The sequence below is a fragment of the Ruditapes philippinarum genome, unplaced genomic scaffold, assembly GCF_026571515.1.
Source record: "Ruditapes philippinarum isolate M1 unplaced genomic scaffold, ASM2657151v2 ctg1811_1_1_1_1, whole genome shotgun sequence".
Taxonomy (NCBI): domain Eukaryota; kingdom Metazoa; phylum Mollusca; class Bivalvia; order Venerida; family Veneridae; genus Ruditapes; species Ruditapes philippinarum.
Window position 1 is genome coordinate 238,175 of NW_026855651.1, and position 72,089 is coordinate 310,263.

General features: G+C 32.3%; 3 protein-coding genes across 3 annotated transcripts; 1 reads left to right on the forward strand and 2 right to left on the reverse strand.

Moving 5' to 3' along the window:
* Window positions 1-5,812: 5,812 nt before the first annotated feature.
* LOC132744038 (calmodulin-like protein 4) lies at window positions 5,813-15,578 on the forward strand. The gene is made up of 6 exons (XM_060732648.1): window positions 5,813-5,819; window positions 5,919-5,949; window positions 7,873-8,010; window positions 9,284-9,376; window positions 12,477-12,566; window positions 13,250-15,578. The coding sequence occupies exons 1-6, from the start codon at window positions 5,817-5,819 to the stop codon at window positions 13,342-13,344; spliced, it is 450 nt and encodes a 149-aa protein (XP_060588631.1). The 5' UTR covers window positions 5,813-5,816; the 3' UTR covers window positions 13,345-15,578.
* Window positions 15,579-26,542: 10,964 nt separating this feature from the next.
* Window positions 26,543-37,395, reverse strand: LOC132744030 (neurogenic locus notch homolog protein 1-like). The gene is made up of 8 exons (XM_060732640.1): window positions 37,243-37,395; window positions 30,998-31,066; window positions 30,593-30,671; window positions 29,934-30,062; window positions 29,215-29,325; window positions 28,740-28,856; window positions 27,495-27,719; window positions 26,543-26,913 (listed from the first exon to the last, which is right to left on the reverse strand). The coding sequence occupies exons 1-8, from the start codon at window positions 37,270-37,272 to the stop codon at window positions 26,723-26,725; spliced, it is 951 nt and encodes a 316-aa protein (XP_060588623.1). The 5' UTR covers window positions 37,273-37,395; the 3' UTR covers window positions 26,543-26,722.
* Window positions 37,396-45,722: 8,327 nt separating this feature from the next.
* On the reverse strand, window positions 45,723-48,628 carry LOC132744029 (uncharacterized). Its single transcript, XM_060732639.1, has 3 exons — window positions 48,427-48,628; window positions 47,691-47,954; window positions 45,723-45,979 (listed from the first exon to the last, which is right to left on the reverse strand). The coding sequence occupies exons 2-3, from the start codon at window positions 47,899-47,901 to the stop codon at window positions 45,738-45,740; spliced, it is 453 nt and encodes a 150-aa protein (XP_060588622.1). The 5' UTR covers window positions 47,902-47,954; window positions 48,427-48,628; the 3' UTR covers window positions 45,723-45,737.
* Window positions 48,629-72,089: the final 23,461 nt, after the last annotated feature.

Sequence of the window (72,089 nt, forward strand, 5' to 3'; positions counted from 1 at the left end):
TTTTAACAATCTTGTTAGAGGTCTACCAGACAATGCCTTATGCAAAATATCTAAGCTCTAGACCTTTTGTGTCTTTACAAGAAGATTTTTTAAATTTATTCTTATAATTCCTTTTGGTTGCCATGGCAACCAGATTTCTGCATGGAATGAAATTCTTTGAACAACTTTGGAAACCGTTCACCCAAGGAACAATCCTGCCAAGTTTGGTTGAAATTGGACTAGTGGTTTTTCACAAAGGAGATTTTTTAAGTTCACTATATAATCTATATAACACACACACAAACACACACAGGTGAATCGCTATATGCCACCGCATCGCAGATGCTGCGGTGGCATAAAAATCTTAATAACTAATAAAAACTATTATTAAAGGTAAACAAGAGGGCCATGATGGCCCTGAAATCCCGCACCTGTAAATAGGCCCCCAGGGCGGGACAAATTTAACCGTGGGGCTTTTATTTGAACAAACTTGGTAGACACCCATCAGAAGTTGCTTCATGATAAATATCTCAGCTCTAGCTCTTTGGGATTTTTAAAAGAAGAATTTTTAAGTTTTTACTATACACATATAGGGAAAACAATGACCCCCGGGCGGGGCCAGTTTTGACCCCAGGGCTTTGTTTTTTAACAAACTTGGTAGACATCCACTAGATGATGTTTCATGCTTAATGTCTAAGCTCTTGCTATTTTGGGTTTTTAAAAGAAGATTTTTTAAGTTTTTACTATATACAAATAAGGAAAATCAATGACCCCTTGGGGCGGGACCAATTTTGACCCAAGGGCTTTCATTTGAACAAACTTAGTAGACACTAACTAAACAATGTTTCATGCCAAATATTTCATGCCAAAGTTTATGGATGGACGGACACCTGACAAAAAGCGATCACAAAAGCTCACCATGTCACTTTGTGACAGGTGAGCTAAAATGGAAAAATATATGGATGAAAGTGCTAAATTGTTCAGAAGTTTTATAATTTACCAGTTGATCTCAGCCTAGTTTAGATGGGTATAGTAAAGAACTGGTAGATTTTAATGTGATTTTTATGTATTAATAGGTACACATGATAAAATCACATTAAGGAAGCTTATGTTTTATGTATATGTTTTAATGGATAACATAAACAACTACATGTAGTCTTTTTTCGCATTAATAAACATTGTTAAGGTGACGCAACCATATTCAATATTGTTGTATGTATGCTATGTATTTTGGGCCGGAGGCCTTTGAACACAAATAAAGTTATTTGAATCTTTGAATCTCTTTGTAATAAACTTGCTGTAAAAGAATCACCATACCTATCCCTGTCTCTTGTATTATCAGAGTTTCTCCTTAGTATTATCATGACATCCTTCAATTGCTGGAATTGGTGCTTGGGAATCCAAAAAACATGTAGGGCTGATTAACCTGTGTCAAAATTCAGGTTAAAATAAGACAAAAATAGACAAAAAACATTTTTTTAAACATCACTAAATCCAGACAACATGTAAAACATTCTATTCTAATTTTTATAATACTAAAGTTAAGTTTATAAATATTTTCTACCAGAATGCACCTAAAACACTTTATTAAGAATAAATGAAACAAGAAATATATATAATATGAATCATATAGACCAGTGATTTTTCTCTTTTCATTGGGAAGAGGCCTTAGCCACTTGATTTTGGGAAAAATTATTGCTGAAATTGCTAATTTTGGAAGTAAAAAAAGCAGTTGTAAGTTCAGATTTTTGGGAAAACTGCATGATTTTAAAGAAAATTTCAATTGGGAAGAGTCTGTTATATAAGCAGGAAAATCACTGTAGACACCAGAGAAATAAAACATAAATAAACATTCAAGAAAACTAAACATACAACCACAGTTACAGATTATTTTATGCATATAAAGCATAAAAGTGACCTAAAGTATAAATTCCCACAAAACAAAACAAAAGTAACATGATTTAAAATTAGTTCTTAAACTAAGTCCGACTGTAATAAAATACTGAAATATCTTATTCGGCGGACAGGCAGGTCAACTTTCCATTGTGACGTTGATCATGGACATCCTTCTGCTTTACTGTATATCACACTAGTACCATACTGCTCTGCATGTAAAAGCAGTTTCAGTTCTTAGCGAAATGAAGCAACTGCAGTACTCGTAACATGCTGGACAGACTCTGCCCACGACGATTACAGTGCGCTTTGAACTGTGCTCTAAATGAATTCCAATGTGACCACTTACTATCGTCGGATCCGGGCAAAATGTTTGAGGCCTCTCCACCCTCAGGCTTTTGTGAGCTGACATATTACACACTAGTCATCTACACACCATATATTTTCATTTTACCTTTTAATATAATATCATTTATACTTCTAAACATACTGAATAATATCTATCGAATGCGCGAGGGAGGATAGATATTAAATCATTGGTACTCATCACCAGTTCCTTTGTGCTTCTGGCAAGCATCCATTGCACGTGGCTGAAACTTGCTACTATGACAGCATAGCATCATTCTACATACCACAAATTTACTATTTGCTCAGTTCTAAAATATCATCTTAATCATATATCATAGTTAACACTACAGACGATACTTATGTTTATAAAATGCCCATTATGGATGTACAATTAACGATTCCCTGTGTTGCACTTCAGTTAAATTAAAACACTTTTATTTTAAAAAAAAAAGGGGTCCATTTCCGTTGTCCCTCTAATAGCAGATCAGTACCGTCCCTGTCATCTTCATCGAAACGCTATAACTTTCTATTCACCAATATTATATTTTTTCTCACAAATCATATTGACGATGTTGCTATCTAGGCGTGAACATACTGTAATTTGTCATAAGAATGCCCTAGGAAATATTTAAATAATTTAAGGTCCTTTGTACCTCCTAAGCAGTCCTTTGTGCCTCTTTAGCAGTCCTTAGCAGTGTTTAGTTATAGTACAGTTGAGTCCACACTAAAGGTTACACAAAGTGCACTAGGAGTGCACTAGAGGTGCACTACTAGTGCACTTCATAAGTGCCATTTGTAGTGCACCAGACCTTTTATATGTATTAAGCAGTTACCTTTTATTTCAATGAATAGCAATTTGACTTTTACTAAAAGATAGATAAATATAGATATCTGTATAATAGTTTTTCATGATAAATTTGAAGTTGAGAATATTGGATTTTGTAAAATATGGCTTAAAATATTAGAACATTATTACATGGTTTTCGGTGGTTTATAGAAATATATCAGTGATATAAAACTGGTAATTTCACTGTTTCAAACAGTGAAATTACCACTTTGATAATTTCACTGTTTTGAATTTAAGCCCCTTACGTTGTTTCAGTGAAATACCAGCGTGCACAGTACTGGGAACCAACTTAATGACGTGACGTCGTAAATTACGTCACGTTGTATTATAATTTGGCGTGCTTTTCATTCAGTATTAGGTTTAAAGTCTTTTTAAAACGTTTCTTTGCATGTAATAAAAAGAAAATGTGTTTAGTTTAGTGTAAGATCGAAATATATTTCACCTTGTGAACACCAAAAGTTCATATTTCACTCGTGGCAGCGCCACTCGCGAAATATACCTTCGGTGCTCACTCAGTGAAATATATTCCGATCTTATCTGGTACATAATGAAATATGAAACACTGAAATGCTAATTATATATAAACAAAATTCAGTCAGTTCTTTTTTTTTTTTTTTTGGGGGGGGGGGGGGCAAATTATACCAATCATTTATTTTTTATCTTAACTTATGGTTGTGTTAGTTAAAGGTGATGATTTCAAACAAATGAAGGGTAACAAGACAACTCACCCCCCAGACGATTCACCCCTCAAAAAAGCAAGACAACTCACCCCTCAAGACAGTTCACCCCTCAAAATAGATAAGACAATTCACCCCTCATAAATGATAATCATGTTTATGGGTAAAAAAGATTTAAAAAGTCGGTATTTATTTATTTATTTATTATGTCATATTTACAAAACATAACAGCACATATACCATGATGTATACAACAAAAAATATAATTTTATTCAATCAAATCAAATAGCACATAATTTATATTGAGGGAAATGCCCATAATAATCTTGATATTTTTATGCAAACATGTACAACTGTTTAATTATCCTTATCACCTTATCATTGCTTGATTGTCACTTCAACAAAATATCATGGAGAAGAAGTACATTGTATCATTTCTTTTTGGGAATATTGTAAGATTTCAAAATGTCATTTTATGTCATTTAAGTATAATCAGGACATTTGGTAAATATTGCATGATTGTCTTTTAATGTCATTATCACATATAATGGGGATTAGTATCATTTGGGTTTGGGAATATTACATGTCTCTGCCAGGAATCTATCTAATCACTAGTTATCACTCAATCATATTGCATTAAGGGATTAAGGCCTTATGATTGATAATCATTAATTAATTCCTTTCAAAATGAAAGGGATTAAAGAGCAAATGATTATCACATGTTAATATCTTTGATATGTCATCTTATAATAGCATCACTAGCACTTAAACAAATTAAGACAAATTTATGGTGAATTTGTAATTTTTATAGTTTGTATGTAAATAATATGTAAAAATATAATCACATATACTCAACATCACTAATTCCGCGTCATCATTTATCTCATGGTAATGGCATATTTTCATGTGACCATTGTTATAATTGGTCAGAATTGACATATTTTATTCAAAAACCTTAACAACAAAGTTTTTGTGCAAAATAATTTAAATCTATAGATTTTTACGTAAAACTGAACAACATTTTACAAACTTCTGCAAAAAACAACAATAGTCCATTAAATTTGTGCATACGTCTGAAACAATCATCATTTTCTAAATGTTCTTGTTTGTTGAAAAAATAAATTTTGAGTTACAATGTAAAAATACTTTTAATATTTAAAATTATGCAAAATAACTTAAAGAAATTTTAACTGAAACATGAAAAAAATGAAATAAAACACCATTACCGCGAGGTAAATGATGACATACTGTTTTCAAAATGGCCGACACACGGTTTACATCTGACAAATTAAAACTAATTTTGATTGAATATATTGTTGTTACCTTGTGTCATATAGCAGAAAAATGACTAAATGATACAGTTTATGACAGTTTTTGTAGTGTAAGTTTATTGTTTGTGTTCTTTACTGTTTTAAAGTGTTAAGTACCGTGAACTAAGAGGGGCACAGTATAGTAACAAATATTATTTTTTAAGTAAAAAATTATTATAATTAATTTAAATATGACTAATCTATAAATATCAATTTAGTAAAGAAACACAACAAATTTGTTTATTGCATCTTCTAATTTTAAGATAAATTTCATCAAAATTAAAGTTAAGAAAATGGGGGGTGAATTGTCTGTGTCAAAAATCCAATAATGTGGGGTGAACTGTCTGATGGGTGAATTGTCTGGAAAAAATGGCTTAGGGTGAATCGTCTGGGGGGTGAGTTGTCTGTAAGCCAAATGAAGGACCCCCCCCCCCCCGGCCAAAAAAAAAAAGAAAGAAAAGCAACAAAAACATTGCATATTAGATCTACTGTATGACAATCTATTTATCTATCAATATGTACAAAAAATATATTGTTTTACATTAAACAGTTAAAAGCAGACATCGGTAACAGTAAATTTAACTGGAAATGGTAATCGGTTATACCATACTTACTTTCAGTTTCATTAAAAGCTCATATCACGACGAGTAAACATACATATATACACCGTTCGTAAAAAAGTATAAATAGAAATTTTACACACTGCACCGTTTTTGTGGTCGATACAAGTTTGCTCGATAGCTTGATTTCAGTATTAGAAAGATGGTTTGTTTTTGTTTGTCATGTTTTAATCTCATTTTATCTATTAGAATATTATGATAAATCGAGATTTTATGATTATTTTGTTATTTTTTTTCTTTTCAGGCAAAGTATTTCAGCCAGAATGATATCGATTGTAAGTATAAGAAACGTATTTTATCTTTGTTTTCACACCTGTCGCACCTGTAAACAGGTAAATGTAAACCTGTTAAACGGCCACACCCATTTTGGATGCCCGTTAGTCTTGCAGACGAAATATTGAGTATAGTGTAGGCTTATTCAGCATGAGTAGTATATTTCTCTACAAAATATGAGCACGTCAATGTCGATTTATTTTGACTACACAAATAAGCATAATAACTCATAGTTTTCCATAACTTTATATGTCGCTTTTATTTTGACGTTGCGACAGTAAAGTTATGGGTCAATCCTATTTGCAAAGGCTACCAGAATTTGGCAGTTGTGCGCCGTACATAAAACCTATTAAAATCACCCCTATTAATCAAATTTGGGTCAAATAAAAATACCATTTGATATTAAAACAAATCAATTTTGAAGCAATTCATGTTTTGTTTTATTTTATATAGGGCAGGCAACACATGTGATCACTGATTGCACTTGTGCTACATGAAAAGTTACGCTCTCATTAATCATGATATAGACCAAAGCCTCTGTTCTTTAGAACTGTTACTTCCATACGATTAAAAAAGACTATACTTAAGTTGAGAAAAACATATCAAGAGGATAAGAAAAGTATGAAAATTCATAAGTCTCATACTTTAGACAAAATTTGCTACTGATTCTATGATAATTCTAGCCTGATACAAATAGTATAAGAGCAGTTCCTTGACAATTTCTTACATAATTTGGTATCTGTAGAAGTAGTAGAGCTGTCATTGCTTCGGTGCATAGCATTTTGATGATTAGTCCAACTTATTGTACTCGGCAACAAGATATTGTGCTATTTTGTGACTTGGCAATATCTTGCCTCTATGTACATCATGATAAGTACCCTTTTTTGGTGAAATGTGCGTGGGGAATTCGAGCGCCAGTTTTGAACCGTCTAAAATCGTATTAGAATTCATATTTGAATAAATTGTAACTATACATTTAAAGATTATTCATTCCTACATTAATTCCATGTTTAATTTGTGAAAATATTCTTAACATAACGATTTTGATAGAAAAGTAAACATGTGTACGATCAAAATAAAGACATATCAGCTAATGTCATGTGACAAATACACTGTTGATAAATACACTGCGTTACTGAGAAATGATGAACACTCTTCGTAAAATATTAAGTTTTATGTTATATTTAAGACATTATTTATGCAAAAATTAATAAATATGAAATGATGAAAATATTATTCTATGGGAGCAGATGCACAACTTATTCCTTATTGTCTAATGTCAGAGCATCTTAGAAATATCAGAGTAAGTGAGATTCTGACCCAGAACGAAAATATCTCAGAATCAAGCTTTGACAATATATTTTGACGATATACCGATATCTGATGAAAAAATATTGGTGATATAATGATGTAACGATAAATACTCCTAATTTCTTGTATTTGCCTGTTTAAATGATTTTAGTAAAATAAATGTTCTGTTCATGCAAATATGCTGTGTCCTATTTCTAAATAACCTTTGCATGATTTTTTTTCTGACCATATTTTGTCATCACTGCTATGAAATGTGTCCATTATGTAACAGCAGATTAGCATTAGACATGTCCACCTGCTTTTCTATATGTTTTAAGTGAATTTTCATAATTTATAGACCTTCAAATAATTTATCAAAATAAAAGTTTTTGCAAATGTTTATTGATTATTGATCGACAGAAGAATGTCAACAATACATTGATATTGTCTCTATCAAGTTAAGCTCTAAGAAATAGTAATTTAGTAAATGATAGGTTAAATTGGCTAGCATAAAACATTTTATATGTACAGTTGACAAAATTTTCTGTATTAAGATAAGTTATCAAAATTTTTAGAAAGTATGCAGTGTATGCTTCTTAAATGTATTTTTAATGGAGTTAATGTTTCTGTTTCAGTGTTTAAGGAGTGTTTTTTCTTTATCGCTAAGCGAGGGTACACCACAAACGAGGACGAGATGGGAGTTATAATGAGATCTCTATCTTACAGCCCTACAGAAGAAGAAATTCACAACTACTACCAGAAATATGTCAAAGGTATTTATAAATGTCATTGAAGACTGCCGATATTATTTGTTATTAAGATTATTTTTGGAAAGGTTATATGACCCTATATAAATGGTTGTTTTGAAATATAACCAAGTGTTATATTGCAGACAACTATTTATCACACACCCGTGCCGATTTTGCGACTCCGTAAATATGGAATTGCACAGCCGTGCATATATTTTGACGTGACGTCATTAGCGTGATACAAACATACTGTAAAGAGTGCTAAATGTTAGTGTTATACTATAGGCGCGTCAATGAAATATGACTCTTATTTCACTTTAAACGGTCTTTATTTTGGGTATGTGATAAATAGAATATTAAATTCATGTAAGTTCCATACTGAATTAATTGCACTCGTTGAGTAAAATAATATTATGCTCGCCAGAGGCTCGCATAATGTAATTTTATTCAAATCGTGCAATAAATTCAGTATGGAACTTACACTCATTCAATATCCTCTATTTATATATGGCCATATAACCTATTAAAAAATATTTATAACAAATTTATAATTAATACAACAAGCATCTTTTGTTTAGAGAAAGAAAGTGACATTTCTACATAAATTGAAAGCAGTTTTGTATAAAAATCTACATACTTTTATAAGCATCATGATTTTCCAATGAAAAGCAACATAACAAGCATGCAGTATCTTGAAATTATGTCCTTGACTATTGATAGACAGTGGGGCTATCCTTGATAGAAGGTTTTTGGTGTAACACTTCATTCACATTAATCGTACTGTTACAGTTTAATAGTAAAATTTGTTTATATAATTTTGTCTTTTTTTGACAAAAGGGATGGACATCTGCTCATAGTATGAAAGTACACTAGAAAGTACCTGGCTTCTAGTTTTCATTATTGTGACCATATATCTATTATGCCTTACTTGAGCACAATGTCTAATTATTCCAAATTAATTGAGGTTTTGATAAGTTCAGACTATGATAACATAGGATTTGAGGATAAAATTCAGGATTTAACTCACTACAGTGATTGAGCAGTACCTCTAGATGCTTGCAAAAATCATCATCATCATTTTTTCCCTGATTCATACATTTTTTTTATAAATTTTTTTATACATGTATATAAATTGATGTGAAGAGATGAATTAGACGTCTTATGAGCATTTCAGCATGTGAAAAGGGAAGATTTTAGCATTTAATCATTCAAGCGCTTTGTCGGCTATATACCAGTATTTAGTGTGATGCTTCAACACTATTTATAGTCTCACTCTCTTTTTCATGTATATTTTCAGATGGGAAGGTAGATTTTGCTTCATTTTTGGAAGTTATGCATGAGCACAACACAAAGGAGAATGCAATGAGGGAAATTACAAATGCTTTTAGAGGTAAAATTTAAAAAGTTTCCTTAATTGTGACATTTATCTTATGAAAGGGACTTGACTAAGGGTTTTTAACACAACGGAACTAGAAATATGTTTTAACCAGATTTGATGTAGGTCTTGTGCAGTAACTTGTGCACAAAATTTTCATTCCCTCATCAAGTTTTTCCAGAATTATCATGTTTTAGTCTGCAAAATGACCTAAAAATGGAAAGATTTTCACTCGAATCAGGCTATGAATTGAACACAAAATTGAAAGTGAATTTATTTCTTAGTATATTTACTGATTATACTGTGTAAATTTTTCCATTTTAAGTGGTTTACTTGATCTATGTTAAAATTTCAAATTTGTGTATTCAGGCTTTTTTTAGCTCAGTGGAGTTCCTTTAAAGCCACACTCCCATACATAACAGGTCTATGAACATCAACATATTTGTTAACAGTTTTTAAATACAAATCAAAGTAAAATTTGCAGTAACCAGTAACAGTTGTTATGCCTCAATTGAGATAGATATGAACACTGCTGTTTATCACAAACTGGTTTAACAAGATATATTCTTCTTTTATGTCACTTTTTGTAGACATAAACTTCTATGATATAGTGTATAGCAATCGATTGCAGGGTAAAAGAAAACTTACTTAGGGCACAACTGTTCTACCAGCTACCAACTGTTCTACTTGCAACCAGTTAACTGTTGTGTAAACTGTGTTTGGATTCTAAATTAAGTCAATGTTAAAAAAAATGAAAGAGCAGGATCAAAGTGCAAATACATGTACTTTACTAAGAATGTTATTTGTCAGGCAAGATTTGTTTTATTGACATTTTTTTTCAAAAACTCTGAAACCATTATGTGTGCAATAGTACCTCTAAGGGGGGCTTCTGATTTCTCAAAAAAGAGAAGTTGATTTCTTAATGTTGTACATATTTCTTTTTAAAGGAAATAGATTGCTTTCTTTATGTATGGAATTTTTCTGTAAAAGATCAGTAAATTACTTTCTTTATGTGTTACAGTTTTGTATTTTTCCTGTAAAGGGAAGCTAATCAGACTTTCAGGAATTGTTAATCTTTCTTTGTTCAAACTCGAGATGAATAAATAAAGAAAAAAATGTTGAACAAGATAATCTTTATGTCTGTGAATATTTTCTGCCATATCTCAATTTTATTGAAAATGTTAACTTTTAACTTTCAGCACATGACACTGAAAATCACTGATTGTTACTATTTTTAGCTCACCTGTCACAAAGTGACAGGGTGAGCTTTTGTGATCGCTCTTCGTCCGGCGTCCGTCCGTCCGTAAACTTTTACTTTAAATGACATCTCCTCATAAACCACTAAGCCAATTTTATCCAAACTTCACAGGAATGTTCCTTTGGTGGTCACCTTTAAAAATTGTTCAAAGAATTTAATTCCATGCAGAACTCTGGTTGCCATGGCAACCAAAAGAAAAAACTTCAAATATCTTCTTTTAAAAAACCCAAAGAGCTAGAGCTTAGATATTTGGCATGAAACATCTTCTAGTGAGTGTCTACCAAGTTTGTTCAAATTAAAGGCCTGGGGTCAAAATTGGCCCTGCCCCAGGGGGTCATTGAATTTCCCTATATGCATATAGTAAAAACTTAAAAAAACTTTTTTTAAAGAACCCATAGAGCTAGAGCTAAGATATTTAGCATGAAACATCTTCTAATGGGTGTCTACCAAGTTTGTTCAAATAAAAGCCCTGGGGTCAAAATTGGCCCTGCCCCAGGGGGTCATTGATTTTCCCTAAATGCATATACTTAGTAAAAACTTAAAAAAAAATCTTTTAAAGAACCCAAAGAGCTAGAGCTAAGATATTTAGCACGAAACATGTTCTAATGGGTGTCTACAAAGTTTGTTCAAATAAAAGCCCTGGGGTCAAAATTGGCCCCCCCCCGGGGGTCATTGATTTTCCTTATATGTGTATGGCAAAAACTTAAAAATCTTCTTTGAAAAAACCCATATAGCTAGAGTTAAGATATTAAGTATGAAACATCTTCTAGTGAGTGTCTACAAAGTTGTTCAAATAAAAGCCCTGGGGTCAAAATTGGCCCCGCCCCAGGGGGTCATTGATTTTCCCTATATGCATATTGTAAAAACTTAAAAAATCTTCTTTTAAAGAACCCAAAGAGCTAGAGCTAAGATATTTAGCATGAAACACGTTCTAATGGGTGTCTACAAAGTTTGTTCAAATAAAAGCCCTGGGGTCAAAATTGGCCCCGCCCCGGGGGTCATTGATTTTCCTTATATGTGTATAGCAAAAACTTAAAAAATCTTCTTTGAAAAAACCCAAATAGCTAGAGTTTAGATATTAAGCATGAAACATCTTCTAGTGAGTGTCTACCAAGTTTGTTCAAATAAAAGCCCTGGGGTCAAAATTGGCCCCGCCCCAGGGGGTCATTGATTTTTCCTATATGCATATAGTAAAAACTTAAAAAATCTTCTTTTAATGAACCCAAAGAGCTAGAGCTAAGATATTTAGCATGAAACATGTTCTAATGGGTGTCTACAAAGTTTGTTCAAATAAAAGCCCTGGGGATAATCGGCCGCGCCCCAGGGGGTCATTGATTTTCCTTATATGTGTATGGCAAAAACTTAAAACTCTTCTTTGATTAAACCCAAATAGCTAGAGTTCAGATATTAAGAATGAAACATCTTCTAGTAAGTGTCTACAAAGTTTGTTCAAATAAAAGCCCTGGGGTTAAAACTGGCCCCGCCCCAGAGGTGTCATTGTTTTTAACTATATGTGTATAGTAAAAACTTAAAAAATCTTCTTTTAAAAAACCCAATGAGCTAGAGGTTAGATTTTAAGCAGGAAACACCTTTTTGTTGGTGTCTACCAAGTTTGTCCAAATAAAAGCCCTTGGGTTTAAATTGGCCCTGCCAAAGGGGGAGGGGGGCTGAGGGGCGGAGGTCATTGTTTTTCATTATATGTGTGTAGTAAAAACTTAACATCATGAAACATCTTCTAATGGGTGTCTTCCAAGTTTGCTCAAATAAAAGCTCTGGGGTTTAAACTGGCCCCGCTCTGGGGGCCTATATACAGGTGAGCGACCTCAGGGCCATCATGGCCCTCTTGTTAACTTTCAGCACATGACACAGAGGGCAAAGGTTATGTACAGGTTAATGAAGTGAAGAATATTTTGTTAAATCTTGGAGAGAGGGTGTCACGCAGAGAATGTAAGAAATTTATTGTTACTTAAAGCTTCATACATTAAGACAAATGTAAGATCAGTAAACAGATAAAAAAAGATGATAGACTAGGGGAAAAGTTTAAAAAATATATATTTATGTTCACAGTCTTTACTAGGTAAGTATTATAAACCTTTTAGGCTAAAATTTAGCTGTTCCCACACTGCTGGGTCACTGTTTGGGTTCCAGTTTGGCACCAGCATAGTGCTTAGTGTTAAATGAAGATTTCACCATCTGACAGTGTGAACAAAGATCAACCTATACAAGAGTTTTTATCATATGTTCAAACTGACCTGACTCAATATTGCTGACTAATTATTTCTCATGTTGAACTCAATCAAAGTAACAGCAGTGTCTGCATGGTGTAAAACCCCTTAAAACTTTTATTGAGAGGTACACGCTTAAATTAAACAACTATTAGGGCAATCAAAGGGGAGCAGTGGCCGAGTGGTTAAGGTGTCTGCCGCTTAACCCAGGAATCATGGGTTTGAGCCCTTCTAGGGTCACAATCAATGATTCCTCATATGACACCAGTACTGGTTGGTTCTAGGAAGTGGACTCGAAAGTGATTAAGTTGCAAGAACTTGTTTCACAATGGAGCTAAAACTAAAAAAAACTAGTATGGCAATTGTTGTATAGAATATTTTATCTGACTTTTGTTATATTTTCAGTGGAAGCATTGTTTAGAGATGGCGGTGTTACTGGTGGTCAGATAAGATATAGTGAATTTATAGATAATATAGCCCAGCCAGTACCAGATTATTGATATGTTACACGGTGTTATCATTCCAAATATTCATCATAATTGAGCTGCGTCACGCCAAAACCAACATAGTGCGTTTGCAGTCAGCATGGATCCAGACCAGCCTGCGCATCTGAGCAGTCAGATCAGGATCCATGCTGTTCGCTATCAGTTTCTCTACTTGTAATAGGGTTGGTAAGCGAACAGCATGGATCCTGATCAGACTGCGCGGATGCGCAGGCTGGTCTGGATCCATGCTGGTCGCAAACCCATTATGTTTGTTTTGTCATGGCACGGCTCAATTATAATATATTCACCTAGATGTGAAACTATACTTTATCATATGTTTTCTATTTATAGCATATATGCAGTGACAATAGTTTATTGGTTAAAGCAGCATGCCTCCAGATTTATGCTTATTTTCATGATTTTTTAAAAAATGTATAAGAAAGTAAAATATTGTCAAGTGATCATAGAAAGTAATTTTAACATTGAAAATGGCTCTACGAAAATTACCAAAAATAGGTCAGAACATGCAAAAATAGCCCTTACTGCATTAGTCACAATTATAATACTAAAAAGTATGTAAATTGTATATAATATATAGATTATTAATTGAATTTTCCTTAAAATCTTAGTACAATTTTCTTGTTTTCTTGAAATATTTCGGCTCATCTGGAGGCATGCAGCTTTAAAATGTTATGAAACATTGTACAGAATATTTTTTACTTGTTTGTAAACAGAGCAAATTTTGATGAAAACTGAATAAAACAAAATCTGTATGGGAAATTAAGCTGTGATAAAAATATAAATATTGGTGTTTTATAAGAAATTATATTGTTCAATATTATACATGTATGTATAAACCATTTTGAAATGAAAATCAGTTGTTTAGTTACATTAGACTACATGTATTTTGCATTGTAGAATACTTGAAAATGTCTATTCTCCCAGTTGTGTTAATTTTATAAATAACATTTGTAACAGAATCCAAATTTTCGCTTTGATTTTATAATGCAACTTGCCACTTATATGCAAATTAGTTTGAGAATTCTTTGAATATTTTGTAAAATAACTACTGCAATCATAATTTTATTCACAACACACATTTTTGTTTTCTGTGTATACAGATGAAGCATGTCATTCTGAAGGCAAACTTTTTGTACCATGACTTGTAGAACTGAATTTATTTGGCCAGCTTTTACTATGTCTTTTCTTCTTTCTTTGTATAATGATAAATACCCATATTGTTGTTAATGTGTCAGAACAAAAAAAGGTTAAAGGTCATAACACACTTAAAAATTGTGAATTTATATTATGTAATTGCTAATAAGTTATTATTTAATTAAGTTATTATTAAATACAGTTAAAAGATCATTTTTTAGGGTTTTATATCATAAATATGATGCTCAAATGAAGATTTATCAATATTGTAAGTTCAAAAAAAAATTTTGTAAAGAAATTACCAAATTTACATTTCATATAAATAAAGGGACGTAATTAGAATTTTATTTTCGATAAAGTCTAAGCCAATATTTTAAATATATATTTTAATGATTCTTTATAGTGTTTATAAACATTTGCAGTACATATTTAACATATTCTTTGATGTTTGAAAATTGTTTTAGAAGAATAGATATATACATAGATAAAATTTCACTTCAGTGTTCTTACATCCTTAATTACAACATACATGATCTTAAATTTATTCTTGAAGGTTTATAATCAAAGGGACATGTTTCTTGTTCGGTTATTTCAGCATTTAGCTCACATCTATTTTACAAGAATAGATCGCATTTGGTGTTTCTGAGCTTCGTGAGATCAGGTCCTAGTAAAATTCACTCGAGTCAAATAAAAATTTTAAGTCAAGATACCTTCTTTTAACAATATTTTTATCATACGGCTTGGATTTGTTATAAGGTTTGGATTAAGTGAGTAGCTTATACATAAATTATATAATTGCGATGTTAATTTCTTGAAGGAACTCTGCATAGTTTCAATTTTGAGGCTATCTAGTTGTACTAGAATCCTAATATTATTTTTTGCATGTAAGTGCAGGCACACCTGCTCTATACGGTTGCCCATCGTTGTTTACATTTACTCTTAAATCTGCAAAAACTTTAACCAGAAAACGCAACATTCCAGTTTGTGTTATTGGGGAATATTGAAAGACATTTTTAAATGACTTCTTTTGTAGTTATTTTTGTTGTTTGAATATTATGTATATCATACTTTTGATAAAAGAATATTATGTCTGACTCGGTTTAGTTCTTTTTCTTTCTTTGCGCCAATACCTGTAAGATAAAATCTCTATAAACATTCTGGTAAAATCTCAACAAAACGGTAACCATGCAGATAAAATCTACAAAACCACGTAGATAAAATCTTTACAAAACCATGTAGATAAAATCTCTAGAAAACCCATTTTTGAATGGATACAAATATTATATACATACTGGTATGAAGGTGAAATTACATAGGAGTACATTGTACGTATATTGTACTAGTTGAACAAAATGTTATATATTTGAAAGTTAGATATGCATATAGAAATTGTCACAGCTTTTTGTATAGTTTCAAATGCCATACAAAATTCGCTATTCAATCGATTAATCTTCATAAGAATGGTGAGGAAATAATGAAAAAAAGCCGCCTCTGGTAAAGCATGAACCAAATATGGACTATAATTAATTCAACATTTCGCTGAATACACCTATAAAACGATCCAAATTTAGGTTAGATGTACTCAATTATACCATCGAATTTAGAAACCGATTAAAAGTTTTAGAAGGTAAATATTTGCAACACATTATAATTTTAATATTTCAAATCACATGCGTCGTCAAGCCCTGGTTTAATCAAGGTTTCAGTGACAGTTGACAAACAGTAGGCTAATGGAAATATAACAAAACCATGTCATTTATTATTGAAATGTCAAACAAGAATTATTACCTTTTTAGCTCACCTGTCACAAAGTGTCAGGGTGAGCTTTTGTGATCGCTTTTCGTCCGGCGTCCGTCCGTCCGGCGTCCGTAAACTTTTACTTTAAATGACATCTCCTTATAAACCACTAAGCCAATTTCTTCCAAACTTCACAGGAATGTTCCTTTGGTGGTCACCTTTGAAAATTGTTCAAAGAATTTAATTCCATGCAGAACTCTGGTTGCCATGGCAACCAAAAGAAAAAACTTTAAATATCTTCTTCTAAAAAACCCAAAGAGCAAGAGCTTAGATATTTGGCATGAAACATCTTTTAGTGAGTGTCTACCAAGTTTGTTCAAATAAAAGACCTGGGGTCAAAATTGGCCCGCCCCGGGGGTCATTCCTTTTCCTTATATATGTATAACAAAATCTTAAAAAAATCTTCTTTGAAAAAACTCAAATAGCTCGAGTTAAGATATCAAGCACGAAGTATCTTCTAGTGAGTGTCTACAAAGTTTGTTCAAATAAAAGCCCTGGGGTCAAAATTGGCCCCGGCCCGGGGGACATTTATTTTTCCTTATATGTGTATAGCAAAAACTTTAAAATCTTCTTTGAAAAAACCCGAATAGCTACAGTTTAGATATTAAGCATGAAACATTTTCTAGTAAGTGTCTACAAAGATTGTTCAAATAAAAGCCCTGGGGTCAAAACTGGCCCTGCCCCAGGTGTGTCATTGTTTTTAACTATATGTGTTAAGAAAAAACTTGAAAAAAATCTTCTTTTAAAAACACTGTTGTACAGCGTCCACCGGATATAGCCCCTAAAACACCTAAAACGAAAGTAGAAAGCTGCATACCGAGTACACCTAAGGTAATGTTTTAACTTATTTCTTCATCATAACTTCATCGATTTTTCCAAACTTAACAACTTTGTGGAGCTTATTGTTTATAGTTTTAAAGCAATATTTGCTTTTGTTTGCAAATTGAATACTTTTTGTTAACTTGGCGATAAAATGTAGCGAACAATGACATTTGCGAACGATGTTGATATTAACCACTAAATTAAGCCCAAAAAGCATTTGATGTATCAAAATTCGCTGTTTAACACAAACTGTAGTCATCCCTCTACTTATATTTGAGTTTCCACACTTCAATTCAAGCTGCTTTTAACAAAATTTGCAAAAAAACAGCTTTGCCTTGTGTACAGAGTCTAGCAAAGAAAGCAATTTCAAGTGAACGGGGTGTAGTAGTTTAATGAACAGGGTTTAGTAGATGTGTATGGTGTCTAGCAGTCACATATTTTTTTAAGTATAGTCTTTTATATTTATTTTTAATTGGAAATAATCTCATTTCATACTAAACATGGATAAATTAGAGGACGATACAGAGTTATTTGGTAAATAATTTTACTTTTTAGTGTTTTTGAGCCTTAATTACAGTATAACTACATTTAATTCTTATTGTCACATCATCACAACCATAAGTTGAATCGTGTCTGTCGGTATTTATAAGGCATGTTGAAGAGTCTTCTGACCAACTCGCTGAATGAAAATGGTCCGAATGGGGATTTATATATATAATCTAATAAACCAATATAAAAAGTTTAGATCAAGTTTAGTTCACAATGCATAACTCGAACATGGTTTGATATTGTTTAAGACAAATTATAGAATTTGCTGTAAACCCATATGGATTGAAATTGTGGTCTTTTGAGTTTTACATTTTTCCTATTAACTTATAGTCAAGCATAAAACGTGGTCTAGCAGGACGAAAACAGTTTACTGCAATTAATATACATGTTGCGTAACATGTTTATAATTTAATTAAACACTTTTATCCTTTATAAAATTAAAATCTTTCCTTGCTCCCGACATTGATCGTTTTCTTCATCAGCGTGTGTGTATATGCTCTGGTACTGAATTTATTTTGCAGAAAATGACATTGGTTTACCTACTACACCCCGTAAACTCGCTAACACTTTTCCATCTACACCCCGTACACATCCGTGCTAGACTCTGTACACAAGGCAATTAAGGCCGTTTTTCGAAAACTTTGTTAAAAGCAGCTCGAGGTGAAGGGTGAAAACTCAAATATAAGTAGAGGGATGACTACAGTTTGTATCAAGGCGGAATTTCATACAACAAATGCGTTTTGGGCTTGATTTAGTGGTTAATATCAACATCGTTCGCAAATGACAACAAATACGCTACAATTTATCACCAATTTAATAAAAAGCATTCAATTTGCAGACAAAAGCAAACACTGCTCTCAAACTAGAAACATGTAGCTTCACAATGTTGTTTTGTTTGGAAAAATCGATGAAGTTATGATGAAGAAATAAGTTAAAACATTACCTTGGGTGTACTCGGTGTGAAGCTTTCTACTTTCGTTTTCGGTGTTATTAGGGGCTATATCCGGTGGACGCTGTACAACAGTGAAAAAACCCAACGAGCTAGACCTTGTTTTCGCATGAAACATCTTCTAATGGATGTCTACCAAGTTTGTTCAAATAAAAGCCCTGGGGTTTAAACTGGCCCCGCTCCGGGGGCCTATATACAGGTGAGCGACTTCAGGGCCATCATGGCCCTCTTGTTTATTTAGCAATTGTTATATATCTAAAATTTAACAGCAAATAGTAACAAATATATAGATGGAATATTTTCTTCGTGTACATTATAACCATGATTCACAAAAAATGGATATTGGCAACTATAAGTCACGAGAAGACTAGTGTGTTGATATTATGAGGTTTATTGTAAAACTCCTGTGTAAAAATATGTAAACAGCATGCTAGGATGTCAAGAGTGAATACTTTGTTGGGTATAATTTTTTTTTGATTTTTAGCTCGACTATTCGCAGAATAATCGAGCTAATGTAGTCACCCATTTGTCGGCGTCGGCGTCCCTGTGGTTAAGTTTTTTGTATTTAAGCTGGTATTTCTATAACTACTGAAGGGAATGGATTGAAACTTCACACACTTGTTCTCTGTGATTATCTAAGATGATTGGCACAAGTCCCATAACTCTGATTTGCTTTTATACATAATGATGCCCCTTTTTCGACTTAGAAATTCCTGGTTAAGTTTTTGCATGTAAGCTGGTATCTCCATAACTACTGAAGAGAATGGATTGAAACTTCACACACTTGTTCTCTGTGATTATCTAAGATGATTGGCACAAGTCCAATAACTCTGATTTGCTTTTATACATAATGATGCCCCTTTTTCGACTTAGAAATTCCTGGTTAAGTTTTTGCATGTAAGCTGGTATCTCCATAACTACTGAAGAGAATGGATTGAAACTTCACACACTTGTTCTCTGTGATTATCTTAGATGATTGGCACAAGTCCCATAACTCTTATTTGCCTTTTTACATAATTATACCCCTTTTTCGACTTAAAAATTCCTGGTTAAGTTTTTGCGTGTAAGCTGATATCTCCATAACTACTGAAGGGAATGGATTGAAACTTCACACACTTGTTCTCTGTGATTATCTAAGAGGATTGGCACGAGTCCCATAACTCTTATTTGCTTTTTTTACATAATTATGCCCCTTTTTCGACTTGGAAATTCTTGGTTAAGTTTTAGCGTGTAAGCTGATATCTCCATAACTACTGAAGGGAATGGATTGAAACTTCACACACTTGTTCTCTGTGATTATCTAAGATGATTGGCAAAAGTCCCATAACTCTGATTTGCTTTTTACATAATTATGCCCCTTTTTCGACTTAGAAATTCTTGGTTAAGTTTTTGCATGTAAGCTGGTATCTCCATAACTACCGAAGGGAATGGATTGAAACTTCACACTCTTGTTGTCTGCGATTATCTAAGATGATTGGCAAAAGTCCCATAACTCTGATTTGCTTTTTTACATAATTATGCCCCTTTTTCGACTTAGAAATTAAGCTGGTATCTCCAAAACTACTGAAGAGAATGGATTGAAACTTCACACTCTTGTTGTCTGTGATTATCTAAGATGATTGGCACAAGTTCCATAACTCTGATTTGCTTTTTTGCATAATAATGCCCATTTTTCAACTTAGAAATTCTAGATAAATGTTTGCTTGTAAGCTGGTATCTCCATAACTACTGAAGGGAGTGTACCTTTTCGGACAATTTTATGTATTATACTCAATGAAACACCCTTGTGACAACTTTTTGAATAGTCGAGCGTTACTGTCCTCCGATAGTTCTTGTTATATGTCCATTTAGGTTAAATGTTGAAATTGATCTGGCATATAGTCGGTCGTAAGCTCAATTAACCCAGATAACAGCCCGCATAACTCAATGGGTTAGAGCGAGAACCTGTAATCTCGACATTGTGGGTTCAATTCCCGGACTGGCAAACTAAAATTACTAATCAGTCTTTCGGATGAGACTTGAAATCGAGTTCCCGTGTATGGGTGCTTAAACACATGGCACGTTAAAGAACCTTAAAAGCTTCTAGAATTGGGACATCTTTAATTCTGTATCTTGCACTATCTTTCGAAATTTAAAATGACTAATACTCTTCTGGAAGACTCGCCAACATGGTCAACGGTTGGCGTGTATAGATAAACTCAAAACACACACATTTAACCAAGATGGTCGCCAGCCGATAGTTGTATTGCATACAACAGTTTATGCACGGTCATTTAACCTCTCAAAATTCTTAATTACGAATTTATGATATAAGACATTTGATTTAAACATATTTATTCCCAAAGTATTTATAATGTACGTGCAAATACACGGCAAACAAAAACGATAACGAAAGACGAGTCTTGTTGAATTCTTCGTATGGTTTACGTACGTACGTACATACGTACATACATACATACATACATACATACATTAGAAACATACTTACTTAGAAAATATGTACTTAAGTATTCATCTTAGAAAAAGAAAAATCAAATTTAAAAATAAACTTAAGTAAAGTGAACAAATACTTCTATCAATTGAACAATCATACATGTTAGAATAAAATTAACACTTGTTCTAGAAGTAATTTTTTTTAAACTGATTACCTCAAATATTATTTTTAACAGTAAAGAAAAACAATTTATAAAAAGTACTAATGGAGAACGAACGGAAGATCATATAGTCGTTGATAATATAGACATGTCCTCAGCATCTGTTTTACATGTTAAAGTAAAATAGACATTATGCATGTCATAAAAATATTACTTTTGGTGTTAATTGAGAAAAAGACAACAATCTATAGGTAAGTACTATTGTAGCATTGACCACAGATATATGTTTAATATGTTGATGTCGGTTAAGGCCGTGACAAAAAAAAAACAAAAAAAAAAACAACAACAACAACGATTTATAGTTGATATTGCTTATCACTTTAGAAACGTATATACATGTATTCAAACTTTAAAATAAAACTGCATTATTACTGTATTGTATAAAGCAGCTCTGTGCGAATACGACTCGCTTGGTAAATATATTTCGCCAGGTTTCTGGTGATAACTTTATTTTTTAGCAGATACTAATTGTACGAATTTGTGCATATTTGGGCGCCTGTAAAAATATTGTTTAATGTATTTATGACGCAAGGTTTCATAGGCTTTGCAAATTATAGTGAAGTGGTATTCATCCTCAATTGTTTGAGAATCACAAAGCTGACAATACACAGAAAGTTGACACTTAAAATTGATGTCCGGTTTTCAGAGGATTTTTTATGCATGTTTAGCATTAGAAACCATAGAAAATCGTCCGGTTTACGGAATTCAGAGATTCCGGTATTCAGAAGATTTTTTTATTGAACATATAAGGAGAAAATACGGGACTTTTAAAATGGTTCGGTTTTCAGAGGGTAGGGTTTTCAGAGGTTTTACTGTGATATCATTACAAGCTTGTTTTAATTATCATGAATTTTAGAATTCAAAATGCTGAACTTTAAAGTTAACGATGACAGTGCCGCAGTTTTCAGTGGTGCTTTTTAAGTGTATATTCACATATAAATTTATAATGAATATGACACTGATTGTCATCCCAAAAGGGGCCACCGTAAGTTCGTAACCCAGCCAAACACAATCCTGGTCTCTAGGTTCATCGGTATACCATTTCTGAAAAAAAAAAATCAATAATCATTTGAAATATATTTTTTCCATTGGTGATAAATACATGTACTTCAATTAAAGGCTTATTCAACATCATCAAAAGAACGTTTTTACGTCTTACGTTGTCATCTGCATGATAGTTCACTAGAGTGTATTATTTTGTCTACCCTTTCCTGATTGCATGTAAGAATATTGCATTGTTTATTTTCTGGTATGGACAAATATAATACATTTGGTTAAGTCAAGTAAAGTATCTATTCTATTGGATCTGGTATATACCATTTCATGAGATAGGTAACTGATTTAAAGAAAAGCTAAATATGGTCGTAAGTACACCTGTTGTTTTAACATACACATTAACATCGTACAAATTACATATAGCAAAATCTTGTTTTAATTTCGATCTTCTGGAAAAAAAAAAAAACAACAATATTCAAATTACAACGTCAAATAATTTGATCGATGACACATTAATTATTACAGAAATAACCCTTTTTGTTTTAACAATTTCCATTTACTATCAATTACATCAATTATCGAATCCCGACAGGGACTTTGGATTTTTTCATGTGAGGAAGTTATCCAGCTAGCTTCCGAAACGTCGGTGGTTCTACTCAGGTGCCCGTTCGTGCCTGAAATAATGCACGGATTTGTACCCGAGTTCTTCCTCCACCAGTAAAGTTGACCTATAATGTGTTGGTGTGAAGAACATGTAAATTAAAGGGTTTTCTCTCTTTGTCATTATTATTGCACTCTGCACATCGTCTCATAATGGTAAATGGTAATCACTTGTGCCAAGTTATTTTTAAAAAAATCAGCGATTTAAAAGTCATGGAGCGGACACGAAAGTGTTACGGACGGACGTACTTACGAAATGGTACTTATGTGATCTTTGATCTTTTTGATCTTTTTAGCCATTTTTAGTCAAAAAAGGCACACAAGTAAAAACGGAATGAATACGATCAAAAAGTAAATTACTATTAGTATTATTCTCCAAGTCACACAAGTACCTCTGGGTTTGTACGGGAATTCGGAGGCCATGTCTATAATCCCCTCCCCGCTTTGCGGAAGGGGATTAAAATGAAAATTATATTTAAAACAAAATCCTTATATACATCTATACATACAGTGTAACCTCCGCTTATACTTCTACCATCTACCCATACACAATTCTTCACGTAATAACAGCGCATGCCTATCCAATGTCCTAAACCTAAACCAAACATCAGTTAAATAATGTTTTTTACCTGCTATAGACATATAAAAGCATGAAAGATCACCACGAAAGTGTAAAATGACTAAATATTTTGATGTTAAATATATATGTATATTGTACTATAGTTTAAACTGAATTGAACAAAGCTGTTTACAAGATGTAAAAATTACTTTCAATAAAGTGACACACTGAAAACTTTCTATTTATAGTAACCTAGCTGGAAATTATTTCTTTGAATATCTCATAAAAAATGAAAACTTCACTAGCTATTACTATAAACCGTTCTTCAATAAATATCTTACTTCCTGCGATAGATTCGATGAACTCTTGTTCCGCTTGATTGTCAATTATTAACAGATGTGCCGACATCCCCTCTCAATTTTTCTGTAAAAAATCGAGGTTGATCATGCAATGATAGCATTGTCATACGAATAGCATCATATTTCACCAACTGAGAAAAAAAACACCTCCATCAACTTGTAGCTAAATATTTTATGTTATCATAGTAAAATTATTACAGTTACCTTTTAAAAATGATTTTCACTTCGTCCTTCATTATTTCAAATATTTATTTCATTATTATTTTCCTTTTGTAAAAAAGCAGCACTAAATTTATATAAGAAAAGAAGAAGAAAAAGCACACACACATGCACACGCGCGCACACGCACGCACGCACCAACACGCACGCACACACGCACGCACACACACACACACACACGCACACACACACGCACACACACACACACACACACACACAATAAATATGTTTAAACTATGCATTTAACATTTAATTAAATTGTTTTAGGCGGTTAATCAAAAAGATAAATATAGGGAACCGACTCTTATATAGCTGGTTCATAATACTTGTACCATGGTTATCTCCCTGCATTGAAATTAATCTAAGAATTATACATTTAAAGTTATCACTATAAGGGAGTTAATATATTGAAAGCATTTATTTATACCATTTATTAAAATCATTGTTTTACAGGTTCATAGAATTGTCAGAGCCACTTCAATCTAGTGGGGTGGGGTGGGGAGAGGAGAATTTTCATACTTGTACCACAGGAGCTCGGGAACGGAACCGCAGATTGGCCGTAGGCCCAGGCGGACCGTGAGTCAGGGCGACCAGATTGTGGCTCATATTTCCTATCATGTAACGGCTTTTAAAAACTGTTTCTTCTATATCTAAATATCGTTTAGTATTAAGCGAGAGTAGGTCTCTGAGAATATAATATAAACTCAACAAGATATGCTACTTTAAAATTTGGCAACATCTGACGGTATAATAAAAATGACTTTTCTTTTTTGAATAAACCGTAAAAATTTCAAAGACCACCCATTCGGATAAGATGAAAAGATATAAAAATGTCGAACAAACAATATGTTAGTCGATACAGGATCGAAAATATGCGCCACAAAATGCGGTCCCTTTCCCGCGTTCCTATGGCAGTAGTAACGGTAGCGCGATTCATTGTACATAATTTTATTCATAGTCACATGACTTCATATTCATTCGTCGTTATAGAATTAGTGGTATTGTCATGTTTGTGTTGTTCAGTTTTGTTCGATTCTGTCAAGAATTACTGTCCAATCGTTATTTAGTATGTTTTGGTAAGTGAGAATATGATTGGATGACAGTGGTATCATGCTTTTTCAATGCAAGATTGATTTTGTTCTTACCAAGAGCATTCAGTTGAAACTTAATTTTGGGGTTAAACATGCGTTCTTTATAGAACTGCATGTCTGATAGAATTACTTACTGAATTAATTTATTTTTGTTCTTTATAGAACATTATTCATTTATTCTTTCTGTCCTACGCAGATTGCGCATGCGCGTGAAAATACTAATTCCGGCAATGTTTTACAGCAACGGACCGCGTCGTGAAAAGGTCTATATAACATGTAAAAGAATAACCTTACACTCAGAGGCTCTTATAACCTGACACATTTTTCTGTATCAATAAGTTATTTGTGATCGGATTTGTTCAAATTTGGTCCTTACTAAATTCAACATATGACACAAACAACTTAGAATTATATTTAAAATTCATAAATAACGAAAAAGAAAAAATAACATAACAAACAGACAACTGTAAAATGAAAAATCACAGAAAAGAATGACTGTTAAAATCGTAACAAAATGAAAAGTCTCTGAATCTCACTTAATCTGTATAATAATATGTTAACCATTTGTAATACTTCGTATGTCATCCCAATTGGCTTTAACAAAGTAAACACCTGTGCCCCACAGTTCTCCATTCCTAAACAAGGGCTTGCTCCGTTTCCAGCAAATTGCGAGGAGCTTCTGGTCGCTTTCTCACACGCCTGTTTAATTCAGCCGACAAGTGTGATGTTTAGATTTGGTGACTTGGGATGCAGGAGTTGCTGGAACTCGAGGAAGCCCTTATTTAGGAGTGTGATAATATTCCCAAGCCTTCATGAGAAACTACGTCATAACCATGAGACAGGTGTTTACACTTTGTTATAGCCATGGGAGGACACACACATTATTAGAACTGGTTAACATATAGATTTAGTGGGATTCCGATACTGTTCATTTTGCTTCGATTTTTACAGGCATTCTGTGATTTTTCATTTTGTAGTAGCATTTATGATTTTCATTTTCCTTATTTTCTTGTCTATGAATTATATATAAAATTCTAAGAAATAAGTAGAATATGTAGAATTTTGTATATTCAAAAGTTGAAAAAATTCCGTTCACAAATAACCAATTTATACCGAAAAATGTAAGTGTCAGGTTATAAGTGCCTCTGAGTGTACCGGTATAATAGAAGATCAGCCAGTTGCACCTGGTGAGGTTTTATATCATCTTACCTATATTATTAACTTTGATTTTTTGAAATATCTGAAATATAATATGTTGGAATGATGTTTTATTTTCATTTCCATGTTTTTACATATTGCCTTATTTATTTTATAGGTTTTTATATTCATCGTCACAATATATGATTAAACTCCGAATTCTCAACAAATCCTCTACATCTATGAATAGGAACATTTGATAAGTCTTTGTTTATTTTAATTCTTTATTTATATCTGGTCAATTTTGAAAACACCTTAAGTGTTAGACAGAAACAATGGACTGAAAATAAATATCGTGAAAGATTCAAAGGTTTTGTTTTGCTGGTTGTTGTCAAAGTCTTGTTGCTTAAGAATGGCAAGAAACATCTTTGAAGTCATCTGCCAGTTTATCTAAATGAATAAATTTCGACTTCGCACAAAGTGAGTCCATTTCCATTTTTCGTAATGGTAACTTCGTCTCCAACCAAATCATCTGTATCACAGTCGATTGTAAGAGTCTGTATTCCAGTGGCGGGACCAACATACATAGCGCAGATATCAGTTCCTACCGTAATGGTAAGATCTCTTAACCTGTCCGCTGAAAAATTATGTACACAGACATTAAAAATCTAATACAATTTAATGGTTATTGTTTATTAATATTTCAATTGATATGAACTTTTTTTTCATTCATCAAATACTATTTTTGTAATGTACATAGATGTATATCAGTAATTAAGGACCATCACTCAAACTACATTGGTGTATTTCAGTATTCAAGGGCCATCACTCTTTCCTACTCGAATTGTTTAAACATGAGACGGATATCGATAATTTCAATATATATGTAGAACAGACTGTAATTATCTTCTCTGCATATAAAGCGACATCATTCTGTAAAAAAATGGTGCCGATTAAATGTGTTCTTTTAATTATTTGAGGTTATTTTTGACGAATCCCTATTATTTCCAACACTCAACATTTCAGAGCTGATGACACGGAACTGAAAACAAGTAATTCCACAGCTATTTTCAAACCAAAGAAAGGGACATTACTCATGGCTTCCGTTGATAACCTAATTCTACACCGACCAAATCTTAAGTATGTCCTGAAAGGTTTATCGATAATGTAAAAATCTGTTTACAGTATAAAACCATAAAGGAAAAGTAATGACTTTACAGCAACAATCCATTCTGTTCGTTATAACAATTCTCCTTATTGGGAATGGCTGGATCAACTTAATTGTCCAGGATGGTGTCAAGTCCGAGGTGGCACTGTGCTGACAGTATTGATTGGCGTGAATTGGACTAAAATCCTGGTTGACAGCAAACTCTGCTTGTCCGCCCCAACCTGCACTCGAGTCGTATACGTCCTTGTAACCGTAAACCAGGTTTGCCATCAGGGCTATAAATCAGATTAAACTTCATTACAGCAAAATAACAAAGAATTGAATCACTTACGACGCCAAATATTAATTTCCATTTTCAAGATAAACACTGCTGCTTGTTCGATTCCCGCTAAGGACATTTGACTCAGCTAATGTACTAAAGGTCAGGTCATTTTTCTCAACTGACAATTGAAAGGTCAGGTCATTTTATTCAGCTAGCTTACAAAAGGTTGGGTCATTTTATTCAGCTAGCGGACCAAAGACCGGCCAATTTACTCAGCGAGCGTACGAAAGATCGTTCGTTTTACTCAGCTAGCTTACGAAAGGTCGGGCCTTTTTTTCTCAGTAAGTGTACAAAAATAAGCCATTTCACTCAGCTTTTGTTCAAAAGGTCTGGTCATTTAACTCAGCCAGCTAAAGAAAGTTTGGGTCATTTTATTCAGCTAGGGTACGAAAGGTCGGACCATTTTTCTCAACTAGCGTACAAAAGGTCGGGTTATTTTACTCAGCTAGGGTACGAAAGGTCGGGCCATTTTTCTCAAATAGCGTACAAAAGGTCGGGTTATTTTACTCAACTTTTGTATGAAAGGTCAGGTCATTTTACTCAGTAAGTGTATGAAAGGTTGGGTCATTTTACTCAGCATGCGTACAAAAGGTCGGGTCATTTTACTTAGCTAGCGTACGAAAGGTCGTTCATTCCACTCAGGGTATTTATCAGCCATTGCAAGTACAAACTTAACATAATTTTATGACCTTTACAGTATCCTAGTAATTAAAAAAATGTGGCTCGCAAAATTAACTGTCGTGTTTTGTCAGAATACAAAATGCATTGAGATAATATACCATTGAATTCTTAATAACAAATCTAATCATCGCCTAGTAAATATAAAATGAACGGTGCAGAAATCTTACAAAACGTAACTTCGACACAGAAAAAATAGAATGTCATCTTTTTACTTATACCTTTGTTATAATGTTCTTTAATACAAAATAGTCAATATACTGAGACGTGATGTTGTAAAAGGGAAGCAACTCACGGTCAATACAGTCGCAGTTGCCGGTATATGCAAAGGGGCATTCACATTCATACCCATTTTCCAGGTCAGTGCAGTTACCATTTTCTCCGCATGGGTTAGATAAACATTCATCAATGTCTGGTGAATGTCAACAAAAAAGAAAAACATAAAACAATGTTCCAGTTATACATGTATCAAAATAATTGGCGACTCAGATAACGGAGTACTAATTTGTTCGTTTCGTAATGGAAAAACTAACATTATCTGAAACAAAGGCTGCGAAAACGCATATATAAATAAACTTAGAATAGCTTGAAAATTGCCATTTATATACCACTTTGTTTTTACGACAACACCGATTTGTTGCTGTTGTGTTGTTGTTTTTCAATTTAATTCGGCTTATTTCAGTGATACTGTATCAACAGTAAGAATTTTTCTTCAAACATGCTTTGTTACACACCGACATGTTTTTGCTTATAAATTAGTAACGTTTTACCTTGGTCACACTGCACCCCCTCCCATCCAGGGTTGCAAATACACAAGAACGCGTCATGTAAATCTACACATGTCCCGTGCAGGCATGGGTTCGAGGCACACTCGTCTATTGCTGAAATTTAAATGCTCTATGTAACAGAAATACTTCTTGTTTATTTTCCTCATTCTGCTGGTGGTACAATTTTAAAGAAACTTAACGTGGAAATCGTTTGATTACTGAACTGCTGTCACCTGGTGGATGGGTAACCAATGTCAGTTCCACCTCTTATATCGACCTGAACATAGTAAAAATATTCATAGTCAAATATGCGGCACTGTGCATGCTTTATGCAAATATGATTTTAATATCTCAATTACTATACTGTTTATAATAACAAGATATGATAAGGACTGTTTGATTTTTTTCATCAAATCGTCGTTTGTCGGCCAATCACATATATTTCATTAAAACTGCCTGGACTGATAGAATATGCACCGCCTCACATTCCATGAACTTAAAACTCTCTCAGCAATGGCCATGCTGTTCGATAATCACGATTTAAACCACTGGACAATTCGACCCGTTATGTCACACATCATACAGTACTGTTCAGGGGAAGAAATCGCTTTAGAGAGTTTGCATTCGACCTAGTCTGGTTCCCAGCGTAAATCCGTGTTAGAACTTAGGGGCAGATAATCCAGACTAACATTTGACATCGAATGTACAAAGAAATTACATACCTGTTTCGCAGTTGTTTCCATTAAAACCACTGGGACATACGCAAGAACGTGTAGTTTCGTCTTGGTTGTATTCTGCTTTGTTTGGACTTGTAATATTATAAACGCATGTGCCGCCATTTTCGCATGTACCTGAAACAATTATGAACTTTCTTAGATAAAAACCATTAGTTTGTGCAAGAAAAGAATAGACTTGACATTTTTAATATACACATGCAATGAGTTCGGATGGAAGGAATGATAACACGAGAATATTAAAAAAGAGTTTGTTTCTTTTCTTTCTTTTTCACTTTTTAGGTTTCACACATAAATATATGAAACTGCAAGTGATTATCCTTTGTTGCCTTTAAAATATTTGTTCAAATTCAAATTAGAGCAACTCCATTTCATCCATTTGTTTGTTTGATTGGGTTTTAAGTCACACCGATACAGTATATGTCATTTAGCGACGTTCCAGCTTTACTGGTGGAGGAAGACCTCAGGTGCCCTTCTGGGCATTATTTCAAGCAAGAACAGGCACCTGAGTAGAACCACCGACGTTCCGTGAGCTGGCTGGATAGCTTCCTCAAATAAAAGAATCCATAGTCCATATCGGGACTGTCCATTTCCCTCCAATTAGCAGGTTAAGATTAAAATAAATGAAAAATATAATATGACCGTACAAGGCAAGCAGAGGTCAACACAATTATCGTCATTTACACAGTTTAATGACGTTGCACATATTTCCCCATAGCGACAATTCTGTGGTAGAAAAAAAATAATTTAAAGGTATGTTAAATTTATTAACATCATACAAATGTGCATGGACATTCAAAGACTTGTAACAGCCCTGAGTCATGCAAAACTATTTTTTCTTTCTATCAGGGATTTGCGAAATGATAAAATCTTCCAAAAAATATTTTCCCTAACAGAATACTTAAGAGAAGTTATACTTACATGCGTTACGTTTTTAGAATTGTAACAGTTTCCGTCATTGTTTGATAACAGGAGAGCAAAAATCCTGATAAATATTACTGAAGACGAACTTTTTTTCTGTTACATATAAGTAAAATAACTGAAATAATTACATAATTATCGCCGTTACACACCATCCTTGAGCAATCCACAATGTGTATCCCTAGGTAGTAGATAGCCATCTAAACACGAAAAATAAGAAATAATTGTTTTTATTTATAAATGTTGCCGTGTGGAAAAAAGTATAGATATCTATAGATTTATATAAAGACTATCGCGGTTTTTTTTTGTGATGATAAAAAATAGCATATGATAAATGATTATGGCAACATTGCGTGGATAGAAAAAAAAATAGTGGTTCTTTCCGCACGGTGACACCCACCTCCACTACACCCACCCCAGCACTCGTATATGATATTTAGAAGTGACTTGTCCAGTAGAAAACACAAAAACTTAAATTTACACTATTAAAGTTTTTGAGAACGTTTGCTGGCGGCATCCATTTTGGGTATCAAATTGAAGTTAATGTATCGCATTTTAAGCCTTATATCATTAGAACCAGTCTAAATACGACTTGACTTTCAACTGTGTAAACCGATTTTTCAAGAAATATTGCGGTTTGATGCATACCGCTTTATAATACTGTTTATTCATATAAACATTTTTTTATGTAAATCTGGGTCTTAAATTGTTTGATTAACATACTTTATGCCCATTTTGGAAAATCTCTTTTGCAGAGGAATGGTACCAAAACAATAATCGAAAATTTAATTATTGAATTGTACAAGAAACTTTTTTGATACTATTTAAACATATACCATTTATTTTGAATTTAGTTTGATAAGGGTAGTTGAGGCAGTCTGATATGCTCAAGCAAATCTAGCTGTTCGACACAAACACACACACACACACACACGCACACGCACACACACGCACGCGCACGTGCACACACACGCGCACGCACAAGCGTACGCACACAAATGCTTCTCAAATGAAATATTCTAAATATGAAAGTTTTTCTCATTTTTGCTATTTTGAAACAAATGGTCTATTTAATTCAAACCCTTAAATATTGAAAAAAGAAAAAGTAGAATTGTAAATTTTATGCACACACATAGTTGACCGTCTGCAACAAAGAAATACATTGTTATTTTCGCATAATATAATTTTAAACTCGTTCAATAGATTCACAATTGCTACTATTGTGACACAAGGGGAAAAAGCATGACAATTTTTGCTTAACGTTTATCAAGATTTGTTTACTTTTAGTTTTAAAGCTATAATTTGACTGTAATACAAACTGAAATATCTTACAAACTAAACAACAAAATGCATAAGGGAAATGTTAATTATATGATGATGATGATGATGATGATGATGATGATGATGATCAGTTCGGGTACTTTATAAAGTCCGAGGATTTCAACAAAACAATGGGGATATATGTGTAACTAGCAGTCAATATCCGTGTAGTCATTTTAATCCAGTCATTTTACCTAGTTTTTATTTATATTTTCTTATGTTTAGTGCCTTTTTTAGTAATACCTATTCATTGTCAAACATATCTGTCATAGTAATGATTATAATACATGTGTGATAAATTTTGTGATGGAAATACTTATGTGCAATAATTGATATAAGAAATATCCTATCCTATCCTATCCTATCCTATCTATCTATAAATGTTGCAGAAAGTTGTGGGGGTATTAGATAAGTATGTGTGTTATAAGATAGGATTTATAAAGATTTGATGCATACAATAAGGCAATTTATGTACAATTTATTGGCGATTTACAGTAACTGTTGTCTATCAAATACTTGAAGCTATCTTTATGTGATTTGTTTATAAAATTATTGTCTGAATACACGCGCACTTTAATTATCGATTATTATCTCAGTGTCTCGTATCTGTCCTAGTGGGACACGTTTAATAACATAGGTCAGCATGACACTATGAAAACCGTGATCGTATTAAGTTTTTTGTGTCGTTATAAGAATAATTTATGAATTCATTATCCTTTTGACATATTTTAACATTTGTTTTACCACGCTGCGATCACGCGATGACCTCGTGCTAGCAACATCTGATTTAAGCCAGATATGAAAAATAATTGAGTGTTGTAAATCACATCATTTTAGCTTGTTACTGATAATCTGGTCTCAAAAAAAAACAACAACAAATTAAACCTTTGTAACGAGATATAAATATGGTAATATAATCGGCAAATAATGCCTTAATCGTACATAAAATGTACAGTGATATCCTAAGTATGTATGTAGTCTATGCTCAATAAGGGTTCATCCGTCCTTTAAGTCACAAAAGGCGAGCTTAAAGTACCCTTATATTATGTTACCCACCGATCGGATCTTCTCGACATTTTCCGTCAAACTTTGCATAACAGAACAATAAACTCCGTTTATAACGATATGGAGACACAGTCGATTTTTTATCGTTTTATCCGGTTATCGTTATATCGGATCGTCAACCAATGTGAAAACAGAGTTCGGACCGCGGCAACAGAATCGTTATAGCGGTATATCGTTATAAATTATATCGTTATGTGTGGGATTTATTGTATAATGAATAATTGTCGAGGTGTTCCAATTGGATCCCGCTTACGCTGCTTTTTGTAGTTGTTGTTGTTTGTTTAAGTGTTGTATTGTGATTTGAACACACGTGAAAAGCATGTCAAACATATTGTAATGTGAAAAATTTGCGATGCCACAGGTCTCCAACCAGAATGCTCTCCAAATTATTTACTAGTATGAGTTATCAATTAACGACATAAAAATAATTTTGTATTCCTCGTCACTGGCCTTTAAAAATAATTGCATGAAAAGTACCGGTATAAATATGATATCTTATATACTGACTTTGTGGGGAGGGCTGTTGCTAATGTTGTTATAACTTGTAGCCCGACCCATTTGCACTATATCTCTTTGTTAATATTTGTTTTTGTATCATTCATGTAACTTAGATGAATTTATGTAAAGATAAGTTGCAAGAAAATATAATTGAACTTAACTGCCATTTCCATTTTTTTGCAGTGAAAAGGCCCCGTTTTTTATTCCTTCGTATTTATTAGTTAAGATGTATTCTTGTGAAAGACTGAGCTGTGATAACAAATATGGTGCCATTTTATATTTCAATTGTAATTTTCACCATCAGCTTCATCTTCATATAGAGCTTTTTGATTTGTAATGTTAGAAAAAAAACATAGAATTACGGTCTTAAAGCTGCATGCCTCCAGATGAGCTAATGTATTTCAAGAAAATCAAACTAAAGAAAAATGCAAACAGTTTTAAGAAAAGTAATAAGATTTAAGTTATGATTTACATATTATGAGCGATTAATGATTGATTTTGCAATATTAATCAACATATTTCTACTCCGTGACCTACTTTTCTGCATATTTTGACCTCATTTTTGGTAATTGGTGTGGATTATCGGTTTGCAATGTGTTAATGTCGTTCTTAGTTTACTTTACAATGTTTTACCTTTAAATTGATTTTCTAAATTTTCATAAAAAAGCACGAATCTGGAGGCATGTTGCTTTAAGATATAACAATATACAGCGTTATAATTTAAAACATATATAAATGAAGTTAAAAAAAACTTCCCCACCGCCGAGGAAATATGTCATGTGAAAATATTTACTACTTTCTCACGCTTTGTCTTAAGAGACCATTTCGTTAATTGACTATTTATTGTGTTTCCCTTGCGCGGTCGCTTTATACACGTCGTTTGACTGTAAATGACAGGAATACCTTATATTTCAAGAGTTCTGACCAGATTAAGAAGAGATTTATGGCAGATCTGGTGATACCTTGGTAAGGCGCTTGAAACCTTTTGATGGCTATGGGAAGTATGAAAAAAAAAAAAAAAGAACACCGGCACTGCATTGTAATGCTCAAGTTTTCGCCAGCGTCTCAATCTGAACTATAAAATGGATTGGATTTAGATAATTGTACTGTGGTACGTTACTGCAAAGGGTTGGTTTTGTGACAACCGGTTTACGGGTATGAATGTTTCTATTGGATGAAAAAATGGAGCTATTGCCATGACCCACTTGGTGGCGTCGGAGTTGATGAACTTTTTTTTTTATTATATTATATTTTATTATTGCCCTCTTATTATACGCCCGAAACAAATGAGGCGTAAAATGTTATGCATCTGGTCGTCCGTCCATCTTTTAGAAGTTTTCTGTCCGGGTTGTATCTTTTGAACTGGTGGAAGAAAATTAAAACTACTTGGTACAACTACTCTGAAATGTATGCAGATGTGCAGTGCGTAGGTTTGGGTTTCCTTAGATCAAAATTGACCCCGGTCCAAGGATTGCCCTATCATTTGGGAAATCTTGTTTACATAGGGGTATATATAAAACATGTCTAAAACATTTCTTCTATGAAACTGGTTAACCTAAAAAAACGTTGTACTTTTTAATAAAACTAAACAATATTTTCGAATTAAACAAATCTTCTACTGCTGCAAAAAGACCTCTCGCATGCTTCTTTTTAAAGAAGCAAACTTAGTTTAAACATATTATATTTCTCAGAATATGTATATACATGTTACAATTTACAATATACAGAGAGCATTCAAATATTCTTTAAAAACTGGATTAGAATGAAAGACAACATGTCTTATGAAATTCTTCTCCTAAGTGAGTAATTGACATGTAATAGGCGCTTAAACGAGACGAAAATAATAGAAAAAAAAAAACAACAACAAAAATCAGAAAAAGAAAACACAGAATTGTATTTAAATGCTTTAAGAAACATTGTATATGTTCCATTGAATATATTTAGAATGAATATATATTTAGAGTGAATATATTAATGGATCGAATTAACATTTAAATTAATATAAACATACAAGGTAGGAAAGTATTTGAAAAGAACACAGAAAGGTGAAAAGGTAGTGAAGAAGGAGAAAGATAAATAATGAGGTATAAAGTATTGGAATATAATGATTAAGTGTTTGGGTGTTAAAAAAACAAACTTGTACATATCTCGGCAGTGAATCAAAATCTTCAGATTATTTCTGGAAATTTGGGTCAAGAACGGTGAGTTCGATATAAATCAATAATCAAACGCTGAAGGCACACAATTTATTTGAATATTAAAATTTTGCAATAATTTGTTATTTACAGGATGCATCTACATTTGTATTTTTTTAACATTTTACATTTTGTAAATGGTATGTATTAAAATTTATTTTTATGAAAGTTATTTCTTTTTTCATAGACAATGCCTTTTGAGTAAGAAAAAATGTATATACAAAAGTGACAGATATTGACTGTTACACTTTTGCAATTAAAGTGTTTAAAATAGATAAATACAGAATCCCTAAAGAAGACGCAATATTTAAATGAAATTTGTTTAATGTTAAGTCTGTTCAATTTCTCAAAAGTATTTATTACACCAGGTAATCTTGTAGTTGTGTCAATATTTTTTTCTGATTATCTGACTTTTTTGTGTGGGCGCTTTAGGTTTTTACTTCTATGATTTTATTAATTTATGTTATTCACGTAAAATTTTGCTTGGGTGGTAAATCTGTTCTAAAACATTTCGAATGCCTCTTATTAAAATTAATTCTATCAAAGAGCATCTTCTTTTATCAAACCGACAGATCAAAAGCAGTATTTTTTTCACATACCTTATCTGGAATCGACATGAAACATACGAACTATTTGCATGATTTCCGACCTGCCAAACTAATTACAAAATGGACCAGAAATGATTGCCCCGGTCTGAAACCTATGGCATAAAAGGGACATTGACTATCAATTACCCTCTAATAAAAAGTAAAATAAAATTTAGGTTTATTTTTTTTGAAACGTGAATTGTGTAACATGACTACACGTGTGAAAGGCCATTTTTATGTTTGTAAATTTCATACTAAACAATATGTGTAATATGAATTAAAACCTTTCTGAGAATGTCTCATTAATGATTTGAAAATGTATAAAAATATATGAAAATAATGCTCATGCTAAACACTCAACATCACAGAGTATTTTGCTGTATATGGTCTTTTTATCATTATAAATCAAACTGAACATTTAATGACTTTTGAACACTTCTACAATAATTAATTTGCCCTATATATGAATGAACATTAGGTTCGATCTGTCCATTGGCAGCAGTCACAAGTTTTATCACGCTTTTAAACTAGCCTCTTTCCAATAAATTGAATTGATAGATTTTCAATTTAAAAACGTAAAAAGAAAATACACTATCACTTCAAAATGATATAACACTGTACAATGAATAAAATTTTTAAGCATATTATATAAGTTAATAGTAACACAAACAGTTAAACTTAAAATCAGAAAAATTAAAATAATTGACTTACCATGGAAGAGATATATATTGTTAATAACATTTTGAACTTATTATCCAGTGTCGACTATCCAAAACTCCGAGCAGAACTAAAATGATAGAGATTTTGTTTCTGAAGCTCATAGTTATATACGTTTTAAGCCACGTATCTCTTTTTTGTTTTGTTTTAAAATTTCATCCATATGCTACATCCAATTATCTTAATGATTGTGTCATTAATGATAATAAGTTTATTTATGTTTTGTCCAAGATCACGGTTAAAATCACAGGATAGGTGGAACGTGTTAGGTAAAAAAGGGAAAACAACACATGATTTGAATGAAAATCGGACATTTATTAAAAATGCCATAAACAAGCATTATTTCTACTAAATACACAAATTGATTTAATAACATAGTTTAATAAAAGATTCCCGAAAGAAACTAATTGGAAGGCAAAAACCGCCCCAATACAAAGTATCGAGATGTAATAACATAAAACCTGATGTAATAACAAGAAAACAAAAGAGGCTAGATCAACTATCAAAACAAAAATAAATAAAAGCATGTATCATAATTTTGATTTTCATGGACCCTGATCTTGGCAACATTTAAATAGGTGGTGAAGTTGGAGGAGGCGGTTTTATTTTATTTTTTCTTTAGAAAATTGGCAGCCAAAATGAACAAAGATATGGCTTATCTGCTTATCTATTGGCTAAGAAAAATCACATGATAAAATATAATCATCTGATTGGGTAATAGCATAATTTATGCGCCTAGATAAAATCCGGTTGACGTCGTTAAGTTCCGGACTAATAAGTTGTCTACCAGGGATTCTGAGCCCGAATGCGCTCGTTTCCTGATAGATACCTCATGAACAGGAAGGGCTAGAGACTTGGGGCCGGTCCATTTGGAACCTTTATACAAACGTAAACTAGTGTTAAAGTTTTGTTTTAATAGTCTGGACAGATGTTTTCACAATGTCCCGGGAAATGAACCCCTTGCTCGTGGACTCGAAACTGGAGTTTTCGGCCTTCTCTTAACTTAAAGTATATTTTTAAGGGGCTCATATTTCACTTTTTGCTTTTTTGTTTTTGACATTTTTAAGATGAATACAGAGGTTTTTATCAATGTGGTCATATTTTCTTCCCAGGTCCGATACTCGCGCCTGTGTCCCTAACAAGTGTTTATTGGCAATTGAACATCAGGCACGACTTCCAAATGTTGCAGTATTTTCATAATATTTAATGCATTTAAAAAGAAAGAGGGATGGAAAATATAACTAGTATCGTTTTGATATGTATACTTGAAGTTGTGCTTAGTTTAAGAGTTATGTTCTGCCTTAATATGTTCTTTAAAAATATGTTTTTGAAAGGCTTTACGAAAAAAAAAAACTTGTCTGAATCCTGTTCCGGCTGTTATGATGATCGCATGCCTGGGTAATTGAGGCAGTCAGATATTTTCCAGCCAATCTAGCTGTTCGACACAAACACACACACACACGCACGCACACGCACGCATACACACGCACATGCGCACGCACAAGCGTACGCATACAAATGCTTCTCAAATGATATATTCTATATATGAAAGTTTTTCTCATTTTTGCTATTTTTGAAACAAATGATCTATTCAATTCAAACCCTTAAATAATGAAAAAAGAAAAAGTAGAATTGTAGATTTTATGCACACACATAGTTGACCGTCTGCAACAAAGAAATACATTGTTATTTTCGCATAATATAATTTTAAACTCGTTTAATAGATTCATAATTGCTACTATTGTGACACAAGGGGAAAAAACATGACAATCATTGCTTAACGTTTATCAAGATTTGTTTACTTTTAGTTTTAAAGCTATAATTTGACTGTATAACAATTATTACAAATACAAACTGAAATGTCTTACAAACTTAACAACAAAATGCATAAGGGAAATGTTAATTATATGATGATGATGATGATAATAAGGGAAATGTTAATTATATGATGATGATGATGATGATAATAATAATAATAATAATAATAATAATAATAATAATAATAATAATAATAATAATAATAATAATAATAATAATAATAATGATGATGATAATAATAATAATGATAATAATAATATAATGATAAGAACATAAAGGCTTGAATTTGAAATTGACCGGACAATGCAAATCGGTAGAAGATTATAAGAATGGAGTTAATGCCTTACGTTATGAAGTGATCAAAATTAAGGCACACCCTGTACTACAAGAATAATATTATATATGTGGATTAACATCTGCGTACGAACGAGGACGCATTTGAAAGCCGACACCGCAGTTCGGGTACTTTATTTAGTCCGAGGATTTCTACAAAACAATGGGGATATATGTGTAACTAGCAGGGATTTGAAAGTAAAGTTATGAGTAGTGAGGCACATATAAAACTAGGTGTTTGAAACAAAAAGAGAAAGTAATGTTGCTGAAAGTACTGGGGTTTGAGAAATAAAGATAGGAGTAATGTTGCAGAAAGTTGTGGGGGTATTAGAAAAGTATGTGTGTTATAAGATAGGATTTATAAAGATATTACTGTACAATTTATTGGCGATTAACAGTTGTCTATCAAATACTTGAAGCTATCTTTATGTGATTTGTTTATAAAATTATTGTCTGAATACACGCGCACTTGAATTATCGATTGTTATCCCAGTGTCTCGTATCTGTCCTAGTGGGACACGTTTAATAACATAGGTCAGCATGACACTATGAAAACCTTGATCGTATTAAAGTTTATTGTTTTCGTTATAAGAATAATTTATGAATTCATTATCCTTTTGTCATATTTTAACATTTGTATTAACACACTGTGAGACGTGATGACCTCGTGCTAGCAACATCTGATATATGCCAGAATGTACTTTATTATATGAAAAAAAGTGAGTGTTGTAAATCACATAATTTTAGCTTGTTACTGATAATCTGGTCTCAAAAATAAAAACTTAAACCTTTGTAACGCGATATAAATATGGTAATATAATCGGCAAATTATGCCTTAATCGCACATAAAATGTACAGTGATATCCTAAGTATGTAAGTATGTATGTAGTCTATGCTTAATAAGGGTTCACCCGTTCTCTAAGTCACAAAAGGCGAGCTTATAGTACCATTATATTATGTTACCCGCCAATCCGATATTCTCGGCATTTTCCGTCAAACTTCGCATAACAGAACAATAAACTCCGCTTATAACGATATGGAGGACACAGTCGATTATTTATCGTTTTATCCGGTAATCGTTATATCCGATCGTCAACCAATGTGAAAACAGAGTTCGGACCGCGGCAACAGAGTCGTTATAGCGGTATATCGTTATAAGTGATATCGTTATGTGTGGGATTTATTGTATAATGAATAATTGTCGAGGTGTTCCAAGTGGATACCCGCTCACGCTTCTTTTTGTAGTTGTTGTTGTTTATTTAAGTGTTGTATTGTGATTTGAACACACGTGAAAAGCATGTTAAACATATTGTAATGTGAAAAAATTGCGATGCCACAGGTCTCCAACCAGAATGCTCTCCAAATTATTTATTAGCTTGAAAACTCAGGTAGCGTCATAGAACAAAACGGTTCTCTTATCTGACATTTAAATTATGTCAGGTAACATGTGTGAGGGCCGGGTAACAGGTATAAGGGTCAGGCGTATAATTTCCAACGCATAGAAAATATAAAAAAAGACATTTTAGATCAATACATACTCATTAAAATTATATGATAAATAGCGTCTGTCACGCAGCTATTTCATTTCTGACAGTTTTTGTCACAACTTTTCACGCCTGGTAAACGAAAGAGCTATCTCTTTCGGAAGTTTATGGTAAATTGCTCTATCGCTACTTCCGAACTAGTGCATGTCGCTAAAATCAGGTGTCATCAAAGGTAAAGGGTGGTCATTTTTTAAAATATATTTTGTAAACTCTACACCAAATCTCGAAATTCGAATTCGGCTATGCAATGTAGATTTGATATACATTTCCAGAAAACTTTTAGTTGTTATGTTTGTGTTTGAAATGTATTTATGGCGGCGTTTCCCAGATACCGAATTTAGCGATGAAATGGTCCCTTTTATGATGAAACAAATTATTTTTCCACCTTTTTTCATCTAAACAGCGATTCAGATTAAAATCAAATACACTTTAAGGTAGTACACCCCTAATGACTACTATAAGGTATTGTAAATTTGACAACATAGGACTGTTATATGCCTTAAATGGCACATGTATGCAAAATTTAAACAAAATTTACCGTGTGATTAATGAGTTACATTTTTATGAACTAAAACTTTGCCATTAGAAGGGATTTTTTCAGAAATTATGAAACTCTAAATAATCTATAATATCATCATTATGAAAAATGTTTTCCTTTTGCTCATTGTTAAGAAATAAATAATGACATTTAGGTAACAAATTAAACAAGCAAAAGGATTGTTTTTAAACGAAATGTTTTTAATATGTATAAAAATGTAACCCTACCCCACCCACTTTTAACACTAATTTGACCATTTCCCTATGTAAAAAGCCTTATTTAAAATATCCCTAAAATTTTCCAAAATGAGGGGCTATTTTCAAAGTTTGCCTAAATTTTCTTTAATGTATATTGGTTGGTCTTGCAAAATACAAAATACTTTTACCGTTTAGTTTTTATTTTATTAAACTTTGAAAATATCTGGTATCATATTTGCTATTAAATTTGGCATTATTTAGTAAATAAATACCTACAATAATTATATAATTAAAATAAAACACTTTTTTCTTCCATAGGGGTTCGGAGAGATTAATAAAAAATGTTAAAAAGAAAAAAAAGAAAGAATAAAAAATTGCCCCTTCTGGGGTTTGAAGTTTTCAGAAAAGTAATAAGATTTAAATGGTCATATTTACATATTATGAGCGATTAATGATTGATTTTGCAATATTAATCAACATACTTCTACTCCGTGACTTACTTTTCTGCATATTTTGACCTCTTTTGGTAAAATAATGTAGATTATCGGTTTGCAATGTGTAATTTTCGTTCTTAGTTTACAATGTTTTACCTTTAAATTGATTTTCTAAATTTTCATAAAAAGCACGAATCTGGTAAGATGTAACAATATACAGCGTTATAGCGTTATAATTTTTAAACATATATAAATGAAGTTAAAAAAAACTTCCCCACCGCCAATGAAATATGTCATTTGTAAATGTTTTACTTTTTTTCTCATGCTTTGTCTTAAGAGAATTCTTTAAGCGACCATTTAGGTGTTTCCCTTGCGCGTCGCTTAATACACGTTTGACTGTAAATGACAGGAACACCTTATATTTCAAAAGCTCTCATAATGTGTCATTGACCAGATTAAGAAGAGTTTTATGGCAGATTTGGTGATACCTTGGTAAGGCGCTTGAAACATTTTGATGGCTATGGGAAGTATGGAAAAAAGAGCACCGGCACTGCATTGTAATGCTCAAGTTTTCGCCAGCGTCTCAAACTAAACTATAAAATGGATTGGATTTTAGATAATTGTACTCTGGTTCGTTACTGCAAAGGGTTGGTTTTGTAATAACGGGTTTACGGGTATGAATGTTTCTATTGTATGAAAAAATGGAGCTATTGCCATGACCCACTGGGTGGCGCCGGCGTTGGTGAACCTTTTTACGCTAATGCAACCTCTGTGGTGCATTGCATATAGCGATTGACGTGTGTTTGTTATATGTGTTTGTACGTCAGTTAATTATTTACAACTGACAAGAGTTAAATATAGTCTTTAAAAGTGAAACCCTAAAAAATCATTCTCAGACACTATAATGAAACAGATACTAGTATTTGGCATGTAGCATCACCTAGTGGCCATCTACTAAAGTTATATAAATCATGATCTTGGGATTAAAATTTTGCTGGCTATGGGGTCATATAATTAAAATAGATATATAGTACATGTGTAAACAATTTAAGTCTTCTTGTGTGCCAAACTTAAATATTTAACATCAAGTATTTCCCAATCAATGTCTGCAACTGTTTTATAAATTATGCAGTTGGTGGTATAAAATGACACATTTATTGTGTACTAGTTTTGTACTTCTGCATTTAAGAGTTGTGGCCTTTTCTAACTATGTATCTTCGGTGAGCAATCCAATGCCATATTATTGTCATCTTATCATACACCCGAAACAAATGTCGACGTAAAATGTTAAGCATCTGGTCGTCCGTCAATCTGTTAGCAGTTTTCTGCCCGGGTTGTATCTTTTGAACTGGTGGAAGGAAATTTAAAATACTTGGTAGAAATGTTAACTGTGAGACGAAATGCAGAGCGCAGATTTGACCTTTCTCAGGTCAATGTCATTTTTGTAAAAAAATTCCTGTCCGCTCTGTATCTTTTGAACCGATAGAAAGAAATTAAATCTTTTTGGCAGATATATTACCTACACTCTATAATGAATGCAGATGTGCAGTGCGTAGGTTTTGGCTTCCTGAGACCAAAATTGAACCCGCCCAAATGATTGCCCTATCATTGGGGAAACTTTGTTTACATAGAGTTATATATAAAATATGTCTAAAAGATTCTTCTCTGAAACTGGTTTACCTGAAAAACGTTGTCAAAACGTTGTGCTTTTTAATGAAACAAAATAATTTTAAATTTAAACAGGAGTTGATTTCTATTTTCTTGCACTTCTGAATTTAAATGCCTAGAGTATGGATATTTTGCATGAAACATCACCATGTGGTCCAAAATAAAAATTATATAAATCATGTTCCGGGCCCCGAGTGTCATTTAGTTTATTTAGACTTATATGGTAAATATGTCTCATAAATCTTTAAAAATCTTATTCTCATAAACTTAAAATAACTAGAACATAGCTGTTTGGGTGCCGGATGATGATGTAGCATCAACTTGAAGTTTTCTACAAATATTCTATAAATTATGCCGCAGGGATCAAAATTGACATCACCATGGGGTCGCTTAGTTTTGTATAGATTAATTTATATTTAACACATTTTAGTCTTCTTCTGTGAATTAACTAGTTATTTGGCATGCAGCATTTCGTAGCAAATGTGAGTCATTATTTAATATATGATAAAGCTTTTGACTTCATAAATAGATATATCTAGTTTTAGAGAAGTGCAATGAATGAGCACAGTAACTGCAAAAGGAAGTTTGCCTTTTTTCCTCAGAGGTATGACCAAAAATGTATTGGTTGTAACTTCAAAGATAAATAGATTTCATTGAGGAAAAAGTGTGGTGTACACAACCAATAACTCTATTGCATAGTTTTGGAGGAATTGTTCTTTGTAACTTTGTATTCTTGATTTATGTATTTGGCTCAATTGCAAAAGTATAGCAGGTATCTAAACAGGTATTTAAGCTTTATTTATTGGTAAATCACTTATACTTCTTTAAGAGAGATAACCTGTACACTAAATGACAGATTTGCTTAAATTGTTTAATCATTTTTGTATATATTAAGAATTTTGACCCACATAAATAACCCTCAGTTACCGTTTATTCTCCATACAACTAACCTGTTTCATGGAAATTGAAACTGTTACTTCTATGAAGCCTTAAATTAGATACTCAAATAATGGTCTCTTTACATCAATTCTGTAAATAATTTCAACACTTCACTTTTAAAAAAAAAAGAGCTGACAAACCAAAATAAACATATGTATATTTTGTCGATCTTTCTCTATTTGTTGAATATATCCGAAAATAAAAAATATTGTCAGTGTATTGTAAGAAATGAAATAAATACTTTGCAAATATCTAACACGTTTGAAGGATTTTCAAAACATTTGAACAAAATCACAGGCATGTTATAAAAAGCATGTATAAATCGTTGCCATTGTTAAGTTCGTGTGTTGATAACGTTACATCGGTACCCTCGCACATTCAGTTGAACCCGTTCCAGTTGTTGTTGTACCAGGCGGGCACTGTTTGCAAGTTGATTGGCCTGAAACCTTTTGGTAATAGCCTCTTTTACATTCCGTGCAATAAGAGATTACCCCGTCACAGGAGGACGTGCCGCTGAAGATAAAATAATGTTAACTTTGCTTTATTATATGTAAGAGTAAGGGAAAAACACCCTATTTATGCCGGCACAGCATCTTTGATGCGGTGGCAAATAGCGATTACCAAGATTGTTCATACTATAGCCATTGGGCTTAAATTTGACCCGCTAAATGTGTTTTCATTGTATGTATAATGTAAAACGTTTAAAGATCTTCTTTTTCAAATCTACAAGGGTATTTAGCATGAAGCATTGTCTAGTGAACCTCTATTAGAATTATTCAAACTAAAGCATTGAGTCAAAATTCGCCCTGTCCTTGCAGGTCTAATCATTCCCTTCACAAACGCAATATTGTTTATAATTTAATTGCAAAATTATAGTATTTTCATTAAATTTACTTAATATTACTGAATAGTATAACAAAAACAGCTATCAAAAAACATTTTGTTTCAGTCACTTTGTAAAGATGATTTATCTAAGGTGCATATGTCGGTGTTGAGGCTATTCTAACATCGTCTAGCGTCAGCTATTTTCTATAATACCATAAAATGTGCACATACCACAGAACATTTCTATAGGAGCTGTACCCGGAACGCATTGCATTGTTGATTCATGACTCAGCATCTGTTCCCCTCCAGAAAGTGAATGATTGGTTCCATCTATTACTACGTGAAAAACATGCGCAGAGTTGTTCATAACGTAATTTGCCGATGTTTCTATTTCAATCGCGCGTTGCTCAAAATCCACTAAACTCTGTGGTGAAGCTTCAAAAACAAATCATATAATCAAAATGAATTTGTGGATGGGTTCTACCTAATTTAGTGTATTTCTTAATTTATGACATTATAAACCCTGTGTGTCTTTCAATAGTGAAATATTATATATATGATTCAATTTGACATATTTATTATATTTACTAAATGGTTGCGCATTCCTGTAAAGCTAAAAGATTTGTCTTCATTAAAAAAAAACAAAAAACAGAAATGTGTTCATATGACACGGGTTCCGCCCACATCCACCTTTTTTATCAAATTCGACTACTTTAGGTCGAATACATGAAGACGAACAATTTAAATTCAAAGTCTCTATTATAAGAGAACAATCTGGCCATAACTTAACACAGCTGAACAAACACATGCCAAAACCCAAAATGTCGTGCACAGCATTCATATGTGTTATCAACATCCCTGTACAGTTGTGATTCTAGTTCGAGCAAGTTTACCATGTTCATTATACACAACATTTGGAACGTTCTTTACTTATACGAGGTCGAATTACCCATAGAATTGATATTCAATATATCAAACAAACACCCAGTAAATGCACAACTATCCATAATTTCTTACGAATACATTTCAGTTAATTTTCATGATCGTCGGCACGCACACAGTTTGAATAATTGCAAATTTTTTACTTTATTCAAGGCAATAACGTAACAACTACTAAATAAATCCTCAATCAAATCCGCAGGTGCACATGCTGACAATTGATTTCTATAAAGTTTGATGACTCTATATTTGTTTGGCTACGCGCGACACAAGATGAAAATTGCAAAAAAACCTGAGTCAAGAACAATAACTCCAAATATAATATATAAATTCAAAAATAAATCTCTAGATGCAGAACTTAACATGCCGACTTACATTTCTTTACAGTTTCATGACTCCAGATCAAATCCTTTTTTAAGCTACACACGATACAAATTGAAAATTGCCCATTTTTACTAAGTTAAGGGCAATTACTCTGACAAAATTGAATCAATCAACACACAAAACCCCACATGCACAGTTTCACATGCTGAACAACATTGCTGTAAATTTTGTTGACTCTAGCTTAAGCACTTTAAGAGCTACATGTGATACAACATAAGAACGGACGATCAAGGGCAAATCCAAATGCACAACAATTAGATCAAGATGCTTAAAATAGGGATTGAATCAGATTTATTGAATATAAATTATTATTCTCAAATTTTTATTTCAAAACAATACACTCAGATAATGCTAAATGTTGTTGTTTGTCTGCATAATTAAAATGTCAAGTTTAGTTTATACAAATTTATTTTAGTTCGATTGTGTTGGAAGCTTTAAGCTTATTGAAACACTCTCGAATCCGTTCCTAGAACCAACCAGTACTAAGCAATGAATGTAAAGTTTCTTGCTTAAGGAACAACGGCTTGCCCCTGAAAGGATTTGAACCAACGCAATCTTTAGATTACTAGTCCGACGCGTTAACCACTCGGCCACGCCGGCAAGTTTCATAATTTGATATCTATTGTTCCAATTTTTCAAAAATGTAATAACTTATATAACACATGTCAAAAATCATTTAAGAAACGCTGTCGTGCATCGTAAGACATATTTGATTGATTTGTTAGCTAATGAACCCGATGAAAACAAAACTGTCATAACCTACTTATATTATTTGGTTGTATTTTACAATGTTCTGTTTAAATAAAATCGTATAGTTACTTACTTGTTCCGTTTATTTTTGTTACATTGATACCCCAGTTCGTGTAATTTTCAGGTGCTTTTAGACTTACAACCACTGACACATACTGTGCAGAACTGTTACATTTCGGGAGCACGTCAGTTTTGCAGATTCCGTCTCTTAAGCATTCAACTTTTGAAAGTTTACTTTCAAGTTGTCCTTTAAGAGATCTTATATTAACAGGGGTACACGGCATAGTTGTATAATGTCCTTCGAAGTCTACACCTATTGCTTTTGGTATTTCTATCTCTGGAAAAGACATTTGACAATTTTGAAACGTGTCTTTCCATGCAGTAAAAGAAACATAAATTATCTTTGTTAAGGATTGCTCAGAAAGACTTTATTTGCTTGATATGACGAGTACTTTGAATTGTTCACGGTCCTAATCTTCATTGCACTTTAGTTCTGTTCTTTCACTTGTCTTATTACTAACATTAGATCATTGGAAGGGCTATTTGATCAGCGTCAGTATAAGGTGAACCTACTGACATAAGGTAAATGTTTACAAATACACCTAAATGTGTTTGATAAACATTTGTAACAAAGTAATTTTCCCAGGTGTTCGTTAAAGTATGCTCTCAGATTTTTAGATTTTTTGCATCTGAAATATGCTGCTTAATTTAACTAATTAGTAAATAAACAGATACAGGTTTTTAGCCAGCTAAATCATGTATATTGTTTGGGATACAAAGATAAAGAATACATTAAAGAACAAACGTACCTGTGCATGAGGGAAGCCTTGCAGTAGGATTATTTTTGGTCTGATGATTCCATTTGTAACCAGTGGCAACTCCACATTCATAGTATGGCAAGGGTGGAATCGGAAAATAAAGACCATCATCACATGATACAGTGCATCGCTTTAAATCAGTAGTTGTATTACAAGTTATTCTTAATCCATTGGCAATTGTTAAAGGAAGACACTCTGCAAGAAAGGAATGCGAATTTTATGAGTTTTTTGTGTGTTTTGGTTTGTGTCGTCTAAACACTTTATAGTTTATATGGGACTTTTCAGCTTTACTGCGGAAGGACTATCTTTGGTCTCCGTTTATTATTCAGGCACAACGGGCTAAGAAGAACAACCCAGTTTCCGTTAGCTAACTTGAAAGTTTCTTCACACGAATTAATCAAAAATGTCCTTGCGGAATTCGAACCAATAGCGGGGAAGGGCAAGTACTTTGCCACTTGGCCATGGACGCTCCGTGTCATTTCATTATATGTCGTGCATGCATTCAAATTAAAGATATTGCTTTTTTATATACATCATTCGAGCTACAACATCATGTTGTTGTTGTGTTTGTTCTCCTTTGTTATTCTTAAGCCTAAAGGGTTATTCCAAATGTTTTTATATGAACAACCATGTGATTCAATCTTATTATTTAACGTTCATGTTTATATTTTACAAGCGGAGGAAACGATAACCATTTCTTCTGAATAATATCTATCTATTATAATTATAACATTGTATACTGTTTGCAGTGGGATTGTACCGATTCACTTTTTTTACAAATATGCAATGTAAGAATTAAAGAATTAAGGTTATAATTTCGCAAATGTTTGCTGCATGAACATGTTATGTTGAAAGAACTAGCGCAAAGTAAACATTGAATGCATTTAACGTATGTGTGTATGTATGTATTGGTGCGTGTGTGTGTGCGTGTAGTTTGTGTGCGTGCGTGTGTGCGTGCGTGCGTGCGTGCGTGTATGTATGTATGCATGTATGTATGTATGTATGTATGTACAAAAACGGGTTACACTTTTAATTGAATCACTTTGGCGTATATATTTGTGTGTGCCAAAACGGTTAACACACTTATATACAATCTATTTTGGCTATACAGGTGTGTACCTGTTGCATTTTCAAATTTAATCCATATAAGGTATTTATGTGTGTGCAAAAACGGGTTGGACTGTTAAATTATCAGTTGTGAGGGTATATCTATAGGTGTGTACAAAAAACCTGTTGCATCTTTAAATTTAATGTTTATAAGGCATTTATATGTGTGCAAAAACGGGTTGCACTCTTTAAGTGCATGTTTGAAGTATATATATACATTTTGTATGTGTACAAAAACGGGTTTCACTGTTAAAAAAACCGTTGTTAGGGTATATAGGTTTGTACAAAAACGGGTTGCATTCTTAAATTTAATCTATATTAGGTATTTATACGTGTGCAAAAACGGTCTGCACTTAACAGTACATGTATCAAATGTATATACGGTTACAATCTTTATTTATTCTAATTCACGTGTTTATGTATGTACAAATACAGGTTGCATTCTTAAATCTATTCTATATACGGTATTTTTTACGTGTGCAAAAACGGGTTGCATTCTTACGTAGTGTATATTTTGGCTATGTAAGTGTGTACAATAATGGTCTGCACTCTGAAATTGAATCCATTTAACGTATGTACAAAACGGGTTACACTTTTATTTGAATCTCTTTTGGGTATATAGGTGTGTGCAAAAACGGGCAACACACTTATATACAATCTATTTCGGCTATATAAGTGTGTACAAAAACCTGTTGCATTTTTAAATTTAATCTGTAGAAGATATTTAAACGTGTGTGCAAAAGCAGGTTGCACTCTTAAAGTGCATGTATCAAGTGTATATAGATGTGTACAAAAACGGGTTACACTGTTTAATTATCAGTTGTAAGGGTATATAGGTGTGTGCAAAAACGAATTGCATTCTTAAATTTAATCTATATAAGGTATTTGTACGTGTACAAAAACGGGCTGAACTTTGAAATACATATATCAAGTGTGTATAGATGTGTACAAAAACGGGTTAAACTGTTAAATTAACTGTTTTAGGGTATTTTTGTATGTGCAAAAACGGATTACACTCTTTTATTTATTCTAATTAACGTGTTTATGTATGTACAAAAACAGGTTACATTCTTAAATCTAATCTATATACGGTATTTATACGTATGCAAAAACGGGTTGCACTCTTAAACTGTATATATTTAGTGTATATAGATGTGTACAAAAACGGATTGCACTCTTGAATTGGATGTCTTTAAGGTATAAAGGTGTGTTCAAAAACGGGTTACACTCTTATATACAATCCTTTTTGGCTATATAGGTATGTACAAAAACGGGTTGCACTCTTAAATTGAATCAATTCAATGTATTTATGTGTGCAAAAATGGGTTACATTCTTACGTGGAGTCTATTTTGGCTATGTAGGTGTGTACAAAAACGGGTTGCACTCTGTAATTGAATCCATTTAACGTATGTATATATTTTTGTATGAATGTATGTAAAAACGGGTTACACTTTTAATTGAATCTCTTTGGGGTATAAAGGTGTGTGCAAAAACGGGTTACACACTTATATACAATCTATTTTGGCTATAGAGGTGTGTACAAAAACCTGTTGCATATTTAAATTTAATCTATATCAAGTATTTATACGTGTGCAAAAACAGGTTGCACTCTTAAAATGCATGTGTCAAGTGTATATAGATGTGTACAAATGTGTTTATAGATGTGTACAAATAAGGGTTACATTCTTAAATTTTATTTCTTTAGGGAATATAAGTATGTGCAAAAACCGCGTTACATTCTTAAATATCTCTTGAGGGGTATTGATGTGGGCAAAAATGGGTTACACTGTTAAATTGAATCTCTTTAGGCTATATTAATGTGTCCAAATACGGGTTACATTCTTAAATTGTAATTAACAAGTGTATACAGATGTGTACAAAAACAGGTTACACTCTTAAATTGTAATTATCAAATGTATATACATGTAGATGTGTACAAAAACGGGTTGCCCTCTTAAATTGATTCTTATTAGGGTATATATGTATGTACAAAAACGGGTAACACTCTTAAATTGTATGTATCAAATGTATACATATGTGTACAAAAACATGTTGCACTCTTAAATTGAAAAACTTTAGGGTATATTGATGTGTGCAAAAACGGGTAACATTCTTAAATTTAATCTATATTAGGTATTTATACTTATGCAAAAACGGGTTGCACTTTTTAATTGCTTGTATCAAGTGTATAAATATTTGTACAAAAACGAGTTGCACTCTATAATTGAATCTCTTTACGGTATAAAGGTGTTTGCAAAAACGAGTTACACTCTAATACTCAATCTTTTTTTTTTTTTTGGTTATATAGCTGTGTACAAAAACGGGTTGCACTCTTAAAGTTACATGTATCAAGTACAAAACGAGTTACATTCTTATATACAATATCTTTGTAGGTTTGTACAAAAACGGATTGCACTCTTGAATTGAATCTCTTTAAGGTATATAGGTGTGTGCAAAAACGGGTTACACTCTTATATACAATATATTTGGCTATATAATTGTGTACAAAAACGGGTTGCACTCTTAAATTGAATCAATTCAACGTATTTATGTGTGCAAAAATGGGTTACATTCTTACGTGGAGTCTATTTTGGCTATGTAGGTGTGTACAATAACGGGTTGCACTCTGTAATTGAATCCATTTAACGTATGTATATATTTTTGTATGAATGTATGTACAAAAACGGGTTACCCTTTTAATTGAATCTCTTTGGGGTATATATGTGTGTGCAAAAACGGGTTACACACTTATATACAATCTATTTTGGCTAAAGAGGTGTGTACAAAAACCTGTTGCATATTTAAATTTAATCTATATCAAGTATTTTTCCGTGTGCAAAAACAGGTTGCACTCTTAAAATGCATGTATCAAGTGTATATAGATGTGTACAAAAACGGGTTACACTGTTAAATTAACTGTTGTTAGGGTATATAGGTGTGCAAAACGGGTTATACACTTAAATACAATCGTGTTGCAAAATCGTGTTGCACTCTTAAAGTGCATTTATCAAGGGTATATAGATGTGTACAAAACGGGTAACATTGTTAAATTAGCTGTTGTTAGGGTAAATAGGTGTGTGCAAAAACGGGTAACATTCTTAGAAAGAATCTATTGTGGCCATATAGATGTGTACAAAAACTGGCTGCAATCTTGAAATGAATCCAGTTAACGTATGTTTGTATGTGCAAAAACGGGTTACACTCTTAATTGAATCTCTTTGGTGTATACAGGTGTGTGCAAAAATGGGTTACAGTCTTATGTCTTATATACAATCTTTCTTGGCTATATAGGTATGTGCAAAAACGGGTTACACACTTATACAATGTATACAATCTATTTTGGCTATATCGGTGTGTACAAAAAGGGGTTGCATTCTTAAATTTAATCTATATAAGGTATTTAAGTTATATAGATGTGTACAAAAACGGGTTGCACTCTTAAAATGAAGAAAAGTAAATACGTATCTGCAAAAATTGGTTACACACTTTAATTTATTCCAATTAACGTGTTTAATATATATGTAGATGTGTACAAAAACGGGTTACACTGTGATTATTGACTGTTTTTAGGGTATATAGCTGTGTGCAAAAACAGGTGACGCTCTTATAAATAATCTATTCTGGCTATATAGATGTGTACAAAAACGAGTTGCACTCTTAAAATACAAAAACAGGTTGAATTCTATATACGATTTTTATACGTGTGCAAAAACGGGTTGCACTCTTAAAATTATATGTATCAAGTGAATATAGATGTGTACTTAAACGGGTTGCACTCTTGATTTGAATCTCTGTACGGTATAAAGGTGTGTGCAAAAACTGGTTACAATTTTATATACCTGTACAATCTTTTTTGGCTATATAGGTGTGTACAAAAACGGGTTGCACTCTTTAATTGAATCATTTCAATGTATTTATGTGTGCAAAAACGGGTTACACTCTTTTAGTGCATATATCAAGTGTATATAGATGTGTACAAAAACGGGTTACACTGTTATATTTACTGTAATTAGGGTATATAGCTGTGTGCAAGAACGGGTTGCACTCTGAAATTGTATCCATTTAACGTATGTTTATATGTGCAAAAATGGGTTTCACCATTAACTGAATCTTATTGGTGTATACAGGTGTGTGCAAAAACGGGTTACAGTTCATGTCTTATATACAATCTTTCTTGGCTATATAGGTGGGTACAAAAACAGGTTGCACTCTTACACTGAATCCATCTAAGGTATATAGGTATATGCAAAAACGGGTTACACACTTGAACAATGTATACAATCTATTTTGGCTATAAAGGTGTGTATAAAAACAGGTTGCATTCTTAAATTTAATCTATATTAGGTATATACACGTGTGCAAAAACGGGTTGCACTGTTATATTAACTGTTTTAAGGGTAAATAGCTGTGTGCAAAAACGGGTTGCACTCTTAAAATGAAGCCTTTTAAGGTATAATTTTATGTGCAAAAACGGGTTACACTCTTTAATTTATTCTTATTAACGTGTTTATGTATGCTCAAAAACAGGTTGAATTCTTAAATCTAATCTATGTACGGTATTTATATGTGTGCAAAAACGGGTTGCACTCTTAAATTGTACGAGGTATGTTCAAAAAGTTCGTGGATTTTTGCTGTAATTTTATACTTGGTTAAAATAAACACCCTTAGTGGATATGAATCGAAAGAGTGTCTTTGTTTCTAAAAGTAAGATTTACTTTTATTGTTACGAGTTATGAGCACTATAATAACCATGGCAACGCAACATCGGCGCACGCCGAAATTTTCATATAATGTTTAAATATAAACAAACGTTGAAACAAACTGAATGATTGTTTTATGAAGTAAAATACAAGTAATCATCTATTAATATTTAAATGACATAAATCTGAAATTTTACGTCGTTTGGACGTTGAATAGCTGAACAAACAGGTTTTGAGCAGCAGTAGTCAGACGGGTAAGTTGGGAATTATAAAGTCCGTTTATAAACGAGAAATGTGCTCTTTCGGAAATTTTTACCAATAAATGTGGAATACCCCCTTATATTTTTATGAGGTGATTAAATAAACGAAGAACAATGAGTTGGCGAGCAAGTATCTTGGCTTCAGGTCGCGCAACCGATTCAATACGGCAAATACACGCTCACAGACAGAAAGAACGACGGATAATTTTTAGCGGCAAATTGTTGGGACGTTTATAACGTCAATTACAGATCTACAGAAGTCCAGACATTATGAAAGTTTGCGAGATGTCCGACATGTTTTATTTCTGCATCGGGTCTGACAAAACAATATAATTCAATTAAAATAATATTTTATTTCATTCATCAGGATATATGCGTATTTACAATAAATAATCGTAGTTATTATTTGTATTACGTGTATTTACCCTGGTCCGTTTGATAATTAATGCTAACCGGTGTTCAGTAGATTTAACGCATAAAATAATTGTCAGTTGATAAAATATTTTTCTTTATCATTGATAATCATATTGTTTAAAGATCGGACGAGGGCGGTTTTAAATTAAAACTATAAAGTAACAATTGAATTAACTTAATAACACTGTCCGTTAAGTGTCGAAATTACTAAAAAATCCCGATAAAGAGCGGAAAGTATGCGGCACTCGGACCTTTATACGGAGAATGGAGCAAAAAGATGACCATTTTATATCTCGGGTCATCATCACAAACAAAAAAATGGTTTTGGTATATGATCCGCAGATATTGAACACTAAAAAGAGTACTTTCAGAAACAATGACGCTGGTAAATGTTTCATTTATATTGCGACGTCACGAACGTCATTTTGTTTCATCATCAGCGTGCGCCGAATTGTGCACCCCTTGTGATTTGAAACTGTCACAGAATTGTTATTTGTATACATATTGTATTGATTTTTTCACTGTTTATTTAGGACATATTTTCATATATTTCTCTTGTAAAATCATATACGCAAATTAAAAGATGTGAACAGTAGAGCCGCAGTCCACGAACTTTTTGAACAGCCCTCGTATGTATCAAGTGTATATAGATGTGTACAAAAACGGGTTGCACTCTAATATAGATTCTTTTTTGAGTATACAGGTGTGTACAAAAACGGGTTACACTCTTAAACGGAATCCATTTGGGTATGTAGGTGTGTGCTAAAACGGGTTACACTCTTATATAGGATGTATTTTGGGTATATATGCATGTGCACAAACGGGTTGCACTCTAGTATTTGATATGTCAAGTGTATAAAGACGTGTACAAAAAAACAGGTTGCACTCTTCAATTGACTCTGGGCAGAAATGAGTTATGACCAGTTTGGGGTAGTAAAACATTTGTTGAATAGCTTGAAACAATAATTTTTTTAAAAATACTTGATATTTTACGAAATATTCTAATTTATATGATATCATCATAAAAACAAAAAATACATATTCAACTTTTATTGGTATATATTAACTAGAAATTATTCCATAGTTTTGAATAATAAAATAAACAAAATATAAAGTAATCATTCATCTATGTATGAAATATGTAATAAATGATATTAAAACTATAAAATAACTATAAAACAATAATCGGTTGCCATGGCAACAAAAATATAAAAAATACATCAAATACAACATTATTGCATTTGACATGATTAATTCATCACCAAATTAATGTATTTAAAGGACCTTTCAGAAAAAGAAAAAAAATAGATTTTTAATTCTTCCCTTAAAATGTTTTAAATAACAGAATATAAACTTAAGTCTTAAATTCTCAGAATGTCAGTATGCTTTCCATGATTAAGGTGAATATCATTACTTAAGTAAGTCTTCTATAAAACTCATTGCTGTAACATGGTGGCATATACATTATTAATACAATGCAAAACATATTTATTCCTTATTACAATGATTACAAAAAAGTGTATTTTTGGTTGCCGTGGTAACAAAAATGATGCCAAACAAGATTGCATTTGTAAAAAATGCCAAGCCACCGCATTGCTTCAACACTAAATATTAATGTAGGAACACAATTTTTTGTTTCTATACAGATTGCCATAATGCATAGATCACTTACCTATCTAATTGTTATTTATACCTTCAGACAAGAAGATTTTAAATTTTTTACTTTATGACATAGTGACTGAAAATCAATGATCCCAAGGGGCAGGGCCAATTTTGACCCCAGGGCTATAATTTGAACAATCTTGCCAGAGGTTCACTACGCTTTGTTTAATTCAAAATGTCTAACCTCTAGCCTTTGTCAATTAGAGCAGATGATTTTTTAAAGTTTTTACTATATACATATAAGGAAAATCTATGACCCCGGGGCAGGCTAGTTTTGACACAAGAGACAAAATTTGAACAACTTTGGTAGAGTACCTATAGATGATATCATATACCAAATATCAAAGCTCTAAGCCTTGTACCTTCAGACAATAAGATTTTTTTTTTTTTTTTTACTATATGTACATAGGGGCCAATTTTGACCCTAGGGCTATAATTTGAACAATCTTGGTAGAGGTTCACTACACAATGTTTCATGCAAAATATCTTACCTCTAGCCTTTGTCAATTTAGAGAAGATGATTTTTTAAGTTTTTACTATATACATATAAGGAATTAGAACTCCGCGAGTCGGATGTGTCGCCTTGTGAACAATATAGTTTAGGAGAAATAGCAAGGACAAAAATGAAATTTGAAAATCAACAAAGGGCAATAACTCAAAAAATAAGAAATGCAGAGCAGCAGTTTTTGTGCACTGCACTTCTTATCAATCCTATTTAGTTTCAAGTCTAAAACTTTTATAATTTATGAGAAATGGCCTAGACGGAAATAAAGTATGAAAATTAACAAAGGGCAATTACTCAAAAATAAGAAATGCAGAGTACCAGTTCTTGGGAACTGCACTTCTTCTTAATGAGATCTATAACCCTATAAGGTTTCATGTCCATAGCTTTTATACTTTAGAAGAAATGGCCTAGACAAAAATAAGTATGAAAATTAACAAAGGGCAATAACTCAAAAAATAAGAAATGCAGAGTACCAGTTCTTGTGCACTGCACTTTTTATTAATGAGATCTATCATCCTATGAAGTTTCAAGTCTAAATCTTTTATACTTTAGGAGAAATGGCCCGGACAAAAATAAAATATGAAAATTAACAAAAGGCAATAACTCAAAAATTAAGAAGTGCAGAGCAGCAGTTTTTGTGCACTGCACTTTTTCTTTCTTGATAAGATCTATCATCCTATGAAGTTTCAAGTCCATAGATTTTATACTTAAGGAGAAATGGCCCGGACAAAAATAAAGTATGAACATTAACAAAAGGCAATAACTCAAAAAATAAGAAATGCAGAGTACCAGTTCTTGTGCACTGCACTTCGGGTCATTATAAAAAGCATGCATACCAAGTTTGAAGTCAATCCGACATATAATGACTGACTTATGCTCCGGACAAGCTTAAGGGGACACCGACGCCAACACCAACAACGACGCCGCCGACAAAAGTAACCCCTATATGTCGCCTTTTTTAAGGCGACACAAAAATTATGACCCCAAGGTCGGGGCTAATTTTGACACTAGAGGCAAAATTTGAAAACTTTGGTAGAGTACATATAGATGATATCATATACCAAATATCAAAGCTCTAAGCCTTGTACTTTCAGACAAGAAGGTATTTTAAGTTTTTACTATATGTACATATAGTGAAAATCAATGACCCCTGGGGAGGGCCAATTTTGACCCCAGGGCTATAATTTGAACAATCTTGGTAGAGGTCTACCAGACAATGCCTTATGCAAAATATCTATGATCTAGGCCTTGTGGGTCTTTACAAGAAGATTTTTAAATTTATCCTTATAATTCCTTTTGGTATCCATGGTAACCAGATTTCTGCACGGAATGAAATTCTTTGAACAACTTGTCAAGTTTGGTTGAAATTGGACTAGTGCAGGCTGTCCAGCACCTTCTGACAAAAATAAGGGCAAATTTTAGGGTAATTTAAAAAAATTTAGGGCTAAAATTCGGAACTTTAGGGTAAATAAAAGAAATTTTAGGGCATAAATTTGGAATTTCATAACAAAATTATGGCCTCAAAAGACCATGATATTGGCTCAACTTTGCATATTTGACACAAAAGTAACTCACAAATAGTGCTATAGTTCTTTTATAGCAAAGGTGTTACCAGTGTTCCATTGTCACCAGTGAAGAAATGGATTTACTGGTCAATTGCCTGTAAAAAGAGCTGAAAAACTACATTTAAACATAACTAAAATGAAAACATTTTCAAAGATATAGGTATCCCGGAACAACCAATATTCAATTAGTTAAGCTTTGATTAGCCAATAATAAATGGAAGGGGAAATTATGCTTTAGATTTATTTTAGCTATAAATGCATTCATTATCAACATTTATTCATTTTAAGGTTGGTACATTTTCAACAAGTCTTGATCTTTCTTAAAAACCAATAAAAACAATATGACCCACTCAAGTCATTCCCAGGAATATTAAAACTTAAATTCAAACAGCAGGGTATACACCTATGAAGTATTTGTTCAAGATAAATCAGGCTACTGAAAATTGTAGAAAATTTGACAACAGTGTTAGTTTTTTCAATGATTTTCAACAGTTTTTTTTCCAGATTTTAAAAAACTTAAAACACTATATGTTATAACATATGTGTACAAAAAGGGCAGCTGAAGGTGTCACTTCTCAGTACCCTAATTGGGTAGCAAAATGGTTAAAGCATCCAATCATTACTAACAGTTTACCTTACCCACTTTATTATTAGTAATGGAAACTTTTCTAGATCTGCAAGCTGGTATCACTAACAAAAGATCTGTTCTACAGATAACTTGATTACAAATTAAGATTTTATTAGTAAGGCCCCTACATAAAGTTTGATAAAGTTTCGCTGTTCATCATGTAAATAGTTGCTTTAAATACACCTAAGACTAAGGTAAATGGTAAAACTCTGTAACCAATCAAAATGTAACTTCCTTGGACATTTTTTATCACAATATTAAACACTGGTGACTATTTTGTCAAAGCCAGACAATTTTCATTGTTCCATTTAAAACAAACAGTTTTTTTATTATTTCTCTGATAACATCTGGTAACTAATCAAGTATAGCATTTCTGCAGGAGTTGAAGTAAATACAACATGTGACTTTATGCAATTTAGTCAGACATGACATCAGCTCCACTGACTGTGTTCAAATTTATGTTGTGATTGAAACATGGTTGTTTCGCAATATGTTTATCACAAAAGATAAAAAAATAGGAATTAACGTGAAAAAATAGGACTTTTTTAGGAATTCCTTTTGAATTTTTCATTTTTTAGGAATTTTAGCCAAACTGAAAAAAAATTAGGATTTTTTAGGACTTTAAGGGACGCTGGATAGCCTGCTAGTGGTTTTTCACAAGAAGATTTTTTAAGTTCACTATATAATCTATATAACACACAAACACACACACACAGATAAATCGCTATATGCCATCGCATCACAGATGCTGCGGTGGCATAAAAACTGTATAATTTAAAATAATAATGGAATTTCATAAAAGTAAACCATATTAAATATCTCTATTCACAATAATTTCAAAGGTCTTTCAGAGCTTGAACTATTTTCCTGACTATATTTTCAGTTACAGATATTGACTGTGTAATCATATTCAGTCTATTTTAAACTGTATAATATGAATAAATTAACATATTACTGATATTTGTATATTTTTTAATCAAAATAATTTCTATAAACAATTATTAAATAGAGACAAACATAATCCCCAAAGAATGCCAAGAACAACAAAATTGACAATGTTTCAGGCTCGGTTTTATTGAGTCTGTTCATGGACGGTAATGGAAAGTGTAAGTAACCATCCAACCCCCTAGCACCTGCTTAAGCAGAATTCAACATTTAAATATGAAAACAGTGAAATTTTGAATTTAGAAAACATCTACAGATATTGAAACCATATTCTTGCAAACACACGGAAAGTTACAAATGACAGCCAGCCAACTTATGTCTTTGTACTTGGCAACGTAGTCTTGCAAAGTTCTCATCCAGTTTGTGGGTTTGAGCCAATCATGTTTACTCGTATGCCTCCAGTTTTTGAGTAGAAAGTGATTTATAAACTTGCAAAACTTGTTTTACAATCAAGTAAAAATACTATTGCATCTGCTACTGCAGTATTCAGCTTTTTCACTAATTCCCCTTTGGCATATACTGTCAAACATAGACAAGTCATTGACTTCTAACATGCCATTCTGAAAAAAAAATCAAAAAAATCTGGAATAAGTCCTAATGGAACAATGAATTGTATATGATGATTTGAATGAACAGATATAAACTACAAGTACCTTGTTGTATGATATTGCACAGCTATTGGGTTCATATAAGTTCTTGTGTCATATATTACAGTCTATATATCATGTAGCATTTAACATGATCAAAATAATCTAAATCTACATTATATACATGTATCGTGAGGATGACACCTCATTTTTTATTTCATCAAATAAAGGAAATTTAATATGGAATACTGAATAAATATAGATATGATAAAATCATTACATACTTACCCAAATGAAGTTGTTTTTTTTATCTTGACCAATACTGTACAGTTAATACAAATTGATCCTCTTTTTTCCTGCTTAATAGAACATAGATGTCACACGTCCCAGATAGCATTCTATATGGGACCCATATGACACCCATATGGGCACCTAAATGGGTCCCATTTGGGCTGCCCATATGGGCCCCACATGGGGAGTGCAACCGGGTTCCAAGTGGGCCCCATATGGGCAGCCTTTATACTCAATATGGGATTCACATGGGCCCCATCTGGGCAGCCCATGTACTCAATATGGGCCCCATATGGGCAGCCCTTGTACTAAATATGGGTTTCAAATGGGCAGCCCAGATACTTCCATTATGGGTAGATTTTGAATTCCAGGGTAGATCTTTTTTCAATTACTTCAATTATAAGTTTGCTGGACGTTAAGATAGCAACCGCTTGCTACAGAGCATGATTCTTGTACTTGCATTACATATTCAAGTGATGTTTTAACTCATTCTGTTTCCTGGAACAGACAGATTATGGCACAAAGCCTATATGATCATGCAAGAAAACAGTACACAATGTATATGCTTTAACAATGTAACTTTATTTAGCAATCTCACTTATGGTAAGAGTGTATCATATATATACAGATTATCAAAGACACAACTGCAAACCTACTCCTGTAGCTTAATAACATTCTGTGGACGCCTTTTATGTGAATTTAGATGTCAACAAAGAAACCTATACTTATGTAAATAAACTTTGAAAAGTGTACAATATAAAAATTTGAGTAAACTGTACATATTTGTAAATCCACAGAATTTCATTTTGACTACATAGTTTTTAATTCAAAAATACAGAAATATTATTTATTATTCAAAAAGTCCTATGTAGTAAATATTACTTTGGTACACTAAATAACCAAAATGTAATGGAAAACTGTTTATAATGTGTGAACAAAATAATTAAACATGCAGTTTTATAACATTAGTTAGCTTACAGATCACTATAAGGAAAAATGAAACTTATGCTAGACACTGGTGAAACAATACAGAAGGTCTTTGGAACTCCAAGAAATATATGTGTATAATGTTTAAATTTCAGTGAATCAACAGTATGACCCCCAAATGTCTTTTTAAATTTCTATATAATTCATAGAGAAGTATTATACATTTATTGTAATTCATTACAAATTTCTATCTACCAATTACTTTCATTTTCAAATGAAATAGTATCTATGCTTTATATTATATTTAAATTTTCAGTTTTCTTTGTATTGGACAAATTAAATAGATCTACATGAATAAATATAAAAAGTTGTTCATTACAACCATATATTATACTTTGGCATGGTAGTGCTGAAGAAAAAAATATTATGCAGCTTGTGAAATGTAACAAATATAATAAAACAAAACCTTGGCACAGTTGTAATACTGTTCATAGATGTGTAAACAAAATATAAAGCTGATGAAAAGTAACAAATATAATAACAAAACCTTGACACATAGAAATACTGTTTATAGACGTGTAAACAAAATATTCAGCTGATGAAAAGTAACAAATATAATACACAAAACCTTGGCACATAGAAATACTGTTTATAGACGTGTAAACAAAATATGCAGCTGATGAAAAGTAACAAATAGTTTGTACCAATTTGTACATTTCACATATCTTCATCAACAATAACAATTAAGGCAAGAAATAACAATAGTATTTACAATATAATGCATTTCAATTGTTAATATCAATAGTTATACTGTTATAGTAACCTTTTGTGAAACGTTACTGTTGGAATCAGTTTTCTGTGGTGCTAATATCATTCTCCGTAAGATTTTCATTAAATCTTTTATCTAATTTTCAATGGTTTATCGAAGTTTACGTTGAATTATATCCGGACACACTAGCCACTCTCTGAAAAAAATCATCAAATTTGATAACTGGATAAATATCAAAAAAGTTGACCAAGTATACTGAAAGCCGGTAAAAATATGATGACAACGTCATTAAAATGACTTCATCTTTGCGATGCTTCCTGATAAAAAGTTTCCTAAAAAACAATTATCCTATATATCACAGAACAGTAATCAATTATGGATATATTCCTTTAAAAAATGTGAAATAATACTGATTTAACGAAATTAATTTCAAAGATCAAATTTGTTGTGAAGAAGTTCATTTAACAAATTGTCAGTAAAAATAGTTGTTTCAGTAATTTATCTGATATCATCAAAGTTTCAACAATAACAAAAATAAAGATTACAAGAGGCATCATTGTAAAGTATTTCAACTTGATTTTAAAGGTTAATACCATATATACATATGTGTTCCCTGTTAGTGTTAAGTTTGGATAAGATGTTATAATTGTAGGACGTATCCAAATAATATTCCTCTGAATAAAACAAAATTAATTTTCCTCCCGTGTAATACACAACTTTTAAAAATGGCCGCCACTTACATTTCACAAAGCCAGGTCCTACATAAATTTGCCTGAGTAACAGAAATAAGGTGGGATGGGGTGACTTTTTCTTCTAGAATTGGTTGTTTTTATTATTAAAACAAGCGATTGTTCATTTTTTTTTTGAATAAAATAAATAAAATTGCAAGACTTCCTGTATTTAAGAGAAATTGGACTTAAATTCATCTAAAATTGATGTTAACAGTGGGGAAAACAGATTTAATATTAAAGGTAATATTGAGGAAATTTCATTAGCATAAAATAAAGACACTTTATTGTTTGTTGTGTAAGATGTAATTTTATATCATAGAGGTACTTTTAAAAAACAGTTTTCTCACAAGTGGCATAGACTACAAGTGGCATAGCCACTCTATGATATAAAATTTCATCTTACACACGAATATCATAAAATTTCATCTTACACACAAATATCCTCTATAGATTTGCATTTTTTAAAATAAAAACATGTTTAGTCACTTCCTTCATTTGCTTCAGGTAAGGTCATGGACACTTTGTTTCTTGCTTTCCTTCCCCCCATTACGGTCCCGCGCCCCAGCCAGCCACTTTGAAACCTCTATTTCTACATCCTTCCTCGTTGCAGTCTTTGTCGGCAAGTTCCTTTGAACACATTCTATAAAATACACATCCTTATCCTTAATGAATGAAATGAAATGCAGTGAAATGTAGGTATTGAAACCATTCAAAGGTCATAAGTCACCTTGTAGCATTTTGAGCAGTATAAATTGGAATATAAACTAATTCTGGTATGTTTTACCAAATATAGATGTTTGTGTCCCGGTTTTACATAGCTTTTCAAAATATTTCTGTGATATCTCTGCAGTCAGTTGTAAGCTGAGATCATCTTATTGGTGCATCAGTAAAGAATGTTAAGGTAAGCAAATAACTTTCTTTACAGGAAGGTGATTTCTGTTTATATTATGCATCACAACACAATGCATGGGATCAAAACCACACAGCATGTAAAATATTCTCTCTTATTAATTTCCATAAAAGCTAGTCAAGCATTTTCCTTCATTAAAGCGATACCCGAAGACACAATAACAAGATCTTGGATAATATATCTATTTTGAAGACACCACTTTGCAAATTTGTAAAATATCACTTACTATACAATACATTCAGTATCTAGAGGCCCACAAACTTTTTCTTCCCCTTCAGCCACTTCATATTGTACATTCTTGCCAGTTCATTTGACATGGTTTCTTTCATCGAGCGGTCAACAGTTTCCGGTACATCTGCCATACCAAACATTGAGAGGAACCGCACCTTAAATAAAGCAGAACATAAACTTTTTTTTAATGTTAATTTTAACACTACTAAGTGATGGGCTGCAAGTCACCAAATGACAAATAATTGTCAACTAGACCTCAAAAACATGATCTGCCAAGAAAACTGTTTGGATTGACAAATTTAAAAAGATCTTTCCTTATATATTTACAGCCTAGGACAACACTTTAGTGACTTGTGCCTTTATGTTTGTCCCCTCCACCGAGTGTTATGGGGCACATTATCATTGTTTTTTTTATACAATAGTTTATACAATATCAACAGAATAATTTTTGATAATATAATAACAGCTCAATTCCTGGATTTTGTGGGTACTAGTCATTTTCCTGGTATTTTGAAAGCTGTCAGCATTTTGATTAATGAATTGACTGTCTTGTCCTAATTAATAATTAATGTTGAAAACGAGGCCAACTGCCCATGTCTTGTGCTCATGGCTATTATAGCATATCTAAATAACATAACTGTGTCAATATGAATCATAAAATTAAAACATGCCAGTTTTACAGTATAGGTCATTTGGCGACGTTTAAGCTTAACTGGTAGCGGAAGACCTCAGGTGCCCTTCTGTGCACTATTTCAAGCAAGAACAGGCACCTGAGTAGAACTACCGACGTTCCGTGAGCTAGCTGGAAAGCTTCCTCAAATGAAAGAATCCAAAGTCCATATCGGGACTGTCCATTTCCCTCCATTTAAAAGGTTAAGATTAAAATAAATGAAAACTATAATATGACCGTACAAGGCAAGCAGTGGTCAACACAATGATCGCCATTTACACAGTTCAATGACGTTGCACATATTTCCCCATAGCGACAATTCTGTGGTAGAAAAAAAACAACAATAATTTAAAGGTATGTTAAATTTATTAACATCATACAAATGCGTATGGACATTCAAAGACTTGTAACAGCCCTGAGTCATGAAAAACTATTTTTTCTTTCTATCAGGGATTTGCAAAATGATAAAATCTTCCAAAAAATATTTTCCCTAACAGAATACTTAAGAGAAGTTATACTTACATGCGTAACGTTTTTAGAATTGTAACAGTTTCCGTCATTGTTTGATAACTAACAGGAGAGCAAAAATCCTGATAAATATTACTGAAGACGAACTTTTTTCTGTTACATATAAGTAAAATAACTGAAATAATTACATAATTATCGCCGTTACACAATGTGTATCCCTAGGTAGTAGATAGCCATCTAAACACGAAAAATAAGAAATAATTGTTTTTATTTATAAATGTTGCCGTGTGGAAAAAAGTATATATCTATAGATTTATATAAAGACTATCGAGGTTTTTTTGTGATGATAAAAAATAGCATATGATAAATGATTATGGCAACATTGCGTGGATAGAAAAAAAAATGGTTCTTTCCGCACGGTGACACCCACCCAACCCCGCTTTCGTATAGGTTATTTAGAAGTGACTTGTCCAGGAGAAAACACAAGGCCTTAGATTTACATGATAAATATATCGGCAGTGAAGGAAACTTCTTAAACTGATCAAGTATGATAAATGCGATATAAATTACAATAATCAAAGCGCTGAAGGCACAAAATTGATTTGAATATTAAAACTTTGAAATAACTTGTTATTTACAGGATGCCTTTAATATGCTGACATCTTGTACATGGTATTAAAATTATCATCAACTGTATAGAAATTTATATGAATGTACATTACTTACTTTTCGCAAAGTCAATGCCTTTTAGTACGAAAAAAATGTACACATAAGTGACAGATATTGTTTTTAACAATTATAGTGTTTAAGACACAATGTTAAGAGTGCAATTTGTTTAATGTTAAGTCTATTCATTTTCCTAAAAGTATTTATTACACCAGGTTTTCTTGTAGTATGACAATATTTTATTCTGATTATTTGTCATTTTTTTGTGTGTGCTCATTTTCGGTTTTTATTTCTATGATTTTATTAATTTATGTTATGCACGTAAAATTTTGCTTGAGTGGTAAATCTATTTTAAAACATTTCGAATGTCTCTGTTTGAGATTTATTCTATCAAAGATCATCTTCTTTTAGAAGTAATCACAATTAAACCGACAGATCAAAAACAGTATTATTTCAATCTGGAATCGACATGAAATTTACATCTGAACTATTTTCATGACTTCTGACCTGCCAAACAAATTAAAAAATGGACCAGAAAATATTGCCCTGATCAGAAACGTATAGAATTGAAGGGACATTGCCTATCTCAAGAGTGAAAGAAAATAAAAGATCTTTTTTTTTTGCGAATTGTATTCATTGAAACGTGAATTGTGGAACATGACTTCGAGTCTGTAAGGCCATTTTTATGTTGGTAAATTTTATACTAAACAATATGTGTAATATTTATTAAAAACTTATCTGAGAATGTCTGATTAATGATTTGAATATATATATATATAATATATTGAATATAATGCTCAAGCTTACCACTCAACATCACCACAGAGTATGTGGTTGTATATGGTCTTTTTACAATTATAAATTTAATATCCTTTCAATCTACATTTAATGATTTTAAACACTTCTACAATAATTAATTTGCCCTATATGATTAAGCGTTAGGTTTGGTCTGTAAATTGGCAGCAGTCACAAATTTTATTTCGCTTTAAAACTAGCCTCTTTCCAATAACTTGAATTGATAGATTTTCAATTTAAAAACGTAAAAAGAAAATACACTATCACTTCAAAATGATATAAAACTGTACAATGAATAAGCACATTATATTAGTTAAAAGTAACACAAATAGTTAACTTTTGACCAATTAAAATAAAATTAATTGACTTGCCATGGAACAGATATATAATGTTAATAACATTTTGAACTTATTATCCAGTGCCGACTATCCAAAACTCCGAGCAGAACTAAAATGATAGAGATTTCGTTTCTGAAGCGCATAATTATATACGTTTTAAGCCATATATCTCTTTTTTGTTTTCCATTTGTTACTTGAAGTGTCAACCTATCCAATTATCTTATAGATTGTGTCATGAATCATAATAATTATCTAAATGTACATGTTGTAGCATATGAATAGTTTTTCCCCACACACTTTCTGTAATGTTTAATATCCCATAGGCCATTGGGAATTACTTATACTGTTCATCAAAGTTTACTTTGGCTAAGAAATCTGTACTCTTACATGGGTACAGTATTTTTTAAAAGAATGAAATCTGGTCACGTGGTTTTTTTCTAAAGAAAATAGAATAAAATGGCCGATTCAGCCACTTATTTCCGAAGTTCACCAGTATCACCATAGTAACAACGACATCCGTAAAATTAGATGTAGTTGTTTTTACCCTGATGCATTTTTCGCGTATAAAATATCTTTTGGTTGAATAGTCAAAAAGTAAATAAATTATCCGATTCCATTTTAGTTATTGCTAAGGGAATAATTGTGTTAAAATGGAACAAGCAGCAACAAAGCAGTGGCGACACCAGAGAAACAAGTTTGATCTTAATATTGCATCAGTGTTGATTTTAGAGAAACAATACTGCATGAGTGTTGATATCAGAGAAACAACTTAAGATAAAATTTCGTTGTTTAATAATCATTCTAACACGACCCACATTTTCGAACGTTGAGCATAGAAGAACCGAAAGTGTGTATTATTATGCTATAAAATCACAGTTTGACGTTTTATATTTAGACATGTGACGTAATCATTATACACGTGACGTAACCACTAAAAATGCGACGCGCGGAAAATAAGTACGGAAACAAATCATGCGCAATTTAGTTGAGTATCAGGTACGGCAGCATATATTTGTTGATGAATCGAAATAATCGAGATGATATATCCAAACGGTGATTTTATCGCTTGATAACATCACTGTTTGTCGTTCGGATGCGCAGCATAATATCACTCAAGCTACGCCCATGTGATGTAATTTCTGGCATCGGACCTCCAAACAGTGAAGTTATTGAGTGATAAAATCACTGTCTTGGATATATTATTTCTTAATCATATCTTACTTAGATTGATAAAGTCATATTCTCACATTCTAACATGCATCGTGATAACATCTGTGGTGTGAGTGTATATGAGATGTAAATTATGCATCATATGAAAAGAAAACTTGATATGAACGAAAATCAATAAAATGCGTTATTATTGCTGCCTTAAACGGTTATTATTATATCACTTTTATCGGAGGGAGATCATCCATTATAAAGAACAGCCGCATGAAAATGTAGTCCCTAGCCAGTGATTATTAGCAATTGAACACCAGACACGACTTCCAAATGTTACATGTTCTGCCATAATATGTTCTTTACGAATATGGTTTTGAAAGGCTATACGAAATTAAACTTAATCAATAATAATTAACACATGCTGAGCTATGATTGTTTTTATATATATGATGAGATATCAGAATATATATTTGATAAATATTGATAAAAATGTAAGTAAATGTCATTGCAAAATGTTGCAAGAGAACACTGATCAATACATTAATACATTATCTTCAAAACTCAACATTTGATATTACGATTCCATCACGATTCAGAACGGTGATCTTCCCGTAATAGTACAGTCCCTGAGGACCTTTTGTGTGCAAAAAAGGTCCATGGATAAATGTAATACCAATGTAAAGCTAAATGGTTGAAGTTTACAAAAAATTTGGGTAGACATGTCAAATCATGGTACGTTTTAAGGAATCCAAGATGGCCGCCAAGATGGCCGCCAAATTATTGAAAAATGGCTAATACGCAATATATCTGATAAAATTAGTTCTTTTTGTATTTATTTTGGTACAGGTGATGTTAAAACTTCATGTCCTATTGAAACAATATGAAAATGGGTCCTTTTCCATTTTATTATACATATACTCTTGTTTTCTTAGAGAAATGTTGCTAAAAAAGCATGAAAAAGTATCAAAAATCGACATGGGGCTGACATTTTTTCCTATCAGTCGAGGCATAGTGGTGAAAATTAATATTTTTACCATATTTTACAAAGACCTGATCAACAACTTACTAATTGTACCCTTATTTTTATTTTTATTGTGTAAGAATGTGAATTCTGACATTCTTAAAGTGGGTGGGGTACACGAAAATTGAGTCCCAATTTCTAGTGAACTGATATATAATGATTACTAAGACTAAGAATAACCAACAAGATTACATTTTGAAATGTTCTTAAGTCTTTAACTTTTATAAAGGTAGATTTGCATTCTACCAACAACATTAATTGGTTCTGTTGCCATGGCAACAAAGTGGTAAAATGAGAGAAACCCGGAAACGTATGAGGCTTTCGGTTTTATCATTTCAAGCATGTTGTAGAAGTTAATGTCATGATTATGCATAACAGAATTCAGAGTTGGATACATTTGAAACATTTAAAAAAATCATTTAAAATTTCACTACATTTACTTTCCATGAAAACACAAATTTGAATAAAAACATCGGTAACATTTTGCTGAACCGTTACTGTAACAATAAAAATGCTTAAAGTTTTAGAGGCAAAAGATAATAATGAAATCTACTCAGAGTTATATTGAAAAATAAAATTCATGCTTGATGATTGGCCCGATTTGAGAAAAAAGCTTTTCAACATTCTTCATTTATTGATCATTAAATAATAATAATAAATAACAAATAAAGCAAAAAAATATATATATACAAAATATATTTACAAATTTATTGTACATTCCAACGAACATTAGATTAGTAGAAAACATGGTCTTTCCATCCATTTCATGTTGACGACTAAGATTGTCTGGCGTTTAATCCCACTGATCAAATGTGATAAGAAGGAAGAGACAATTAATATGTCAATATGTTGTGTTGAAGAATGTGTTCAAGATAATGTGACATATATGCATCTGGAAAACCTATATATAAATGATTGTGTTCTCATCTCAATGCAATACAAGCCCAGCTGATAAATATTTTAACAGTGATATAATCACAATTTTGTGTTAGAAGTTTGACACTTTATTCTATTCTAAACAAATATAGAGCAGCATAAATTATAAATCCTGTATAGATGTCTTGCTACGCAAAACAAATAGGCCATATTCCACCGTTGCCTCAAAATTATTTATAAATCATTTTGTGAACTACCGGTCAGACCACCTAATGCTTTGTTAATTATACGGTCAGTATGTCTTAAACCATCATCAACAAATTCCGGACTGTTCATCAAATAGCATCTTGTCTTATTATCAAAAACAACCCCTTCTTTTAAACACATTAAAACGTTGTATAGAATCTCCATTGTTTTACCTATTGAAAATTGGATACAGTAGGGACAAACTCCAGTGTACACAAAACTAAAACTTAAAAGTCTCAAATTAATTATACAATATAAGTAATTCCGATATGTAAACAATATGAGTTCTGTTACCGCAGCCTCATTTAGTTCTTTAGAAATATGTGACTATTTAAGTAGAGGGCGGTCTGTTTCATAATTTTATTTAAAATCACGTTGAAAAGAATTTAATAGTATGTTTATATGCAAATAGTTTTACATAGTCATATATAGATTTGTATAATTGTTGAAATTTCATTTAATGTCGAGTATTCTTGCTTAATGTTTATAACTTTGATCTAAATTTGTTGATTTTAACGTATTTGAACATGTCATATATATCAGAAAGGCACTTAATAAATTTGGTGAAATGATAGATTTTGCTTTTGTTTTCGACATTGTGTGTTTTTTACTAGTTATAAGAAAAATATGTGTTTGTAAAACTTTGGGAGCGATTTTTGTTCCACTCACACAAAAAAGTATGTAAATTGTCTTAGTAATAAGCTATAACTGATATACAGGTAAGCATTCAAATAAAATCTCAAAGACATTGGTAATCATATCAACTGTTACAGTTTCGTTATTTTCTCATCATCATTGAATATCAATAAATCATGTGGAATAACCCGCGGCTGAACGTATCCAAAATTCATATAAGCTTTATGTTTTAAATAAATCATTATAAAAGTGCAGTCTTAAAACCATAGAACTTTTCAATGTAATTGGAGATGAGGAAAAACAGCATTTCTCAAATTGTCCGGAAGCATGTAATGCACATGAACGCTAGTATGTTTCAAATAAAGTTTAAGTTCAGGACGTATTTGAATTTGGAATCAGGATGAACATATGTCTTTGATTTCTTTATTTTACAAACAGTGTTTTCATTATTTGAATAAGCCAAATTTCATTTTCTTTTAGACTGTAATTCTGATTTGCTGTAATAGATGACCAGAAGGTGTCAATATTATGAAATAATGCACGG

What these genes read in the sequence shown, in the direction of transcription:
- LOC132744030 (XM_060732640.1), bottom strand. Translation starts at nt 37,272, where the DNA reads ATGTTATTAACAATATATATCTCTTCCATG. An exon ending in CAATATATATCTCTTCCATG is followed by an intron (nt 31,067 to 37,242) that starts GTAAGTCAATTA and finishes TTTCGTGTTTAG; the next exon opens with ATGGCTATCTACTACCTAGG. An exon ending in TGTGTAACGGCGATAATTAT is followed by an intron (nt 30,672 to 30,997) that starts GTAATTATTTCA and finishes TTTCTACCACAG; the next exon opens with AATTGTCGCTATGGGGAAAT.
- LOC132744038 (XM_060732648.1), top strand. An exon ending in CTACCAGAAATATGTCAAAG is followed by an intron (nt 8,011 to 9,283) that starts GTATTTATAAAT and finishes GTATATTTTCAG; the next exon opens with ATGGGAAGGTAGATTTTGCT. An exon ending in GAGGGTGTCACGCAGAGAAT is followed by an intron (nt 12,567 to 13,249) that starts GTAAGAAATTTA and finishes TTATATTTTCAG; the next exon opens with TGGAAGCATTGTTTAGAGAT.
- LOC132744029 (XM_060732639.1), bottom strand. Translation starts at nt 47,901, where the DNA reads ATGCCGTGTACCCCTGTTAATATAAGATCTCTTAAAGGACAACTTGAA. An exon ending in AACAAAAATAAACGGAACAA is followed by an intron (nt 45,980 to 47,690) that starts GTAAGTAACTAT and finishes TTGTTTTTGAAG; the next exon opens with CTTCACCACAGAGTTTAGTG.